The sequence below is a fragment of the Spea bombifrons genome, chromosome 7, assembly GCF_027358695.1.
Source record: "Spea bombifrons isolate aSpeBom1 chromosome 7, aSpeBom1.2.pri, whole genome shotgun sequence".
In the NCBI taxonomy this organism is placed as follows: Eukaryota; Metazoa; Chordata; class Amphibia; order Anura; family Pelobatidae; genus Spea; species Spea bombifrons.
In genome coordinates, this window is record NC_071093.1 from 14,059,385 (window position 1) to 14,131,473 (window position 72,089).

The following is a 72,089-nucleotide window of genomic DNA, read 5'->3' on the forward strand; positions in this document are numbered from 1 at the left end:
GGGTTACCATGTCTTGATGGATGCAGGTTTGCAGCATAAACATAGCACCATCAGAAAGGTCCCAGACAGTGTAGTGCATGCATGTGTCCACCACTACCAGATCATTTCTTTATATTGTATGCTTTACCTGAAACGGTCTGGTTCATGTTAATAAACTTAATCTAGTCCGGTCACCAGCAGCATTGGATGGCATTTCTATTAGGCGATAGTAGTTTTATACATTCGACAAGCACAGTGTGTTTTAATATTGATGTTTTAGTTTGTAATATCTAGACTGCCATCTCTTATAATTGCACTGGTACCTAGCAAAGCTGCTCACTCATTGGTTATACAATTTAAAATATCTGTGCAATAAATACACTCCACAAATTATACCATCACTACTATACTGCCAAAACCCCTAACCTGCCACTTTGCATGCTACATATCAGATACTGGGCACTTTGCCATTATGTTTATGGTTCTGAATATGCTGTAACCTTTCGACTACTTTCTCTTTGGTTGAACAATCATTTGAAATTTGATTTATGGTTGGTAGACATTTATTAGCATTATATATTCTATATAACATATATATTCGGTCTTGTCTTGTCATAATCTGAAATAAAGCTGCTAATGATCTACATTTAATAGGGGATGGAAATTGCAGTGCTTCAAATAACTTTTTCCTAATCTAGGAGGTATGATTCTTTTGGTTGATGCCACAATGCCTTTTGAGACCGATGACCTACTAGTGTAAGAATAGCTTTTATTATGTTCATAACAAAAATCCCACCGTACCGTTCCCAAACTTTGAGTTGAACACAAATAGTATATAAAAAAAAATATATATATAATGAAAAAGTCCATATCTCAAGAGGTTTTGTAACCACATCAATGAACAGTGGTTATAAATGAATTGTTTTAATAGAGAGATGTGAAAACAGTTTCAAAACCATAAAAATATATTTCACAGCACTAAAATACAGCATCTTTTTTGGCACTGCTGATTATAAAAGGTTCCTTTGCCAGTATTTATTGAACAGTCACTACAAATCAATTGAACGTGTTGTAAATTGTGTTTCAGCTCCGGAAGGTTTATTACACTTCATAGAGAAAGTAGTATTTTACAACTGTGTGTATTAAGTAAAATTAGTGTAAAAACGTTCCTGCTGTTTTTGAAACCCCAGTATGTTACTCAGAGTATTAACTGTCATAAAAAGTTTATTTGAAGAGAGCTCATCTGTGGGAGCTTCTTGAATGCAATTTGTGTTTTGAGCTGCTATCTGATTTTCTTGATTTGTCGTCATGTCTGTCTTTGCGGGGTTTTCTTTCCGATGATTCCTTGCGCTTGTCTTCATAAACTTGTTTTTTAGTAACTGCCTTGAGGGAATGTTTACTTTTCTTCTTGTGTGATGTCTTTTTCCTCCTTCGGGAATCTGAGAAAGAAACAAAAATATTGAAATACACACACACACACTATATATTTTTTTTTTTAACCAAGTAGAAATGGCAAATTCCAACCATCAAAAAAAGTAATTTATGTGGAGATAAATTTCAATGGACACCAATAAAGTTCTCCAGCAATAAGATATGGCCGAGGACTTATAGCAGGCACTGAAATTGGCAGATCAGATGAGCCAAATTGGCATAGCTGAAAATTAGAAAGCAATAAAATATATTGCCAAACACCAACTGATAGATAGTTGCCCCTATATTCTTTGCCTGGTCTTGTCACAAGATGGGTTGAGGCAGGTGGGGTGTCACGTAAAAGCAATAACTAAAACATTTAAAGAAATAGCATATTAAGCCCTTCAGTAGCACATTTGAGATACATTACTAGCAAAATCGCCAACCACATATGGTATCTTGTTTTCATTCAAATAATAAAAAAAAAAACTACCCTTCTCAAAGGGATACGGCTGATCCCTAAATGTGAATGTGTATTGACAGCCCACATCATTGACTGTGTACAGAAAATAAAGGCAGCAATGTAGTAAAGCAAAGCAGTGTTGACCGATTAGTTATCAAAGTGACTTAGGTGCACAAATAATTTCAGTTCTGTGAAAAGGTTTTGGCACCCCTATCCATCTTTTGTTTATCTACTAAGTAAAAAAAAATACATGAAAGACTACAGTTGTATTTGAGGAGTCATCAGTTGACACAACCCGGGCCTGATCAAAGCAAACCCTTCTGCAGTCATGTTTCGTGAAGACCTTATACCACTGCAGTATATTTTAAAAAAGGCACAAAGTGTCTACTAGTGCAGTAGTATTAATAGTCAAATCAATCTCAAATCAGCAAGACTCCTTAAATGCAGAAGTTCATGCTGTGTCATCATCTGCTCTCCAAGCCTTAACACAAAGGCATGGCGGGTATATGAATAAGGCTGCAGATGCACTTTTCCTTAAAATTACCATTGTCTTTAATAGCAAGATCTGTATGCAGCAAAAATGATTTCCCAGTTTTAGCTAGCATTGATCAAAAGTGCACACAACAGCATTTCTACAAATGACCAATATTTTATGGGGCCCACATGCAGAACAAATGCTTTGGCATTTCACAGAGATTTAATAGTAAAATTGCTTTTTAGAAAAGTGAGATAAAGGAAAATAAGTGTTAACAAGAAAGGAAATATTAACAATGCGGTGAGTTTCTTTTATTATTAAAACATGGTTTTAATGATTTCCTTTAAAATTACAGTTAAAAAAAGAGGCCTTACTTAAAACAGCCACATCAAAATATAATTAAGGGCTGCCATGATTCTGCATGCTCTGCAGAGTGTTTCTAAACGAAGCGTTCACCAGTAGATTTCTACTGTCTAGCAAACTACTGTGCCAATGCACTGCTGAACCGCGGCAGGGTGTCAATCCTAAATCCGGCCTCTACGAGATAATGAACGCTGGCTGCCAAAGCCTGGCGATGCTACAATGCTGCAATCAGAGCAAGACGACAATGAAACCTCTGTGAAAACACTTGTTTAGCCAAGATCACTGAAGTAAACTTTCTGCACCAAAAGCATTTGTGACTGAATGTCCCTTCAAAGCCACTTACATCTCCTGGTGCAGATCAACACTCAATTGTAAGTGTAAGCAGCCACTGCATGTGCCAAACAAAGTTATATATATATATGGTTTTCCAATCAGCAAAGCCGGTTTTGGAGATATTTATGGTCGTTTCATTTCAGGCAAGGGAATATCTAAGGCAGAATCCGATATACAATTTCTGTCCAAAAGGTATCTTCCTTCCACTAGTATGTTCCTTCCTAAAGCAGTCAGAGCCAATCCACAACAATCAGAAACTTAATAGGGCAGAGATAAAGTGAGGAATAATCACATAAATAACTTCTGATATCAAGAAGTGAAGGTTACGCCTCCCATGCTATACATAAAAATGGTTTGTAACACATAAACATGAGCCGTGTATTACACTACAAACCATAAGTTACCTGCACACGCAGAAGTCAGCCAAAATATGTAGAAGCCAGGACCTGTCAAGTTACTACCGCAGGGTCATGTGACCCAGCTACCCCGCAAAGCATAGAAAAGAAGAGCAGCCTTCTCAAAGGGCCACGTGCAGAATACATTAATCTACTTTGTCCAGCAGGTGAAACTCTAGATGCAGTAAGCCAATTTCTATTCACCCTGGTAAACCCGCACAATGATAGCATACATACTTAAAATAAACAGTTAGCTTTCCTATGTATGTTAATACTCAGATTAATTATCTGTCACAGATCCTTGTATCAGTACCCTAACATACAACACCAAGAAAAAGCAAGAAATGTGATAGATGATGATGAACCTAACTTTTTGGTGTTAAAAGTGCTTTTCTCAAGGGTTGTGTACCTGTGTGCGTGTTCTGTGCTTTTTTGTGAGTTTTCTGAAACCAAATATAAGCTAGGGGTTTCAACCAATCACCATGCTCTTTATATCATCTACTGTTTCCATGTAATGTTAACAATGGCCTCATGAAGCCTGTAGCCACATCTAAGTATGTTGGCTGAGCCAGGTGCGGAAAACATTATTTACAGCTGTAAATTGTTATGACAGACAGTATTAGTTAATACAAGTATGTAATTCCCTGTTTTGTTTTTTGTAATTGGTTTTCTGGATTATTATTTAATCAGATTCTGTACATTTGTAGTATATGTACAATGAAAACTTACCAGAGTCACTGCTGGAGCTTGAGGAGTCATCAGAACTTGAAGAGCTGGAGCTGCTTTCAGTATCAGAAGAGGACTCTGAAGAGGACTCTGAAGACGATGAATCTGAAGATTCAACGTTCTGCTTCTGAGTCATAATCATCTTGGGAGCATTCTTTAGATGTTCACGTAATTCATCCCTGTGTTCATTAGCACAGAAAGTACTGTATCAACTAAGGCACATAAGTAACAGAGCACATAACTACAAAAAAGTATCACAACCAGTCTTACGTTAATCCCCCAAGGCCAATTGATGTGAAAAAGTTGATAGCAAAACGAGTGTTTTTAGGGTTGTCCATCGGCAACAGTCCCTGGAAGAAAGGCTGGAGAGTTCTAAAAGGAAATGGGAAAAAATAATTACATTCATAATACAGATAACCATAAAACTGCAGTTATACTAAAATACAGTTTAAATAATTAGATAATTTTAATGTTGGTTTACATAAGAGTAATTGCTGTTTCAGAAGATACTGTCTACCCTGGGCAATTCTAACCATGTGCCTACGAGGGAACCTATGCAACATCTGGTGTACTTTGTCTGTACATCCAAACTTTCAACAGCAAAAGTCTAAGATGCAAAAAAACAAACAAAAAAGTTGTTTGGATCAGATGTTGCATTCAATAACACCTTTTTTCTGCAAATTCAATGCTCATGAGCTGGAGGCTATGCTGAACAACAAGTGCCAATTCACAGGATGTAGTGTGTGCGCTTCCAATCCATAACCAAAATATACTGTAGGCGTTATATACATTCCCTGCAGTTTTACAGAAAAGTCGATTTTTAGTAATTTTGGACTTAACAAATGTCATTTGGTCTGAGTTTAATTTTGTCTTGTACAAACCGGACAATGTAAATATATGATCAGTATTTCTCAGCTGCTGTAGAAGAGAATTAACACAACAGTTATCTCACTTAAATGTTCAGTACTCTGATGTACTGAAGTTTCTGAATCCTCATCATTTACTAGAGAAGAGCTTCTTCTGCGGTGCTAACGGGCCTCAGCCTCCTAGCAATATGACAACAGCGTATCTAGCCATCAAGAGAGCCAATATTACCAAGGAAAAATGACTTGGTTATATGTGAACGTAGTTTGCGCCGCTGGTCCCTGAAGAAACAAAAGAAAAAGAAAAACCCCACTAAAACAGAGGAACACTTCTAAATACTTACACGTCCTTAAGTCTTGCATTCAGTTTTGGAAGTCCCATATATTCACAAAGCTCCTGGAAGAATATTTTTACAAATATTCTACTAGAAGAAGTTGTTGTTTCTTCGCTAAGATTTATACATTCCAGAACCTGCGGAAATTATTGCCAAAACGAGAATGCTATTATTCTTAGCTAAAAATGTACATGTACAAATAGCAAATGACAACCCATTAATTAACCAAATGATTACATATCTTAATACAAATAGCTAATCAGCCAATCACATGGCAGCAACTCGATGCATTTAGCCATGTAGACGTGGTCAAGACAACTTGCTGAAGTTCAAACCGAGCACCAGAATGGGGAGGAAAGGGTATTTAAGCGACTTTGAACACGGCATGGTTGTTGGTGCCAGACAGGTGGTCTGAGTATTTCACAAACCGCTGATCTACTGGGATTTCCATGCACAATCATCTCTAGGGTTTAATACTTACACTCCAAGGAATCGAGTCCGTGTAAAGGAGGTGAGCAAACATTTTTGCAACATTTCTCAATTTGTTGGTTTCCAGTCGGTGGATGGTATCATACTGTTCTTTAAAAATATTTTCAAAAGCTTCCATATAATCTTTCTTTAGTAAACAGAAACGCTAAAATGAAAAGAAAAAAACTAAAACAAAGAGCTATTATATTGGCACAAGTCTCATTCACAAAAAGCTTACATTTACGGCGATTTGGTAAAACTCCAGATCTCACAATCGGGGGGAATGAACTGTGCGCTTCCAAAACTACTTTCATAAAAAAAAATGGATGCTTCCATACAAATCCACACTCTACACATGCACACAAAAGCTTCAAAGAACAATAAAATTAGGAAATAAAAATAAAATCTCGTAAATTGAGGTCTAGTCTAAAAAAACCCTCTGATCTGCATATTGAATATATTACTTTGAAGATATTTAGCTTATCAAGGAACTGTAGGCTTTTGTTACTTGAAGAGAAGAACAAAATGTTTTGCATGGGTGTTCCTTGGTCGATGCCTACAGAGTTGATACCTTATACCAAGGCGAGATCTATGGGACACAATAGGTTAAAATAAAAACTAAAGCCATTAACTTACCCCAGCAAGCAAGCCAAAGAACTTCTCGTATGTTCTCTGCTGAGCGCAGCAATCGAGTATCATGTTGCAAAGTTCTTTCTGTTTCAAAATAAAACGTAAATATTCAGTAAGCATTTTTTACTCCACAGCTGCAGCACAATAGAGTGTAAAGTAAATCTGCAGATAGGCATTTCCCATTTCTTTCTTCCAGAGAAACAGTAATAAGCACAATAAAATATAACGGAAGAGGAACAATATATCGATGACAGTACAGAACCGCATTTATAATGTTAAACAAGGTATTTTGGGATATTTCAACAGTAGTAAATGGGTCAAGAAGAAAAACTACCCCAAAAGAAAACAGGTAATATACGTCTACCCAAAGTAATACGCGGACAGTACTATATAAAGTGCACTGATGGGGGGTGGAATTGGTAAGGGAGAGAGAGAGAATGAAAACTATTAGAAAGATACAGTCACCAGGGAGAATGTTTCATTTACAATCATGGCACATAAAGATGGCAGCCAACACCTGACATTTATAGGACAGCAAAACCAAATGAAAAGGCCACAATGCAAGCATCCTGAATGTGACATTTTAAAAAGGATATTTACATAAACTCAAGAATGCACCTAAAAACAAATTGAGTTTTTCTGCATTGCACAGGAAAGCTTCGTCAAAATTAATGTTTCCACTAGGCAGAACTATATCACAAGAACGCATTAAGCCGGAATACCCATGTTGAGAGATGATTAGTTGTGTATGTTTTGGGGGGGGGGGGGGGAATTCAAGGAGGAAAAAAAAAACAATCACTTGACATCTTATTCCTTGAAAAGTTATTCTTGCTCATTTTGTAAGCAATTACTGCCATCAAACTCTACTTATGCAGAATTATTTCAAAACATAAATGCAGCCTGCAGGGTATTACACAAAAGCCAATGAGTTGAGTCTTGTACAACACAGTGAAACGTGGTTTGATCGTAATGAAGTCTTCACCGGTAGCGAAACAAATTAATTTGCAACCTAAATACGCAAACAACGCTTCTCCCTTGTGATTCCACATAACTAAGCATTTTAACATTTTAATTAAATATGCAAGGTTCTACAAGGTGTTCGGAAAGGAGATTGTAAGCTTTAAAGTACAGTTTCACAGTGACCCCCTCAAATTGTTACAAATATGCTACACAGCGCAAATATTTCTCAAATGTAATATCCAACCTAGTACTTGGCGGTTGTGGGTAATATTCTATGAATATTTATACACAACGCAATGGAAGCCATTACTGGTAGCTCTTGTTGCGACAGAATAGCAGATAAAGCGTTTGCTATGCATTGTCCATCACAGAGTTTGGGCCCTTTTTTCTCTAGCCAATTCCTGACACCATGGAGTAGAACGATAAAAAAAAATATATTGAAATGCCCTGCCTCAGACCCACAGTTTATATACCTGCTGTAATGTTTCCTATTCTCTGTGGGATTAGACCATTTCATTGCCACCTATAATTTGCTTTATAATGGTTTGTAAGGTTAATTTCACTTGGAACATTATTGATTGGCAAAATAAATAAAAAATCTCAATATGAAAACACAAAACACATTGCAATTAAAAAGCCATCTGTGCCACAGTAAGCCAGAAGCCAATTGTCATTTTAAGCTGCTTACTGTCCATTAAAAACACAGAAAATTAATTTTTAAATAATGTTCCTCAATACCATTAAGTGACATATATACACTGTCTTCTGAACATTTAAACAGAAGTGAAAAATAACTCACTTTTATCAGGGAATATAACGTTATTCTGAATGTTCCTTATGTAGCCACAACAATCTTGGAAAACTCCCTATATGCAATGTCCCGCAAACTTCTCCTGAAAGCCCAATTCAGATTTGTTACCGTATCACGCGAGATTCTGGTTGATGTAGTGGTGGGTAAGCGGGTGTATAGATATCTCCCTGTCTTCTATGCCGACCACCTCCGCTCCTTTCTCCTCTCTATCTAAGTGATAATCTCCTGGCGAGCTTTTGCCCTTTGGCAGAAGTTTTCCCCAGGAGGTTATGTCTTAGTGGATGCAGACGAAGAAAGAATAGAGAAGTTTGGTCGGCGAGAAGGTAGGGAGACATTCACAGAGAGTGAGAGAGTGGGAGTGAAAGTTTTAGTGTAGGGTGTAGTATCTGGCTTCGAATTGCACGAATTGACGAAATTCCCAAATTTTGTTAAATTTGCAATTACGTACGAATTCCGAAAACACTCTTGACCACTAAAATGTCATTTGTGATATGGTGTTATCTGAGAAATTCCAGTTCCTGTCCACACATGGTATTATGCCAATATTGGAATAGCTGGAAACCCAGGCAGAATGATCTCTTAGACACACTGGACAAACACTGTTGAATAAATCATGACACTGTAATATTTAATGGGTTGTTGTTCATTTGAGGTTGTATTTACCCAATTTTTAGACCTGCTGGGGAACAGATTATTGCTATGTCCTGATATGTAAAGCCATAGAATTCAAAGACAGTGTACTTTCTTTTTCACACAACTGCACCTTTTTGTTAATACTTAATTTTATATTTTTCTTGTGTTTGTCAGCTTGGGACAGTAAGGTGCCCCATGTCCCTTGAGGGGGCAGTATGGCATCATACCGTGCCTTAAATCTATCAACCTCAAAGGCGTTGGAGGGAAAAACACAAGAATCAGAATGAGAAAATCATGGCAATTTGTTGAAGTTCTAATATTGCTAGCACCTCATGGCCTTCAGCAACTCAATCTGGAAATTACTTCAAATTGCAAACATATGCCTAACTGCAGTAAAACGGAAAGATGGATTTTAAGAATAATCATTAAAATCTAAATTGCGGGTTTAATTCGGCCTTTGGGATATTTTGAGAGAGTAATTTTGTTACGTTTCCCTGAAACATAACTGATAAATGATTTTGTTTGTGAACATGCAGAGATGAAGTAGCAAATTTGAACAGTTCAGAAAAACACAATTTAAAAAGGTGCCCAACAACAATTTTAACAAAAAAAAAAAAACCTTTGTTAAAGCTTTGGTCAGATAATATAGCTTATATATAATATATAAGCTATATTAACATTTAACATAGCAACTTAACAAACGGGGTAAGGTTTTCAGATCCTAACAAAAGCATTGAATTAGTTGCTGTTATAATATCATTAAATATATAGCATCACTTAAAACTTTGCATTAGATTTTTTTTTTTGATATTCACAGCACCCGCAGTTTTTAACAAGTATCTAGATAACGACATAGCAAGAAGAAATAAGAATTGTTTTGGACTGCGAAACTTGGTGAAGCAGCAGAGATCATGATTTTTCATTTTTATCTTTACTATGTTGGGTTAGGAGGAGAAGAAAATCTTGTGAACTAGGAGACATTACATAAAAATGGACCTAGCCAGGAAAATATTACAGTACATTTCACTTAATATTTAGCTAACTTTTCTACATTTTGAATGACGAAACTGAGCATAAAATAAACTTATTCAGATGCCGCTGCCATCGTGCCATTTCAGCTGCAAGGGCAACTTATTTATGTCAATCTTGAAGACGTAAACAAAATATGAGAGTTGTTTCTAGTGAAAAAATAAAAAGCTATTTGAGCTGACACTTTAAAGTGAACGATGGATCACACTTAATTTCCTGGGAAATAATTCCTTTATAGTAACTTGTGAGTTATATGTGACGTTTTACGGAGGATAACAAGCGGGTGAACAAAATAGTTCTGAAATTCTAGGTGGGTTGTAAATCTCAAAGAAAATGCATCCAATTAAAAATATTACAATTTAAACCATATTATGGAAGTTGCTATGACATGATAAAAGATCTAAATGATACTACAAAGCATTTCTACAGCACCAAAGATACTCAAATTGGACTACAATTAGCTGTGCATAATGTAAAATAATCTCAACTAATTACATTTACTGCTGAATAATCTAAATCTAAGCATGCAACACTAAATTCATTCACAGCGCTTCCTTTATGGTTGACGTAATAAGCTTTCTGAACGAGAACTGCGAGAATGCAAATTGTTACTATATCTGGAAGTACTGATTGCAACAGGGGGCATCAGTTTAAAAATGGTGTGGTGGGGTCGCAATCCTGTGCATTGTTTCCTACACATTTATGTCCAGCACCTGGATAAGGACACACATGTCTCCTCTTCAAGTTGGTGACTTATTGATAACTTCAGAGTTTGTTCATTTGCAATCAATAAATCTTTAATTCAAAAGGCACAACGTTTTTAACATACACACAAGCTTGCAAATGCGCAATAAGCCAATGAATATACTAAAGCATTGCATATCGCTTCAACATTCAAAAACAACTTACAGTCTGGCTTTCAGGAAAATCCATCTTAATCAGTTTATGTGCACATTCTTCAAAATCTAAACTGAAAAATAGTAAGAAAAAAACGTGAACACAGTTGTGGTGCATTCAAAAGTAAAAGAGCAAGAACAGATTGTCAGTTTCAACTATTGGACCATGCATGTTACAAAGCACTGCTTAAATACGAAGAACCATCTTCCTGAAAACTTTAAAAACAAAAATAAAATAAAAATAAACTTCAACTGCTTTTTTGGCCAACAATAAATGTTGTACAGAGGAAGCTCTACCATGAAGAGATCAGCATAGTCCATCAGATCAATGCATCCAGAGTTTGTATGATAACCACCACTGAGCAGAACACACACAGAACTATACAACAAGCTGTTTTACGCTTATATGCTACAGGGACAAGAAACAAAAACAAGACATGGCTTCCCCTAAAAAAACAAAACCTATTGATTTACAGTGCAGCAAATAAATAGAAATGTATCTTGCTATGTTTCTAGCTTTTGGTAAGCAAATATAAACTACAAATACATCAGCGAGGACATGTGCCCTGAACACACATGAATGGCATGCATTGGCACTCTTGAAGCACGAGCTGCCTATTGGGATGGATAACAATCTCACCAAATGAGCTAGAAAGATCAGATAGACACTTTTTATTTGCACATTTAAGAGTCCGTTACATTTGCGTAAATGCACCTCTTTTTACTTCACCCCACTTCTCCTTTTACCAAAGTTACTAAGACCAAACAAAATCAGAATGAAAGTTTATTATACTATTAAACATTGGCTAAAGTCTGAAAATTCTCTCCAATAGATGCTGTTAAGTGAAATCAAATACTTATTGCAGAAATGCACAAATGCCGTTATAGGAAGCGGTAAGCTCCATTAAGCAACTGTAGGTATAAGTGCAGTCACAGAAAGTCATTACACCAGCAATATTTTGATCCAGGCTTTTTGCAGATCATACAAATTTGGAAGCCAAACATTTTTGAAGTGTTCCTTTTCAGTCTGATGCTCATACATAAATAGTATATGAAACAAAATATACATAGGATGGAAGGTTTATTCAAGCAAATTACACCCAATGCAGACAAATCTAGACCAGCCCTTTCATTTGCTAGTCCCTAATTAAATTAAGACACCTACCCAACAATCTACAAAAGTATTCTTGATGAGGGATGCAAGACGTTGCAAGCTTAACATGTGGGAAATTTTAAAAACATTGGAAGCATAATTTGCTACACAATAACAAAAAATATATATATATATATCATTTACCTTGACTGGATTGCCAGATATATTGTTCTTCGAAATGAAACCAAATTAATTTCAGTTTTGTCATGGATTATCATTTTTTCTCCTAAGAATAAAAAAAAACTGGTTTAACAAATATCCACACCAAAATCATTAAGCATGAAGGCCCAGAAAATATACCTAAATTAAACACATTTCAGGTTCAGTGCTGACTTCACGGTTATCAGATGATACAATTGGTGCCAAGCTGTTTTTTTACCGAAAACAAATTTTAATTAAGAGGGTATTCTGTACTATAACATATCCAATGCTACAACAGAAATGCACGAGAATTGCAGACGTATCTCGTTGATACAACAATCATGTAAATACGGAGCCTCTGAGAATAGAAGGTGGCAAGTGGAAGAATGGAGAATAGAAGGTGGATAGTCAAAATGCTTAGAAAACTAAACTCACAATTGTTGTCAAATGTTTGTCCTGGGAAGTACAGGACAGGGATCTACTGTTAAAATCACTGAGGCTCCATACCCCCCCCCCTCAAATAATCATTGTCACAACTATAAACACTTGTATATTGTAAAACATGACTTTGGGTTCAATAATATGTGATAGGAAGGGCAGGGCCTATTATTGAGAATACTTTAGAAGTCAGAAAGCAATAAATGCACAGACATACATTTTGCTGGCACATTTTATCATGGTAGCAAGCAGTCTTATAAGGCTGCCTGCTCCATGAACGGATTGTTGCCCAAAAGCAGCGATTGGGCTTCGATTAAATTTTTGTTAGAAGCTGTTAAATCAGCCGCTCTCTCTCTTTTTCGCAGAGGATATAGCACATTTAAAATTACACACACTGATTTTCTCATTAACAGAAGTCTTGTGAGTACTTCGAAACACACGTGACACCCTCCAAGAGGAGGAAAGTTTTCCAAATGGCTCTAGAGCAGATAGCCAGCCTTCCCTACTTAACGGTAGGTGTTTTGGAGCCAATTGCTAAATTGTACAGTATCTTAGAACAGACTACTTGTTTGGGGAGAGCGTCCTAGAAAGTATTGTCTGCAGGTGAAAAAAAATAGAGTGAAGATGTATGTTTTACAGGCAAATCATCTAACATGGTGTACCTCATTATGGGGGGGGAAACAGGCCAAGCATTACACAAACTGTTTAATTCCCACACTATCAGCCACAAAAATATAGCTACACCTGTTGGAGAGAATTTCTGCCAACCTGGGCGCAGCATTCAGAACGTGAAGCTCTTAGTACTGATGGGATTGTTCCCCACCCAGAGAGAGAAAAATACGGGAGGTCAAACTAATATGCTGATTAATTAATGCCCGAGGAAGGGACCTAACAACTTGGTCTTGAAAGCTTGCAGTTAAACTCGGTTAGCCAATGGACGGCATCATCGTAACTATACTTTTCTCCAATTTTGTGAAAAGTCACCAATGCAGCAGAATGTGCAAAGTTTCTCTTCCCAGCAAGAAAGCTAAAATGTTAAGCCAGTAAACTATTGCTCCAAATAGAGCTCACTTTTCATGGGGTGTGTTGACATGGCTTGTGAGCTTTGGGAAAAATAAAGTACTAGGACAATGTGCCAGTCCATGCTCTCCCTTTTTAACTTATAACTCTCCCTTATCTTTCTCTCCTCACCCAATTTTTTTTAACCCTACCTGCGCACAACACTCTCCTGCAGCTCCACCACACACACACACACACACACACACAATGCCCAACAGCCTCTCTTTTCCTGCAGACAACACAACTTGGTCTAAATTGTCAGTCACATTAGGAGGGGCAAACAGCAAAGGTCCACTCACAGTACAGGCAATAACGGGCCATAATAAAAACACTGGCTTGCCTTTAAAACAAGGAATTTGAGTCTAGGAGCGTTATACACAGCTTGCTCTTGCACTTTATGGTGCAGTAAATAAAAGTAACTGTGCTCAATGGTGTGAGCTTATTGGTGGTTGGTTACCAGGAGGGCAAAAAGGACATTATGAACACGGTTTTACACTCAGTGTCTTTTTTTAAGACTACGCCAACTAAAAACACACATTAATATAAGAACATCTGGCTGTTTGAACCTGAATAAACAGCAGCGATGAGACCAGCCATTAATATGGATAGAAATAGAAAGTTATATTGTGCCAGACAGACAGATTGATTTTGCTGTGAGATCATCTTTATTCCATATTACATCAGTAATAATTCATCCACAAATACTTTGTGTGCCAATCTGCTATCAAACGTTCTACATGTGTTTCTCTAGAAAGTTGTTAGTATCTCCTGTGCTGATCTCCAGATGATTAATGTGCACTCATTATAGAACCATTACAAAATTCGGCATGCAATATTTTTTTTTTAACAGCAGGGTATTAAGACATGGGATAAATTCCACAAGTTAAAGACCATTCCACTAGTCATTTCCCTGTCCTGAACCTACCTTTCTTCTCCGCATTTTATGGATGCAATAACAAAATTATCCATGAATGGGGGAAAGGCAACAACAAGTTTAACTAATGCAAGTACCGTCACAAGTACCTATGTCGGCTATCCTGAATTGAGGGCAGATATTCCAGCTCCTCTGTGTGATGTAAATTAGCATTACATATTTTAATCTATAATTATCATAAAAATATATTAATGAAGAGCCAAAAAAAAATTGTAGTTTTGGGGAAAATCGGAATCCCACTTTAGTGCAATGTTGAAAATACTGATTTGTAGTCTGTGCAGTACATGACACTGCTACCGATTATAAAACAAAACCAAAGCACCAACCTTCTTCGCCTCCTTCCGCTCCTTCCTCATCTTCATCATCACTGTCACCATCACTGTCCCCTGCATCATCTTCACCTTCTGAATCGCTGTCTCCTTCATCAAGGATTTCTGAAAAATACACAGAATAAGGTGAATATGTACACAAAAAGTCACCACAATAGAAGGTTCTGCCTCGCAATTGCAGCAGCAAATGTCAATGCCCCACACTGTATAGTATTTCAGTCAGCACGTTGCTGCGCTTACACAAAGCACACTTTACAGAAGAGATTCATTCACTAGTTTCATGATGTCGGGACACAGCTTCCAGGTGTCATGAAGAACAGCCTTTACCAGGGCTGGACAGACTTATGAGCTACGTAGCCATGGCTCAGAGTCATCTTATACCCATGTCTATGGATGCAGCCCTACCTGGCTTCTAAAAGTCTAACAAATCCTACGTAAATGTGTCCAGCCCTGTATATTCCTGCCCTTTTAAGGTACATTTCTATATTTCTTGTAAGAAGTCATTCATGTATGTGTGTGGGTATAAATACATGTACACACAATTTTTTTCTGAAACATACTAAATGAAAATGTTTTAAAGCACAAACTTGAAGATAAATTGAGAGATGAATTAAAAAGTCAACAGGTAAAAAAAAAAAAAGTAATCCAAGGGGATGGAAGTATCATGGATAGTCTGGCACAAAACTATTACCAACCTTAAGCATCTTCGGTTACAGCATGCACATGTCGGTCCAGTGCTCCTATGATTCAAACACCCTAGGCAGCTAGAGGAAGGTTTAACACTAATCTCGCAGTAGTGGAAACTCATTTTAACATCCACATGTCACCACTTCAGTTTTCAAATGTTACATCATTCATCGTTTGGACTGGTAGCATACCTTTTTTAATGGTCTTATATTTCTCCTCATTTTCAAGGAAGTTGGGATCCATTTTGAAGACATCTGCAATACAAAAATAATAGTTTTATGGACAGCTGAAATAACGCAAGTATTAAAAGGCATAATAGCATGAATTAAACCATGCAGTAAAGTCTGTTATATTGAGTATCTTTAATGCTCTTTTATGATTAACCTTCAGTGTGACACATTTTTGTAGTAAAGGTTCATATGCTACTGGCAGAAAATAGAGGTAAAACTGTACTGTAGGAAGGGCTAACCCAAGTCACGAATTTTCAGGGCATCTAAACATGTTTGGATATCATATAATCTGTACTGTGCCTTCATGTAACTTTCCTACCGATGTGTCATCACTCAATAATAATTGCCATCATCACTTCATTATTCATCTTTAAGTAATCACACTTCTCTTCTATTTGTATTCATTTAAATGGTGCCCTCATAATGGGTAAACAGAACTTAACAAGTAGTGCCGGGCTCGACAAATCCTATGTCAAGCCCTGAAGTAGTGCATAACCTAACAATATGTATTCATAGAAACAAAAGCTAAAGAGGACCCATCGCAAACAAGCCAACAGCCTATGAAGCTCCTGTAATTTTATATGTTTCTGCTATTGAATCTCACCTTGATAATTGTTATTAAGATGTACACAGCAATAACACTCTAAGCAAGTCCACTATAAAACAAAAAGTTGAACACAAGCAGATTTTCTAATATCTGTTAGAGAGGCTTTAACCAGATGGCACAGCTCCTGGCCTGTGAGCATCTTACACAAGGCCAAAGCGAAAGCTGAAAGGGATAGCAAAATCTGATACAACGTGTAGCAGCAAGTCATTCCACACAATCTGGAAAAGGGATAAAAGTCATCGGAACTGTGCGCAATCTTTAATGACAATGGCGACACTACAAAGTTGTAACCGTAGATAAAAGACGGTGTTTTATTTGCATTGATGCTTTTCTCAGTGGTGCTGCATTCATGTATATTGCCTGAGCCAAAATAACAGATGCCAGTATTTGCTGCACATAACAAGCACATATATCCCCCCCCCCCATTATGTGTAGCTCTTCCTGAGATTTTAGAGGCCATAACCAAACAAATCCACTCAGGGAGTCCATAAAACTTTAAGATTTAAAAGGAGAACTCCCAATGATTGGTTTTATTACTAGCTTCAGGTTAACCCCTTAATGACTGGGCTGTTTTCTTAATTTTTGTACCCTTTGTGACCGAGGCTGTTTTAACGTGTTTGGCTGTAATTTTCTTCTTTCATATTTATATAAACAAATTATATATTTTTTTCAGGGCAAGAAGGGCTTTCTTTAGAGACCATTGTTTTCATCACATTACCTAATGTACTATATATAAAAAAAATGGTGAAAAATTTAAAAACACCGACTTATTTTAAAAATATTTTACTAATCTACAAAAGCTACTGTAAAAACCCTGCCTAATAGATTCTAATATTTGTCTTTCTTTAATACACATTGTTTTGTAAGCTATAGGGCTATTTTTTCAAATCCTACGTCCATGTCCTATCCTATTTCAATCTGGCCAATTCAATTTACCTCCATCAAACCATATATTTCTGAAAACTAGACAGAGATATTTATATTAAATTTTAGTTCCTGGTATATATCACTGTCAAACATCACCCCAGTGTGTATTCAGTAACATCTCCCGTACAGCGATAACCCCATGCATAATAAAAGGCAAGATTTGAAAGGTGTGCATTATTTTGGAATTTTGACATCTGGTCAAACCGGGCCTTGGAACTTTTCTTGGTGTAGCTGAATGCCTCAATTTCATTGATGGTTTCTAAGTTTATATATCCCCATGACTGGCCCCTGATAACCCTTTATGATATTTTACATCCCTCCTGAGACCTCTGATAAGCTCCCCTGCAGACTGATTATAGGTTCTGTGACCAGCAAAATGAAGCACATATACACACAAAAAAATAAAAACAAAAAAATAACTAGACTCCAGTGATGTCATCATGAGATCAAAAGGGGTACCATTCACTTTAAATACCTCAAAGGGATCTCCAATCAAATAAAAAAATAGAAACAGGTGTCCAATACCATGTGCCCCTCCCACTGTATAGACTGTATAAACCTCTAACAAGAACAATTAAGCAGCACTTTGTTAGCCACAAGGAATCAACTCAGTGAGGTGCTGGAGATCGGAAAGTCACCCAAATTATCACATGACTGAGAGCAATAGCAGTATCCAGGTCTGCAAATAAAAAGGTTACTGGAACAAAAACAGAAAACTACGTTTTCACCAAGGGTAACCAACATTTCTTTATATAGTACTGTATTTAATACTTATAAAATATATTCATCCATGCGACTTTCCCTTTAAGTGCATGAAACATTACACAGTCTACTTTACAGACCACACGTGGGGGGATAAAATGAACAAATACAAATAAAAACTGCACTATAATCAATACCCAACCACTATCCCAGCTAAAATGTTACAGTCCCAAGAAATCGTAGCACATATCCGACTCGCAATATTTTTCTTTAGAAAACAGACTTACTGAGAACATCCTCTGGATTATAGTCATCTTCTAAAGGAAGCATGTGTGTGAACTGGTCTTCTTCCTCCACAAGGTCCAAACCATCGGGAATCACTGGGTGATCTTTAAATCCATCCTTTCTAACGGCAAACATGACTTCAATCATATACTGAACACGCTTGTCTATTTCTGATTCATGCAGGATGTTGCGAAGCCGCTCAAATATAGCTATAGAGAAAACGTGGAGGAATTTAGAGGGATACTTATCCACAAGTTATGATACAATTACAATAATGCACAATTATTTTAAATTAAAAGAACGCAAACATAATGGTGATTTTACTGTAATAATCTTTTCTACTTTTTACTATTTAAGCCAGAGAATATCGTGTTAAGTTTTACAGGTTTAAGAAAGGGAAGAAAAGTTCTGTTATTTGAAAACGTATTAAACAGAATACATTTTTTTACTAAAACGGCATCAATTTCTATTTGGCAAGGAAGGTAGAATGTATTCAGAACAGTTTTCAATGCATGACGATTGTGGGAATAACAGCCTAAATGATGTACACTTACCATTTATACCTCTGGGTGTAACCTGGGTCAGCTTTAGTCCACTTTCTTTCAAAAAGCCAATAGAGACTTCAACGCTGTCATCTGTAGGTCTTTCAAGCAGCAGCGTCAACATTTCCAAAGCCAGTACCTCATGGGCCTAGGATAGCACACACGTTTAAGGGGAAAAGGGCAAAAAGTGCTTACATAGTGCCACGTCTAAATAACGTCTTATACATCAGGATGTGCTTGGTGCACAACACAGGCTCTCTCAATATTAGTTTCAAGACAAAGTTAGTTTTGTCTATCAAATGCTATACTGACCTCCATGATATGTTTTTTTTCATCAAGATAATTTTAAGCAAAATCAGCACTTAGTCACTAGTACTGCTGCCATGCTAGTCCATTAAAGAGAGCTTACCATGACATTTCCTTTTTTTGTACAGTATGCCTTCCAATAAGCCATTAAAACCTGCAAACATACTCCTTAATCTTTAAAATGAGTAACTAAAATATACCTTTAAAAAAAAAACAAAGAAAATAAACCTCTCTTCTACCCTTTCAAAATTCCAGGTCATCACCCAGACCATCTTAAAACAGTAACAAGGATGAAAAGAGTGAAGTATTTTATAGATGCTGTCAATTGCATTGGAATCATTAATGGAAACCAAGATCTTTCTTATATTGTTTTGCAATTAACAAGAATTCACTCTTTTAAGTAGACACATTTGTGTCTGCAATTTTCCAGTCAATGTCACTCACTAGTGTACTGCCATACTCAAAAACTACAAAGTATGGTCACAAGTATCCATAATTTAATGCTCACAACAACTTACCACATTTTGATTGATGAGATGAGCAACAAACTTTGATGCCGTCAAGCAAAGTTGCTGAAAAAACAATTTTGCGTTCATGTTAATTAAGGGGAAATCATACTTTAATGTACAAATAAAAAAAAAAATATTATATATATATAAATAAATATATATATATATATATATATTTATATATATATATATATAACATATTACCTTATCATTTCTTCTGTACCCCTTTCGGAAATTAAGAATAAGCCTCTTCAATATGAGCTCTCCAATATGAGGAAACTTTGAGTTGATGATAGCTACCACTGCTGCATACACGTGGGTAAAGATGGGAGATGCACTTTGTGCCTGGAGAACTGATCTAGCCAGCTGACCTCTGCAAGAAATTGTAACCATATTAGTGTATATTGATTGCTTATTAGAAATACCCCCTTGAGACGCATCAAACCTTTCCAGTCTAAGCACAGGACCAATGCTAACATTTTAATGTTATTTATTAAACAAGTAAAACAGCTTAATGCAAACAAGTTGTTTTAAAGGTCAATATGGCTAAGCTTAGATCCCACTTAATGATGGTCACATGTTACACTTCTCCCACAAATATTGAATGCAATATGTATAAAGCTAGGCTTAACATTTAGGCAAATCTCTGGATTTCTGCAAGTAAAGATACACCTAATATAGAAGCAGGTGCCCAGTTTGTGCCATGTTTACAATATACCAATCATAATGTATTATCGTATCAGTTCTGTCACTCCAAATCAATGGTTAGAATTCAAATGAGACACCCCCCGACAGACTGTTGTCCAGCTGATTACACTAGAAGTGCTTTATTGACAATGGTTGGCAAGCAATGATAACTTGTGCCAAACAGACAGGAGAGGGGGTGTTTGCACCAAGTAAGCACTTTTGGGGTGGGGGGACAGGAAAATAATACATACAAGTACCTATGTAGAACTTTACAATATTTACTTTGTTAGTAGGGCTGTTTGTGATATTAGGCTGTCTCTAAAGGCGGAAAAACACTTACCTTCCACGGACAATGTTTTCTTGAAGCAGCTCTTGGATAATATTTCCAATATTAGACACGTTCACTTTGTTAATAAGACCGTTAATTGATTTTTTTAAAGCTTCCCAGCTCATCCTTTGATATGCTAAGCTATCATGCAAAGATAGAAAAGAAAAAAAAAATACAATCAACATACAAAAGTGGCACACACGATAATTAGATAATTATGGAACTGGACAGAGTCAATCTATAGGACTAACAGTAAATCAAAACAAAAAAGGTACAGTGTACTGATACTTCATGGCTGTAGCTGGCTTGAACAACTTCTTTCATGGAAACCAACATTTGCAAAGATCTGTCTATGAAATCGTGTAGTGCATTGCATACATTCATAATAAGAATTACCATGAACACAGCACACAGCATAAAAGTCACGGCTGGATTTTGTTCTAGACTGCAATTTAAACAATAAAAAAAGAGCTCAAAAGAATTAGAAAACAATAAATCTGGCATTCAAATGGGATTCAATTATTCAGCTCCCTTTCCTTTACCTAATATCCGCTTTAGCTAAGTTATTTTTATTGTGCTCCAATGTCTATATAAAAGCCGTGACACTTACTTATTTCTACTAATACATTTCTGAAAATTCACCATTTCAGAACAGAGAGGCTATGGTCAGTTTTCCTAACCTAACCCTTTTGAGCACAAAGACTCAAGAACAAGAAGAAAAGCACTGCAGGAAAGGAGACAGGGGCAAGGAAGTGGTTGGCGATGGTAGGAAGACATCGAAAAGATCTAAATCCCCAATTTTAGGCCACAACCCCCAATTCAAAGATTTAAATTAGGATGGAAAATGTTTCCTATAAGTGGGAGAATATAGGTTTACTGGATAATTGGCACTGCTTTCACTTCTACAAGCATGAAGCTTGCCTTTTATTTCAGAAGAGTACAGATTTTTGGTAAAATAGCCAAACTTTCCAGTTTAAATATAGTATATAGGGGGTACACCATTCATAACCCTATCAACATGAAACAAACCAAAAAGGGTGTATTAGTGTGCGCATGATTAAAAGAGCCTTCTTCCACAACAACTCAAACATTTGAAGCAAATATACAAATGAGTCACACACCAACAAATATGTACGACCTTCTTGAACTCTTCATCTCCCACATGAGAAAGGTAGCTTGTTTTCAGAAACATTGGGGAATTCCATGAGTTTGTCTTCTTGAACACCGCTATGTGTATTTTGCACCATTTGAAGAGGTGTGTATAAAAAAGCTGATCATTTTTGGATTAAGTATATCTAGAATGTCATACTTATTTGTGGGCACGGACTCATTTATGTTTTCGCTTACACACTGCATAAATCCTCAGTGTGCCGTTTCTGTAAGTGGATATTTATGCTGAAACATTAACTTCCCATCAGTATTCACCTTTATTTCAAGGGACAGCTACAGAAAAAAAAATTAAAATGCACCAATTTTCACGGAGGTAATTTGCCAAGACGGCTGTCTTGATTTAAAAGATTTATTTACCTGCTCTTATCAGTTATCTGTTCTTGCATCATGCGAAGTTTGGCAGGAGGTATGTATGCACCACCTGTGCGAGTTAGGATCGGATCCAATTCTTCCTTCTTTTTCTTCACAGGGGGCTCTGCTAGGACCTGGTCTTCCGATTGCTCCTCATTTCGCCTGGTCTCTGGAGACATTTTGTTTCTATTGGGGATACTCTCATGATCCCATCGCCTCCGGTCACGGTCACCATCAAAGTCCTGATTCCTTCTCCTCCTCTGGTCATCATCAGAGTCTCGATTCCTCCTTCGGTCAAAGTCAGAGTCTCGATTCCTCCTTCGGTCAAAGTCAGAGTCCCAATCCCTCCTCTTTCTCCACCTATCATCGTCAGAGTGCTGATAGCGCCTCCTCCTCCTCCGGTCATCGTCAGAGTCCTGATCCCTTCTCTTCCGGTCAAAGTCCTGATCCCTCCTCCTCCGGTCATCGCCAGAGTCGTGATCCCTTCTCTTACGGTCACCTTCAGAGACCTGATCCCTTCTCTTCCGGTCATCGTCAGAGTCCTGATCACTTCTCTTCTGGTCATCATCAGAGTCTTGATCCCTTCTCTTCCGGTCAGAGTCCTGATCCCTCCTCCTCCGGTCATCGTCAGAGTCCTGATCACTTCTCTTCTGGTCATCATCAGAGTCCTGATCACTTCTCTTCCGGTCATCCTCAGAGTCCTGAACCCTTCTCGACTTGTAACGGTCTCGATTCCTGGAACATAAAAAAAAAAAGAAAAAAATGGAGCAGCAATCAGAAATGCAGTGGTGTTTTAGTATAACAAAACTATATTGCACTGACCAATACACAAATAACAGAGGCAAGGCAGTGTTATTTAAAACAGTAATTTTTGCACATAACACTAACTAGCTAGCTGTGTATTTACTTAAACAGAAGCAGTAGGCGAGATTAAAATATTATCTTACCACAATAACAAGTATGAACAAAAAGTGTCATGACTGAGACGCAGCATAAACTGCCCATATAGTAAGATTAAAGCTATATGAAAAGTTTTCTTTGTAAGTTTAGCCAACCTAGAGTAAAATGTGTTTTGCCAGAGACATTTCTGGGTTTATATCCAAACCAAAAAGGAAAACAAAGTTACACAGCTATAAGAAACCCTCATAAGCTATACATTTACTAATAATAGGAAAGACAGTCTACAATAGCCCAACCTAGATAGAACAGGTTTTTAGAGCAGATTGTAAAATTAAGTGAATATCAAGAATATGCATCTACCAAGAAGCTAAGTGTATCCTATCATTGGAAAATTATCGTGGAATACAAATATATTTTTACTGTTAAAAAACTAAGCTTTCGCTGAATAACATTCAAATATATGAAATTGATCATTTTCTTAACATACCTTGTATCCTCTGATTTTTTATACTTTCCATTTCTTGACCTATCATTACTGAATTTGTGGCAGCGATGACCTTCCACATAAAATATACTTATTTCGGAAGATGTTTGAGTAGAATACTCGTATTTTTAAGACGCGCATTACTGCATTGTTATATATATATATTTTATAAATGCACATAATTAAAAATAAAAGTAGAAAACACACCTGTATTTAGCAATTATGTTAAAAATGCTAATTGTTGTAGTCTCAGGATATTTTACCACAGACCGTCCCAAGGAGCTGTAATTATTTTCTAAAACATGACATGTCACTTTAACGTCAAACTGAAACTCTCAGTCTCCCTGATGCGTGTGCGTTTTCTAGTTTCGAAAAAACTTCAGAGAAAGCTATTAATGTATAGTATTCATACTCGCATCGTTTAACAATATCTATATAAAGCACTAACCACTTTGGAACAATGCACTAAACATCCCTACCTGTCTTCCGGAGAAGAACTTTGGTCGGAATTTTGATCAGCTGGTCTGTTGTAGTTCATAGAACTCTGCAAATAATAGAAATTATATTAGAGTGTAATGTGATTTTGTTTTTAGTCTACATCAGTATACAAGATTTGAACATCCCAGAACGACAAGATACAAAGATACATTCTAAATTAATAAGAAAACGCATAGGTTGGGGTATCAACCTCTGAGAGATGACGTAACTGAACGTAAAAGAAAAAGGTCCAGTGACATACCTTGTACAATACCATGGAAAGTTCTAGGCAGAAAAACACTGAAAAGTAATTCAGTGAAAACAGTAAAGCAGTGAAAAACACTGTAAAGTAATAGTGCTTTGGAAAACAGACATGCTAATAGTTTATTTATCATTTAATAAAATGTAAAGTGAGTGAATAGTACACAAATGTAAATCAAATCAATATTTGGTGTGACCATCATTTGCCTTCAAATAACATTAATTATTCTAGGTCCACTTTTTTATTTATTTATTTTTTTACCAGACACGGTATCAAGAAAGGCTTTCTTTAGATACCGTTATGATTATAACACGCGCCCTCCCAGGACCGGAAGAGAGGGAAACGTGGCTGCAAATCGCGCAGCTCTAGGATTCATCAGTGTATAACACGCAGGTAGGGTTTCAGCTTCATATTTTAGTTATAAAAGTGCGTGTAATACGCCGATAAACACGGTAGGTCTAACAACTAAATAATGTTATGTTGACATACTAACACCATGTCAACACATTTCATCAGCATAACAGCACGCCTCATACAGAGCCCATCATCCTGGGGACTTCACCTTGTGAGTTTCTCCCCACATCCACTAAAATGCAGAAGATCTGCTCGTCTCACTACTTCCTTCTCTGGTGCACACTGCCAGAAACAAACAGGGCTGCATGAGGGCATCTCGCCAAACATGAAATGACATCATAGCCAGTGCAGCCACAAGCCTGCATGGTATACTAGGTTCATTGTATATGGTGGAGAGAGCATACACATACATTTTCTTGTCTGTGTACCTAAGGGCTAGGATTCGTTCAGTACGCAAACTACTTATTGTGCTGCGTTTTTGCTTGGGGTGACCCAATCGCGTGAGGAAGCCTTTACATTCTATCTCTGATGTGTCGCCGGGTGGGGTGCCAAAGAAATATACCAGCCCAGAGTTATTCAAATTTTTATAACCACCTACCCCGAGGTGGCAGTCGTTATTCAAAAATGGCAAAAGGAGGTCCCGCACATTTTTCCCACTTGTGTCAACTTAGTCTGGGCAGCATGGGGAATCTAGGTGTCTTTCCCCTCATATATCTAGTACTGCTTCCGCAAAGTTTGTATAACTTTATGCCAGTGACAACTTTGATGGGATATCCTGCCTGAAAAGAAGACATTATGCTTGGGAGTAAATGTTTGGGCATGGAAGTCATACTGGGCCTTAATTTACAGTCAATTGCTGGTCATCTCTGGGGGATCATTGGACATTATTATTATTAAAATGAAGGCTTCTTAGAAGTTCCAAATATCTGGCCCTGGTTATAATATGTCAAAAAAGGATGGTTGATAAAGTCTATGCACCAATGGCAGTGTATGATTGTTTTGGGGTTTTTTTCTTTTCAAAGTTTTGTGGTGACAGGTTTGGCATCTCCTTGCTTGTTCAGCTACCACGCAATGGGCAGCATAGATATTAGATATAGATAATAGGGAAAAGAAATCTCTCAATATCACATGTGATGTCAAGAGTCACAATAAAGGGGGATTTCAGGCTCCAAAAAGATAAACAATATATTGTATACATACCAGAGAGGGGCATGTCAGGACCCCACTCCCACAACCAAAGGCAATCAAATGATAACCTGGAAAACTGGCACAAATGTGGCAAACACTCTACTGTGTTTTCTATTGAAGTACCGGTATTTTTGTAGGGACATCTTACTTTTTATGGGCGTACTATTAAGAAGGCAACACAATACATACTGCAGAGATTATCTAAAACCAAATAACTTTGGTCCAAAGCTAAAATGACCACATATATAAAATATAGAAAAACATCTGCATCGACAATTAAAGCCAGTGGAAGATTTGTTTGTTGGCAAATCAAAAATTGGAAATGTACGATTGCAATTACTGAATTCATAAATGGAGACCACCACACAGCGTGTAAATCCCACGATTAATTATGGTGAAGGGGAATATTCAGGTGTGGGGGATGCTTTGCCTGTCCCCATTGCATTCACAGGACCTCGGCCCCCATGAGCATCTTTGGGGACATCTGGAAAACACACGGACATCTCTAGACACTTTAAAAGAGCATTAAAGCATATGGTGGTCACATCAAATATTAAAATTTTATGATTTTCAGTAATTAAAGTTTACTTTTATTAGTACAAAATGTATTTTTGTTTGAAAAATACTATTTTGTAAAACGTTTTCAGAAACGTTGAAATGAAAGCACATTGTGCTAATGGACCTTGACTTACGTAGGTCTGTGTGTGTATATAATATATTTATGGTGTCCCATCAATCAGGGTTGTGAGACTAGTCCAGACAGAGTCAACTTTCGATCTCATGCCAGTTGTAGACTCTCAAAAATATATATTCAATACAATTGGGGGGTTCTGAGCTACACCAACACATAGAAATGACGCATAAAACACGTTTAACACCACTACTCACTTTCACTTGCGTCACGCTGCTCTTCATTGTGATAGACGTACTGCTGCCGCGGTAGACACACAATAGCCGGTTATAACCCGTTTAGATGAAAGTGTTCCCACAAAAGCAATCAGCGCCTGTTATTTTCTACTCTTCTCCATACGATTCCAAAGCGCGGGACTCGAAAGCAGTCCACACGGCTACAATCCTCCACTTCCGGTTTCCCAGCACGCAAGTAGGTGACGTAGGAAACGCACTTAACGGCTACCGACTGAAGTCAAAAAGGATAAAAGCGTTCTCGTCTAATGCAGTTTAACTTGTATAATTACACGTTCGAACTGATAATAGCAATGGTCTTGATAGCGCGATCAAGATTAAGTGCCCAGAACTAAGTTTATAGAAACCGATAGAAGCACTGCGGTGGAAGTCACAGCAACCTTTTTTTATTTGTCTTTTAATAGCAATCTTCCAGGTAACCCCACAAAAAGGGCACGAAAAGAAAATAAAAATACCAAAATGTATGCATGTGGGGCATTGCAGTACTCAAAAAGTGTTGCTGAGTGTGCTAAGTGAGTTTGAAAAGCAGTTTGGGGAAATAGATGCACAAAATATGTAAACATTTTTACAATTTCTAAAAAAAAAAATGGTACCTTTTAACCCACTTTATGAACATGAACATAGGGCATGTCACAAAAACCTTGTCCATTGCACCTTAATTTGAATAAGATTCATTACAAAATTTAAACATAACCATAAACCACTGGTTAGTGGGACAGGTCCACAACTCTAGGAGGGCCGGAGCTGTGCTCCCCGACTGAACTGGTTGTAGACCCGGTTGGGGTCTGGCCCCAGTTCAGTCTGATTTTTAAAAGGGGAGATAAGTCACAGAATGAGCTGTCATACAGAGCCCCAAGGTACTCAGAGATGGCTCCAGACCGGCTGTCAAACAAAGATAGCACGGGCAGGAACTCCATTGTTTAATTAATCCCATCAATAGGATTGCTGACTGGGGATTAAAGTTTGGGTTGTCTACATGTACCTGTTTATCAATGTTAATTTATGTTAATGAAGTCCTGTGGATATATGAGTCTACGTTTTACAACAATAAACTGTTCATTCCTGCTGTACTCAATTCAAGGTAGTTGTGTCTACTTATTGGGTACACATAGCAGGGTTTCAAGGTGTGCATCCTTACTGGTGCTAGAAGTGATTCCGGGGACAACAGGAGGATACTGGGTGATCTCTGGGCGTTACTACAGCTCTCTTGGTGAACCCGTTACAGTGAGTTGTATCATTATATTTCAAATTTAATAATAATAGAAGTAAAATGCACAATAACTATAATGCACTTGAATCAAACCCAAAACACCCCACCCCCGGTCCGTGGAAAAATTGTCTTCCACAAAACCGGTTCCTGGTTTTCATAGCTTTAAGATGCATGTAAGAAGCTATTTCCTATGCAATGTATAATCTACCCGAACAATCCCACAGTATTTAAATATTGAGGTAATGAATTCTGACTAAATACTTTCTTGTTCGTACATATACGCATTCGCATATGTGAGGGGCATTGCCACACCCATAGATGAACTCAATGATTAAATGTAGAACTCCTATTCAAACAGAAAGAAATTTGAGGTTAAAGTTAATATTTAGATATTTCCATAAGAAACTCAATTGGAGGACCATTATGCAGAGGTGAGGATGATAATACCTGCACGTAGATTCTGTTTTGGTGAGGTATGATGGTGTTCATACCACGCACATACATAGTTAACAATAACATATCAATGTTAGATACATCACGCTGCTTTATTTGAGACAAAATAATCAGGAGACTCCTTCACACAAGTAGAAAGTGCTACCACTGTAGATTTAAAAACTTCCCTTACACAATTGATCTCCCAGGAGGTGCAGTCATACTCTTGTGTAATCAGGGCCGGCCCTACAATGGAGCTGACTGGGGCAATTGCCCCAGGCGGCACTTTAGAAGCGCTTTTTTTTTGAAGCGGAGGAAAGAGAGAGGGGCACCGAGTGGTTTTCGCTTACCCGCTCGGCGCCCCTCTCTCTCTCTCTCCTCTGCGGCGAGTCTCCCTGTTCGGTGCCGGCTTGTAATGCAGAGCGCCGGAAGTGACGTCAATTTCCGGCGCTCAGCATTACAAGCCAGCACCGTGGCAGAGCAGGGAGACTCGCCGCAGGACTGTTTAAAGGTAAGTACCGGGGGGGGGCGGCATTTTAAACTTCGCCCCAGGCGGCGTTAAGTCTTCGGCCGACCCTGTGTGTAATTTAGGTATTGTGTTAAAAATTGGCATTTCAGGTATTATTCAAAAATAAACTTTTTTGTGCCTTTAGTGATGTAACCCTTAATTACTCCAAACCCCCAAAAGTCCCTAGAAGTATTTTTCTTTAAAAAGTCCTCTAAACACAAAGAACGATTGACTGTAAACTGTTCAACCTCCCATTCAAACATATTAGGACACGAATGACAAACCTCAAGTCAGAAGATACAGCTCATCTTGTGACAGAATACAATCTGGCAAATTGAAAATAGGTACTATATCTGACGGTGTGGTGGTTTGCCTTTTGGCAAACGGACATTGCTTTTCTGGCCCTATCTGATATGTAAACTCTGTTTCTTATTTCTGAAGTGACGATTTTCAGATTGCCCACTGATTCACCTGTACACCTGACTTTGTCAGCTATTCCTGGATTTTAACATAGTATCAGGCAGTGTAGGGGCAGTAAGTAGAAGCATATGTTTGTTTCCAAATGTCACAATCTTTTGTTTGACTCCTGTTAGATCTGTAGCAACTTCTTCTAACACAAGAATTATCAAATCAAGACAGCATCTGTTGAGAACCAGTATCCACTTCTTACAAAACTCTGGGTTATTTACATCCAATTGTATTGATGTTTTTGTTTCTAAAACCTTGTGGTATTCTCTTTGCTCTATAGTATCAGATATGAGTAATCTGTGTAAGTCAAGGTCAAATTCTTTTTTCTTCATTAATGTCAAATACTAAGAACTCGTGTGGTGGTGCATCGACAACAGACTATGCATTCAGTAAATTATATCCACTTCCACAATGCTTGCACTCATCCTTTGAAAAAAAATTGTATGCAAAGATTTAGTCCGGGGCAATCTCATTATTATTATTTTCTTTTATTTGTATAGCACCAACAATTTACCCAACGCTCAATACTATACATATATTCAAGGGGTATGACAAGACGAGGATTGGCAGAATAAGACAAATCGATACATTACATGGCGAGAGCCCTGCTCGCAAGCTTACAATCTTGAGGGAATGGGGTGACAAACATCTAAAAGCCGCCTGCCTGGTCACAGCACTGTGTGGGCCAACGACCTGACCAGCTGTATCTCCTTACCTGGGTGCGGCCCTCCCCCTTAAGTACCTGCTTGCTCCTCCATTCAAGGCCTTTGCATTGCAGTTTATCTGGCCCTGTTCGTCTGCTAGCATTCTGTTTTTGATTAACCCGTAGTGACCTGGACTTCGTCCCTTGGTTCCTGATTTGGCTTCCACTGCCCATGTTGACCCGGCTTGTTCTGACTCTCCTTCTGGACTCTGATTTGGCTTTGATACTGTCCTTCTGGTTCTGACCTGGCCTGTCTGACTACATCTGGTCTGCCTGAGCTTGTGCCCTGCTTGAGGGCTCCCTGCCGTGTGCCCTGCCTGAGGGCTCATTGCCGTGTGCCCAGCCTGAGGGCTCCCTGCCATGTGTCCAGTGCCCAGCCGTGTGTCCAGTGCCCAGCCGTGTGTCCGGTTCTGAGCCCGAGGCTCCTGTCCCCTATCTGAGTCCAAGGCGCCTGTCCCCTATCCGTGTTCCTTCTGTGTTAACATTCCAGCCACAGCACCCTTTCGAGAGACTTACAGCCTGTACATACCTGTCCTGACAGCTTCTCCAATACAGACCATACCTTATTACTATTCTGCCTGTGGTGTACTTAATTTTGCTTGTCTGTACATTCTTTCTGGTAATAATGCATCATAGGGTACAAACTGAGCCTCTAGTATCCCCTGCAACTGGGCTCCTACCCGACCTGCTTACCCAAGGCCTGACAGTATGCTTCTCTAAAGAAGTGAGTTTTGAGATGTTTCTTGAATATTTGGAGGGAGGGTGAATGCTGAAGTTTGGGTGGAAGTAGATTCCAGAGATATGGGGCATTCCGAGTGAAATCTTGTAGACGGGACAAGGAAGAGGTGATACACAATATGCAAGTCTTCAGAAAACCAGGCACTCGTGGTTCTTCAACTTGAAAAAAACTTTATTTGAAGTACATATCGATTTTTCCTTCCACGTGGACTATTAGGAAGACAGTGCTAATTATACAATTGTTCACACTTGAATTGTATTACTATTATTATTTATCGTTTTATATAGTGCCATCAAATTCTGTAGCGTTGTACAATGGGTGGACAGGACAAAACAAGTAGTATGTAACATAACAATTTGACAGAGACAACAGGTGAGGAGGGCCCTGCTCAAACGAGTTTACAATCTAGAGGGATTTAGGGCGTATGTATATAATAGGTAAAAGTGCCATCGTTAGGGATAGACCAGCCACACTAGTAAAAGTATTGCAGGTGAGGGACTAGGAAAGGTGAGCTAAAGTAATATGGGAGTATGGGAGGGCGTTAATGTTAACTTAATTTCAAATGTATTTGTAAAGGCAGCACCAAATATCCAATGGGAAGTGGTGTAGGAGGAATAATCTCCATGGTAATCAGTCCAATCACAGGAAAAATTGGCAGATGGTTAGGCCGAATGATTCTTACCTACCATCAAATTCTATGAGCTGAGCTTATATCTATTGTGGCAAGTTTACACTTGAACTGTACTATAAACTGTATGAAGTTGCTTAATAAAGTATAAGAGTTAAGAGATAAAGTTTTCGTTTCTTTGGTTTACTTCTCTGAGAACACTGGGATGAATGTTACAAAAACCATAGGCATGTTTATGTTGCTATGTGGAAGATATAATCTGGTTTCAGGCTTTGGATGACTAACATGACTAATGGCTATCACTGGCACATGATAATATCACAAATAATCCCAACAATATAGAAATATTGATTATAGCACTAGATAAGAACCGACCGATGAATCTGAAAACTCATATTTATCTTTTATGTGAGATAGCTGTAGTCTTTTCCCAGAAAAGTAGGTTATCTCCAACCAAAAAATTATTTAATCAAGTATTTAATGCAAGCTTTGTTTTTAATACATACTGTATGTCAATTTCTCTTTTTTAGTTTATGCTGTTGCTGTTACATATGGTTAAAAGGCATACAAATTAAGTTAGACGCATATCATAAATGTGCCAGTATAAGCATCATTCTAACATTTGAATCTGTTCTAATGTAGATATATATATATATATATATATATATGTATATATATTCATACACTGCAAACGACCCATTAAAATATTTAATGTTGTAGCTAGACGATATAGTTTGAACATGCAGCAATGCTTTAGTTTTCAAGCATGCTTGAGACAAACTACACATGTGGATCCTAACTAATTATGAACATTTTTTAAGACAACTATTATAAAAAGACAAAGTATACGAAGGTCAAAAAGGTGCCAGGCTAGCAAAAAGCCAGATGGCTTGAGCCAGGACAGCTGCAAACATACTGAGCTCCTGGTAGCAACAGGATCAGCAAGTCTTTAGCTAGAGACACATTGATTTGCAGTCTGCCTGTGGGACATCTCTTCAGCATCCTAACATTGTGTCCTTTTGCTAAAAAAATATGGAGAGCAAAAATAATTCTGATTATCACAGCAGAACATTTAAATTCTTGCTTACTTTGCTTAAGTCTTAGCATATATTGCATCATAGTACACTCTGGCAAGGTGTCTTTAATTCAGATGTTTATATTTGTTTCTAAATACCTGTCCAACCATATTTAATGTTTGTACTGCAGTTTCTTTATAATTTATATTTTGAACATAATCAGAACTTTCCGAGCCCATAAATAATAACATTCAACTAGGAGAGAAAAGATTACATATATTTTATTTATACAAAAAGCCTTTCAAATCGATAATGGAAAAACAACAAGCAAAACATAATGGCTAAAAAAGGCACTGTTTACATAAAAACATTGCCTAGATATTTATTGGTGTTTAAAAAACTGCTGCTATGTAAGGAAAATACTTTTTGTATTCTGCATCTTGTCATTTTGTTAAATAAAATGCATAATTTAACATGAGTTTGTGATTAGCATCCACAAACAAAAATCATTTGAGAACTATGATCTATCATTTGAGAATAATTTCTCTCTTGCACCCTTTTTCTTTCTCTCTCTTGCTTTTTTCATTCTCTCCATCTTTCTTTTCTTACTGCTCTTTCTTTCCCTTTCTTTTTCCTTCCCTCTATCTTGATTCTTTCTTATCCCTTTCCTCCTTATTTATTTTATCTTTCTTTCTTTCTTTTCTTTCGCTAAAAGGGCAGGCCAGAAAAGAAAAGGGGTGGATCAGAGCAGAGGGGCATTGATGGAAAGGGCTTGGAGGATTAGAAGGGAGGATCAGAAGGGGCATGGAAGGGGTGGTTCATAGCACAGACGAGTGGGAGAGGGTCATAGAAGAAGGGGTGCCTTAGAGCAGAGGTGTTGGGATGGGTCAGAACAGAGAGTTACTTGAGGAAACATGTAAGAACAAAGAAGTCATGAACAACAGGGACTGCAGAGAGATTGCAGAATGCACTTGTTCTTGTGGGAATTAAAATGCTAAACAAGACAGGGACCTTACTTTAAGTCCTGCCCAGTGACAATGCTATTTTCTGTGCTCACACCACAGATCTAAAGAAGGTAAGTGAAGAGGAAAGACAGAGAGTAAGAAAAGGGAGAGCTAGTTAGGCATAGAAAGAATGGATAGCTAGAATGAGCACAAAATGAGGAGAAATGTTAAAAAAAGGGGGGGAGGTAGCGAGAAGGGGTATATTGAGAAATAAGATAGATGGGGGAAAAAGGGGAAGAGATTAAGATGAGAGATAGAGAAAGTGGTAGAAAAGGGGGAAAGATCATAAGAAAAGAGGGAGATAAGAAAAGGGAGAGGTAGAGAGAAAATGGAGAGATACAGAGAAATGGAAAAGATACGATAAAAAAAAAGGGAAACAATAATGGAGGAGGATCAAAGAAAAAGGGAGAGATAAAAGAGGAAATGAGGAGAGATAAAGAGGAGGGGAGATATACAGAAAGGGGAGAGAATAGACTACTATTTTTGCAGGATTGAAGACATGGGGAGAGGTGTGCACAGTGTGCGTGCACAAACATAGGAACAGGAGCTGGCTCAAGGTAAGTGAGGAAACTGGTGGTGTGTCACGCCACAAGCAGAGCATAATTGTGTAGCCGGGTGCATGGGGCAGAAAGGGTGCCAAGCGTGCACCCATTCTTTTCTGAGTTGCTGGTAGTATGACATGAACTTGCCAGTATTGGCATGACCATCCTAAGAAGGGACCTCTGGGGGCGACCCAGCTGATCAGTGAGGGCATGAATACGAGCTGTGGGCTGCACCATAACCCTTCCAATGAATGAAGTACTGCAGCCCGCTGTGGTGGACGAGATACTTTCCACTTCCTCCTACTATTGTCAACCAAGACAGAGGCTAGGGCTGATGTTCGCTGGAAAGGACTATTAACCTAGGGCTTCCAGAAATACAGAGTGGATCCTGTAGGAACTAGGAAGTTGTAGACATGCTACTACTGATCATCTTTTCAATGACAAAAGGTCCTATGTATTTAGCAGGGCCGCCCCGACAATGGAGCAAAATGGCCCCTCTCTCTCTCCTCTGCGGCGAGTCTCCCTGTTTTGTGTCGGTGCCGGCTTGTAATGCTGAGTGCCGGAAGATTACCTCATTTCCGGCGCTCAGCATTACAAACCGGCACCGAGACCGAACAGGGAGACTCGCCGCAGAGGAGAGAGGGGCCCTTTTGCTCCATTGTACAAGGGGGGGGGGAAGGGTAGATAATGGGGGGGGCGGCAGGGACGGAGGGAGAGGAAGGGTTTTAAAACTCGCCCCAGGCGGCATTTTTCCTTGGGCCGGCCCTGGTATTTAGGTCCCGATTTTTTTGGTAGGCCAGGGCAAAAGTGTTGGGTTGAAATTCCTATATACTATAAACTGGAAGAGCTTGTCATGTCTGATCTGTGAAGCGTTTACAGGACTGCTGGGCTCAGCATAAGGTGTCTCGTATGACAATACAAAGGGCACATTGATGGGAATATGTGAACCAGGAAATCAGGTCATCAGGAATAAAAGGATGACATCCCAATGGACCAGTGAAAGCTGTACGCAAACTCCACAAGAGGTAGAACTGAGACCCAGTCATCCTGGAGCTACATGGTGAAATAACGGAGATATTATTCAAGGTCTGATTGGTTCATTCCACTTGGCCATCGGTTTGGGGGTGAAAAGCGGTTAATAGACCTTATTGTAATTGTAGGCCTTTCCATATTATGGCCCCAAAACAGAGCATGAACTGGGAGCCCCTGTCAGTTACGATATTATCGGGTAAGCCATGAATTTTTTTGGGTGAACCTGTTGAAAACCACCATAATGACATATAACAGGAAGATGCGAAAGGTCAGAAATGGATTCCATGTAGGCACAGACCCACGGCCTTGTTAGGACAGGAAGTGGTTGCAGCAGGCCAGAAGGTTTTGAATGTGGCCCTTTGGCACGGGTGCATGTGTCACAGGAGCATATGTACTGCACTCGATTGGTGTTAAAGCCTTGCAACCAAAGGCATCTTTTGATCAGTTTTTTTTTCTACTAGAGGAGTATCGTGGTGTGCTTATAGAACCAGGAGACATAACAACGGAAGCATGTTGGTTCTATTGTTGCAAGAAATCTGAAAAATAAAAGATACATTTACCCCTTTAAATTTCTGTTGAGGGATGCCTCTCATTCAGTGATATAAAAAACAAAATAAAAGTACAATAGTGTAAATTGTCACAACTAAATGACATTGATTGTGCTTTTCTCTATGCACTCACATTTTCAGCAAAGATTGTAGTCACAGGTATGGAGTAGTTAGATATGGATGCCTAAGGCTAGGTTTCCACTTGGGTATTTTTCCTGCTTTATTTTCTTGATGAAAAATGCCAGGAAAACTGCCACTGCATTTTCCTGCGTTTTGGCGTTTTTCCTGGCGTTTTAGCCTTTCTGTGGAAATTGCTTTTTTTACCTTAGGCAGTTTTTCCAGCCTTTACAAGTTAGAATTTTCACCCAGCTAAAAGGGATTAGGTTAAATGGCAAGTATCTGCCCCCTCCTGATGTCATTTCCTTGGTAGAGTTCTACTTAAACGCGCCGTGGCGGACCCTTTTTTCTCTTTTTTGTGGTTTATAAGGCATGCTTTATTCCGAATGTCTGCTCCTCTAGGAAGATTGGCCCCAAATGATGGTGCAAATTGCAAGGGATACTCACTAGTTGAATAAGCTTGGACACATCAAAGACAATTCTGGGTGCCATGCTGCTAATAAATTACACAGAGACAGTACAAGCAGATAAAAGTTTTACCACAGTATTGGGAAAATGGCAGCTCTTCCTTTTCCTGGATCCTGCCCCTTTTTTTGTAACTGTGGAAAAAAACGCCATAAAAAACGCCAAGGCAAAACCCACATGTCGTTTTTCTCTCCCATAGACTTCTATTGGAGAAAAACTCCAAGATTTCCTTGCAAAAAACGCCAGAGTGTCAACATTCTGCGATTGTGAAAAACTGCCACAGAGCCCAAAAAAAGCAGTAAAACGCCAAAGAGGACTGAAGAAACGCCAAACAGAAAAACGCCAAGTGGATATGGCATTGTGCGATTTCCTATTGAAGAACAGCTAACATCTGGCTGCAGCGTTTTTTCACAAATAAAACGTCGTGTGGTTATGGGCGTTTTTGCAAAAAATACCCAAGTGGAAACCTAGCCTTAGGGAGATTTCTCCTGCTGAAGCTGCAACAGGAATAGATCCCTTCCGACTGAATCTTAAAAGTGGTACTTAAATGGAAAGTGGCACACATGTGGAAAGTGGCTTGAGCCTCTAAAGTCAGCCCAGGTATAAGGGATGGCTGCGTGTTAGGTATATACCAACTGATTCATGATTCCACAATAAATTCAAAGACACATAGGGGAGAAGGGAGGGTGGCAAACGGGGTACAAATAATTCAATTAGGACAAGTCAACGGACAAAGGAATTATACTGATGCAAAAAGTGGAATACTTGAATAATTAATTAATTAAACAGAACAATCAGCAATGATGCAGATGACAAGCAGAGGTACATGAAAAAAGTGTAATGCTTTGATAATTATTTAATTAAAGAGGACATCCAGCAATGATGTAGATGAAAAGCAGAGGTAAATGAAAAAAAAAAACTTAAATCATTAATTAATTAAGCAGGACAATCAGCAATGATGCAGATGACAAGCAGAGGTAAATGAAAAAGTGTAATACCTAAATAATTATTTTCTTAAAGACGACAGCTAGCAATGATGTAAATGAAAAGCAGAGGTTAATGCCAAAAACAGTGGGATATCTAAATTTGTGTATGAAGTATAGTCTTCCATTTAGATTTGTCTAACCTCTCAGATGTCAACTAATGGCACACTCTATTGAAAACAAAACATTTTTGATTCATTGAACTTGTGAGTTGCTGCTGGCTTCCACAGATTATTAATTCCCAGACATAACATTTGTTTTATCCAGACCACCTGCTGCAATTAATGAAAATAGAATCACATTTGTTATTCAGCTCTGAATCAGAATATAAGCATTTTCAAACAGTATATTTTTTGTCTACAAATGTAGCATTTACAAAATGTTATTTTTATTATATACTGACTAAACCATGAATGATAACTTTTCTTTCACACCTCAACTTTGTTTATTATTTCCGGGTGGTAACAACAATCCTTTATTTAAAATCTTGATTTGATTGGACAGTGGACAATAATAAAAAAAACTGTCCACTCAACCAACTTAATGGAGACATATATTAAAATCCTTTATAGGTGGTATTTAGTTCCAGGCAGATTAAAGAAAATGAATCATGTAAACTCAGACAGATGCTGGCGATGTCTTACATCTCAGGGGACTTTTTTACATATGTGGTGGGAATGCTCTCTACTTTATAATTTTAAGGAAAATACTGAGACACTGTTAAACACATTGTTCCATTTCCAGAGGTCATTGGATCCCTGGACGTTCCTTTTTCATTTAGATTTGCAAGATCTACAAACTTCTAAGAGAAATCTAGCTACCCATGTTTTACTAGCTGTAAAAATATGCCTAGCTAGAGATTGGAAAAAGCAAGGACTAAGTAATTGGAAGAATGTGATTAATCAAGTTCAATTCCAATATAGAATGGAAAAAGGATATTATTATAAACAAAAGAACCCTAATAAGTTTCTTAAAATATGGGAGCCTTGGCTACTATATCTAAGAGGGAACCCGGGGATAGTGGAAGATTAATATATACTAATTTTTTTTTTTTTTCCTTTTTCTCGTTCTATTTGTATATCTTGCAAAATCCCTGTACGTTATATCAGAAAAACTGTGTAAGAACTTAATTATGGTTATCTATACCCTGTGAAGTGGACTCCCCCAGAAATAAGTCATATGAATGAATGAAGGATGAATGATTTTTATAAGATTGCAGCAGCTAGGTGATCCTGGCTACTGATATATCTGTTATACACAAAGGTATTTTGGAAATATGAAAATATGGGAAATGATTATCCAATATATGCATTTATATATATATTCGTTTGATCAAGTTTATTGAAATTATATAACCACAATGTATAACTTGTGATATGTCTAAACTGGAACCATGAATAATGTATAAATTGAGAATTTTTATTTTTGATAATTTGATAATAAAAGAACTATAAATAAAAAAAAATAAAATAAAAATAAAAAAAAATCTTGATTTGATTTTGATCTTATTATTTGATTTTGATCATTTCGGTTTCTAACAATAATTCTCCCAAATTCCATTTGAATTATTTTCAATATCATTTACAGAAGTTCAGTAAATGGTTTATTATTTTAAAAAATGCCAAAAAGAAAAACGGACGTAAGTTAATTCTGATGTCGTTATACACTTCATTTTATCATTCAGAATATGATGTATAAATCAATGAATAATGTCTACAAATATACTTTATTTTAAGTGAAAATTATTATTATATAGCAACAAATCTTGGTTTTGAGGAAATTACTATTGATGGAACACAAGCACAGAGGCAATATTAATATAATATTAATTATGGAGCAGTTCGTCAAACCTGAACAACTTGAGGGCAAAAACGCTTATAGGTGCAGCAAGTGAGTCCCAGGGCTAAAAGCGATGTTTGTCTTGTCTGCATGTGCCCAGTGTTTTCTTTGGTTTGTCGTTTTCTTTGTTCACAGCCGACTATGTCAGCTTGTGTTTAGTATCTCAACCACCAAGTATGTTTTTAAATGTTAACCTGGAATTCAGCACTTCTATCACTTGGATCTTTTTGTTTTGCCCGTTCCTTATTTTAAGTGAGCCTCATCTATGTTCATTTTGAGTTCCTATAGATTAAAGCTCTTTGGCAGATGGGAATCGTTGAGGGAATTTGATGCTTTGTCTTACAGGTGTAAACAAATGGTAACCGCATGTAAAAGATTCACCATCCACCGGACATCGAATGTGCTGACGCTATCGTTGAAACGCTTTGCTAGCTTCACAGGAGGCAAACTTTCTAAAGTAAGTGTGCGACTACAAATTCTCTCTTTGGTCATCGTTATATAACTTACTATTTTTATATATATATATATATATATATGTGTGCGTGTGTGTGTGTAAAATATACATACATGGAATTCTCTGCAAACTCACATTTGCTACAGAAAACAAATTGTAAATTACGCTTTCTCTCATTGTTATTAAAACATTTTAGTAAACATTTTTTTTTGAACTGTTATTAGCATTATTTTGTCAGACCTAACATATCACTTTCCCCAAATACAGGAAATAAAATATCCAGAATATTTTGACATCCGTCCATACACCTCCAATCCCAACGGCGAACCAATTATTTATGATCTGTATGGTGTCCTCGTTCATTCTGGTTTTAGTTGCCACAGTGGACATTATTTCAGTTACGTTAAGGTAAGAAAGGACAAAAGCACTTTTTGCGGATACGGCATTAAACGTACATGTAAGGACTTACATTCCCTATTTTGCACCCTTTTTTTTTTTTTTTTTAAATTTTTTTTTTACAATTCAGCACTTTCGGGTTCTCCCCTGTAGCCCCCTTTATATTGTGACCCACTTCTGTATTCCCTTTTTTTTTCCTTTCAGGCCAGCAATGACCAGAGGTATCTAATGAATGACTCATCCAGCACAGACATCCGTACAGTGCTGAATCAGCAGACATACCTTCTGTTTTATATCAGGTAATGATCTGACTATATCCTGCCCTATTAAAAAACAAAAAAAGAGCAAAAATGCATTATTTTTCCCCCATCTTAATTCTGTCAAGCCAAGGCAGCCAGTACATGCTGGAACCTTGGGATGATAGGAGTTTGAGTACAGCCTCCCTATGCCATGCTACCACCCCCCCCTTACACATCCATGCTATCACACACACACTCATTCACAAACATTTAAATACTCATTCATTCCATTAATCACACATACACACACACTCAAACCCCCCACCCCCTTACCTGAACTGCAGATCTCTCACTCGCAGACTTCTGCAGGGGCCCGGCTGTGCGAGCAACTTCTCTGGCCCCGCCCCCAGAGGAAGGAGGGGGGGAGGCAGAATTATGTGACACTCTGCTAGCTTCCTGCTGCTAATAGAAGAGACGCTGCTCGGGACATTCTAATTAGAAGAATTTAGAAGAGCATTTGCTCTGAAAAAAACCTCGTCTTATAATCGAGCAAATACGGTAATAATGTATAAAGAAACATTCATCTGTGCCAGGGTCTTTGCCCTTGTCTGAGCACTCTCTATGTCTTAGGTCCTGCTAATCTTGTGCAATGTCTTTAAGCAGTCACAACGTATACAAATCTGTGCTTTCCTACTCTGTTGGCTATTACTCCGCAGCCATAAGAGCTTTCAAGATTTTATTTTTCAATATTGTCTGGCATTCTCCAGAGGTAGATGTAACTGTATTAAGTTAGAATGTGTGGGAATCTTCCATTAAACTGATGGTCCTCTACCCCTTTTATGTTCTTTGATGTCTTCATGTGGTATGGAGCCACTTCATGTGGTATGGAGCCACTGGTATGGAGCCACTGAGACCTTTTTAATAGTATGTTAGAAACGCAGGATCAACTTTAGCATCTGGCTTTTCACAAGTTTTAATATGAAATGTATGTATTTTGCAGAAAACAAAACACGTCAATGGAGACCATTTACAAAAAATAATTGTGAACAGCAATGCCACTGTGAAAAGGTCATCTTTAACTAGTGCAACAGTTAACCGACCATCTGTCAGTTTATCTGCAAACAAACAAAAGATCACAATAAATATAAACAAACTCTCTAATCATCAAACTAAATTACACAAGACAGACTTTGGAAACAAGTCCATCTCTTCGTCCCCTGCTACCAAGCAGATCCCAGCACACTCTACCTCAAGAGTTTGTACTCCCCTGGCTCATAAGCAGGTGCCTCAGAACACCTGTTCTGCACCAATAGTAAATGGCAAGTCCGGTGGAAGTTTGCGGACACTTGTACCTTATGGGGAAGAATCTTCTGAGGAGTCTGAAGAAGAGTTAAAGGGATCAAAAGAGGCGCCTTTAAATGGGATTATTGAACAAAATGGACCTTCCCCGTTTAATAACACATCTTCCCTTGATGGAAAAGACGTTACTATTGCCCAGACAAAAGAGATGTCTATATGTGCAGCTGCTCAGAATGGTGTCCACAGCCCGAGTGCCAATGGCATCACAAACGGACTTTCTAGCTACAGTAAAGAAACTCTCCACTGCTCTAATGGTCCTTCCAAAGCCGACGACCTAGATTATCATGTAAGTGATGGTTTGGGTATGTTGGCAGTAGGGCAGAATTACTTTATATCGTTTAAGCAAATGCATGGGACAAGCAGATGGCAAATGCTTCATGAAGTGTTTATTAAGATCAGGGACCTTAGACCCTTTGCCTGATTGAGTTTGAAAATAGGCAACTAGAGAGCTTCAATATTTTGACCTCCCCTTATCCACAAGCAGGAAAGTGTTAACTGTTGTACAGTGCTGCAGTATATGGTGGCGCTATATAAGTAATCAGTAGAAGGTTACTCAGCCCGGCATGTTTTTTTGTTTTCAGGATGACTCTGTTTTACCGGTGATTGAGAAATCGCTTCATTCAACAACCTCCTCGAACAAACCAGAGAACCAGTCACCAGAGGAAAAGTAATTACAAATGAAATTTATCAATTTACTTGTATTACTTGTATTACATACCATTATTTATTTTATATTTTTTTTTCTTCATTACAGCAGATTGCAAGATTTAGGAGATAACGCTACTGTCAACCAAAATACTGCAGCTCAAAGTGATAAACCTCCGTGTGTTGACAAGACTGCAACGCTGCGGTCTTCCCGAGAGGAGGGAAAGGCTCACGGTAACGTAAATGGACAAGTTGCTGTCATTGAAGCCACATTCACCAACAGCCATGATTGGGTGTCTTCCACTACACATCTGTTGCCTGATCTTCAAGAGAGATGTCCGGTTTTAAAAAATGGACATTATTCTGCAAATCTGGATGAAGAGGCATTTCCAAGCACCAAGCACATCAAAAGGGGGAATCATCCAAGAAGTGAAAGGTGCCGCTCAGACAGCAGCGAGCGAGAAAAGTCTAAAAGTAACGGCCATGGTCGTAGCCGGGAACGAAAATCTTACAGTAGAGAGAGAAAGAAGTACGACTGCAGCCGACCATCTCACGGCTTTGACTATAGACACCGTGACAACTACAGAAGTCAGTACTCTCATAAAGACTACGACAGACACAATCATTATGGAAGAAGGTCAAGGAGCCCAGACTATTCTAGAAAATATGACCATCCGAAGAGGGCTCGTTCTCGCAGCCATGAAAGGAACCATCAGGATAGAAAACAGAGATGTGACAACTACCAAAATCATGATTATTCCAGTAGTTTTAGAAATGCCAGAGAGAGGCCTTATGAAGAGCGAGACAGTAGAGATCACAGGAGCTGGTGGAGTCATCATAGTAGAGAGAAAGGACACGAGCACTTGTATGAAGATAGGCATAACCGATATTACATTCCATCTGTACCTCGGCGCTCTGATGGTTCTTATGAGAGAACCAAAAACTCAGAGGATCACTATCACCACCATTATGAGGACACTTATTACAGAAGGCGGCAACACGAGGACTTAAAATCGAGACCAAAACCTTTTGAACGACAGAATGGAAGAAAGCGCAGGTCCTCTGACATCGAAGACAACTGTAACGTGGAGTTTGGCGTTAAGCGCAAAGTCATGCGCATTACAGCGTAAGCGGTTACAGAGTAAGTATTGTAACTTTAACAATTTCTTGTCTGAATTATTTAAAACGTCCTGCCTGACAAAAGTCTGTACTGCAAGGCTATGCTTAATGTAAACATAGATGCTTTAACCTTGCGTTTTTAGGTGACCTGAAAGTTTGATTCCACTTGTCTAATGGGCTTGCTCCAGTTCGCTGGCCCTGTATAGTTATGTTACATAGTTAAATTGTTGAGATGATATGCAAAAACTCCATTTTAATCAAAAAGAGACCTAAAATATATTTGTAATATTTAATCACACATTATTGAAGAAATTTTGCATAAATAACAAGGCAAACACCAGTTGAGGTACAGTAAGACACAAGACCTCACCTGTTACCTGAATTGGATTTCTGGTGAAAACAGGGCTATATGCAGCCAGCCAGGAGATTGACTCCATTTTATACCAATGAATAGTTTGGAATTTTATCTTAAACCAGTCAGTCAGTTTTAGCTTCTTCCAATTCCAGTCTAAGTGCAGCACCATCAGGCATTTCTATATCCCACACAGCATCCACATTTTTCTTCCCCCAGCTGTGGTTAACCCCTTGAGGACAATGGGTGGTCCCTAAACCCATTGAAAACAATGCATTTTGAGCCCGTACATGTACGGGCTTTGTCATTAAGGCTTTAAAAAAGAAAAAAAAACTCTCCATTCATTAAACCGCAACTCCAGCAGTTCTGATCGTTTGAACCATACGTTTTAGGTAACTTCAGTAACATCTTTTTAAGACTTAGTTTTTTTTCAAGAAATCCCTCTATATTTTATGGGTCATCTTTGTCCTCCGTGAAGAAAAGCCCCACAGGGATGCTAAAAAAGGATGCTTATAGAAACATGCATGGACTGAAAAAGTTGATGGTTCTGTAAATATTAACGTTTTACCTATTTTTAAAGATCTGTGAGTGCGTGATTTCTTTGGATGGATATATATATATATATATATATATATATATATAATTCTCTTTTTTTCTATGTATTTTTAGGTCCTTGAAAATGTAATCCTTTTCGCATTGGTGAAATCTTGAAGCATCCTTCCTAATCCAGCAAGTCATCGATTTTTAACTACATTTAGTATTTGTGAAGAGTAGAACAGTAAGGTGAAATGGTTTCTTTAACCTGGTGTGTCTGTAACACCGTGCCATACATCGACAAATAACACTACATTTCGTTTGCGTTATGGCTGCATTATATGGGGAAGAAAGTATGTTTTTTTTTATTTTTTTAATATTTTTTTTTAATAGCTTTTTTTAAATTTAGGATTGGGGATAACATTAATAAGATTTACTGCTGTCAGATGTTCCGGGTGGCCTATACGTACAGGTTATCTTCCTAATGCTAAAATATTGATAATTAGCAGTTAAATATGCATATATATATTTAATATATAATTGAAAGTAGATTTATTCAGAGGTTATTTCCCAGTAATCGTGCCACACGTAGGTGGCAAAAAAAGGGCAGCGCTAATGTTTGTCTTCAGGTGTCATGGTCATCTGGTCACGAAGTGACTGTTTATGAAATCCACACTTGTTCTTCTGTGTTTAATGGGATTCATGGCCGGAATAATCTGTTTTATGGTAGTTTACGTTAACTCTTTTGCCTCTTGCCAGTCATGGTTTAGTCAGCAGGATTTACAAGCTTTTGCTAATTTCTTTACCAACAAAGAATCATCTGCAATCATGGAGGAAGGATGGAAAACAAACGCCTACAAATTGGAGAAATACAGTAGAAGACTTTACCACAAGTATTTTTCACATTTTTTATGCTCTTTTTCTCTCTACAAATCTCGACTGTATGCGGGGAATCTTTTAAATATGATGTGGATAATACTCTTGGACACATCATAACAAGTGCTGCTTTCTTAAGTCTCAGGACGATCTATGTATTTCACATTGTCTCTTTATTTCCATGTTTGCAAGTTGGATTAGAGACAAAAAACCCACAAATTCATGTAAGTGATTCAGTATAAATGCTTGAATTTTTTTTATTTTTTGTGCAAACAAGACCCCCCCAGGAGTGTCAGTTAACATTTTTTTGTGACTTTTGTTAATGTTTATTTATTTGTAGACTCCATATACCCTGGATAACCTGTTTGCTGCCGAAATACTTTTTTATATATATATATATATATATATATATATATATATATATATATATATATATATATACATACAACCTTTTAATGCTAGTAAAATCATACTGTGACTTATTTAAATTTGGAATTCTATCAAAACGAATTTCTATTGGTTTGTTTTTACCATTCCTGCATCAGGAGATGGCAAAAAAAATCTGTATGTAGTACAATTTTTCCTTTACATAATCTTTTTGTTTATGCGTGTCCTTGAAAGCATCAAGTTTTTATTTCTAAAAAAATAAAATATACAAGTTGAGGAAATAAAGCCTCGCTGATGTAGCATGTGAATTTTGGTACATAAACGACAAAAAAACAAAACACTTGTGTTTTTATTTAGTCCATTTACTCGGTATTAGCATTTTTATTTTGCATTATATCCCAATGTAAAAGTACTTTTTGATGGCTTAATGGTGTCCCCTCCGACATGTATATTCACAGCCTCTTGACTCTGCGCTGGCTTGGTTAATAGAGCCTGGGGGCAGAATTAGAAACATATATATTAGTGTGTATGTACACACACGTGTGTGTGTATATATGTATGTGTGTGTATATATATATATGTGTGTGTATGTATATATATATATATATATATATATATATATATATATAATACACCCATACACTTTAAACAGGGGCAGCCCTGAAATAATTCCCTTTTTTTATTACAGGTACTTGTGTGTGTGTGGTGCCACAGCCATTCACCAAACATGGAGAGTTGGTGGACCAAACATTAAAAACATAAATATCTTAGTAGGGGAAAAACATGAAATTGGTAGCATTTTGTATGTTTATTAATAATGTATCTTGCATATTGGTTTAATAGAGGCAGCGTTATGCATAGCCTGCGATATTGCTAGTGCTTTCAGCGGCTTTTTGTTGCTTCTTCAGAATAAGCTGCGTAAGCGAACTCTGTATTTCCAGCTGAACATTGCTCCCAGAGAGACCTTTATACTGGCCTTTTAGCCAAAAATTAAACATGGCATGATGCCATTCAACAAAGGAGGCATCTCAACCTAAGGCAAAAGGTTTACATACATTGTCTATGCAAGCAGGCTTCCAATAAGCTTTGGGCCGCTGCTTCACGTCATTTTAGCGGTTGTTTCAATAAGGTATGATAGTTGGAGATTGTGATGAAGGGTCAGGCCTTAATTAAGATGGTTGCAGGTAAGGCATAGGACTGTTTGCCTGACGGCTGCTGCTATGTCTACCAATATCACTGTAAAAATGCATGCAATGCGATTGCTTGATAGAATTGGAGAGCCCTGGCTTAGCATCTGCTGCATTTAAAAAAAATTGTGGGTTAACCACTAAATTTATTCTTATTTTGGGAAACGTTTGGGGTGCCCCAAGACCTTGCGGGGTCCTAAATAATCAGATGCATCTGAATTAAACTATCTCTTGTCTGTGAAAATGAGGAGCAATTAAGAGCTGGGGGGTGTCTAGAACAATCTAGAAGCAGGCAACCCAACATTTGTGTACGCATGCCTGAAAAATGTCTGGAAAAAGTCCACTGTTGGAGCTTGAGTAATAGAAGATGGTGAAGTTAGAGGCCTTCTACTACCTTCTACTGAGATTATTGGCTCAGCAACCGCACAAAGTAGTAGTGCCACTAAGAAAATTTAAATGTTTTCTTTTCCCTAACTAAAAATAAGAAAAGTTGGATTTCATTTGAATGGAAGGGTTAAAATTATTGAAAATGTAAAATCCACCAAATTGATAGAGATTATCCTGACCTATGACAGGAAAAGCTGAGCAGCACAAAATGGCCGTTCTCTTAAGAGCTGCAAATATGAATAAGGGGCGGAGCTAAGGAACGGGCGTACAATAAACAGGGCTCTACCTCGTAATATGCGAATAAGGTATTGGTCAGCTCTCTGGGAACACACAGTATAAAATAACTAAGTGTCTAAACTGTCTACGCAGCATCGACGGGATTACAATTTTGTTCACGGCTGAATATGGCCAGAAGATGACAAATGCGTCATTCTAGTCAGTCAGGCTTCATACTACTACAAAGGCCACACGGAGCCTTTTCTTCCCCTGAGGACTCACTTTTTTTTTATGGTGGTTGAGGAAGTTAGTTCTTTGGGCTCCTACCCCCTTTGAAGACACTTCAACAGACTTCTGGCCATAGAGACGAGAGGCTTTGCATAGCCCTCCAGGCTAAGGGGTCGATTTTCGCTCTATCGTGGCTCTTATGAGCTACCTCTCGCTTCTTCACTTGAAAACGAAGCACTGCACATTGACATTGGCCTTCAGCAAAACAGACTAAAGGGATCCCACAAAAAGTCTACGTGAAGACCTGCGCTGACCGCAAGCATTGGCAGGTATGTACCTTTCCTAACATACATATTTCTCAGGTACTAAATTCAAGGTTTGCAAATGAAATGTCCATTCAAAGGGTTAAATGTTTTATAATATTTACAATGGTGGAGCAGTAAGACGCTCCCAGTAATGTAAGGGTTAATGTGCCGTTAGCACGTATCTCCTGGAAATGCCAGATTCAAAATTGTGAGTTCCTTCAAAGCTACGATGTGGAAATCTACTGTGTGACGGGAGTGCTTCTGGACCCTTAGCCGCCATCAGCAGAATAATACACGGGCACATCTGCAGATACATGAAGTAAATAATAACGGGGTCCGTACTGAGATATACCGCGGGGGTCGGCCGAGCTGCACTGGGGCCCGCAGCTTACCGCTGTAGTGCTCGTACAGAAACTCGGAAACTCTTCTCCCTCCCCGGTTCCTGCTTCGCCTCGCAGAGTGCGCGGGCGCCACAGCGGTAACCTGTGTCCGAAGCCGTCGGGCCGCATTGACATCTGCAGATGAGGTAAGGGGGTTTAGGAAGGTGAATGACTGAGCGTCTGAATGAATGCATACGTGCTGAGGGGGTCCTGAATTATAAAAGTCAGCACTATAGTAATGTAACGTTATAATGAAACTGCTTCACAACACTCAAATTCTCTAATGGGGACCCTCACCTTCGTGGAGCCCTAAGTTGCTGCTCAGTTGGCTCATATTGTAGCTCCTTTTTTCAATATGTGCTTTGGTGACCGATAAGCCTGTGAAATCCAGTGTATGTGTTTTAGCTTTTTTCTCCATAGCCCCAGCATTTCAGGTGTTGGGGTGTGTGTTCAGGAAGTGTTAGTAGTGTCGTTGTGACCACCGACCCATCATACCCAAAGAACAACAGTGTTGTGAGGTGGACACATGGACGCAGCAATGGCACAGAACTCTGAAGACCTTGGGCAGTCAGAAAGGATCTCCCCTAGCAGCACATGACACACTAAGTGGGAAAGAGTGTCCAAAAATCAATGCTGTTCTGCAAAAGCATGTACACATGGCAGGTATTCTTTTCCCTTGACATATAGTCTTTAGTCAAAGATGATGCCTTTTATTGGGGCATAGAAAAAAGATGCAGTCATGTAAGCATACAGAACCTTAAAGATCTTTTCTTTAAATGTAATGTGAAATATTTGTTCTAGTCTCTTAGTATGAGACCCAGATAACTTTTCATACATTGGACTATGCATATATGTTTAAACTAGATGGAGAATTCTAGGTTGGTTTTGAAATGTAAACATTGAAATGTTTGGGAAAATTTCACCAGCCATAACGGCTGCTCAAATCTTCCAGCCAGAAGACTTTTAAAGGAATAGTCAAGAGATTCTCGTTAGCAGGCCCGTATGTCATCCACTTCACTTCATACAGAGAGCTAGTTTGTGATTAAGCAGATACACACATTTTATGTATTTATTTTATTTATTAAAAAAAAAGACAAAATCCCATTGTCTTGTTCTGCTTTTTATCATATTATTTTTGGCTCTTTCCAAGCAAACATTCTGTTTATGTAATAATTTAATTTAATTGTAATTAATGTGGTGCAGAGAGACTTGGAAGTCTTCTGGCATTCCTGCAGGATTGCGAGGTGAAATTTGCAAGCAAAAGTCCGAGGCAACCTGCAAAATTTTGCTTGCCAACTCTTGACGCTTGCATGCTGCTGAAACCTTCGGGGTCTTTTTTTACCAACTATTTGGACAGAGGCTGCCAAGTCTGAAATGCAAACACTACATGGAAGCGCCAGGGCTTTTCAGATATTCTGGCCCAGTATAAGAATTTTTGCAGGAGAAAGAAACCTCTCTGATAACTTCCCAAAGAGGTCCAACGTGCGGCCCTTGTCACCGGCCAAACAGGTGGGCTGGCAGACCAATATTCACGTGGTGCCGCCGCGAGGTAAGTTGGTAAGACCGCCATGTGTGCACGCTAGCCGCTTTACTTTTATTAGGAGGCCGGCTTGCACACGCCGTGCTTTTGAGTTCTCGTTTTGTGGTAACGCTTTTGTATAGCCTTGAAGCTTCTGAAAACTCTTGCTTGCAGGCCTTCAAAAGCCCCTGATACGTTCCATACATTGAATGTTCAGGTTCTGAAAGACAAAGAATTTGTTTGAGGCAGCTCTTGATATGTCATAGTTGTACCAATTGTTTGCAGCGTTTTTCCAGCCTCAACTGAAACTGCTGCTGAAATTCTTAGAAAACCAAGAAATCACCAAGAGTTTCATGTAACGGAATGAAAATAGAAATATTACGCTGCTGGACAGGGATTTGTGACACTTCTGTTCCTGATCAATGTAATCAATTTACATAGAGAGACCGTTACTGACTGCACAGACATGGGCGGATTACTATGGACTGATTTTTATTTACTGAAATACCGTTGCCCAAAGCTGAATCAAATCCTCGTACCTTTTCCTTGTTGCAGCATTTTTACTTTTTTTTAATGTAATGGAAATAATTCTAATGAACACTTTAGTGAATGGCCATAGATTGCTTAGCCCACCACTACGTCAAAGTACCTCAATTTGGTGGGTCCTAACCTAGTGTTATTGCTTACCATGGAGCTATTTTAACTTAACGCGTACATTTTACATACTGCTCACCAACGCACATAACAGCTTCCGTTCGCTGAATTAATCGGTGAATTAATCAAGGTGGTTCCATTAAAATATCTGATTAAAAAATTCACCTCTGGGGTCTACATACTGCTTTACGGTATTTTACATCCGAGGGGGATGAGCATCATGTAAGATATACACGTGTCACGTTAAAAAAGATGGAAAAAATATACACCTAACATCTAACATGTAAAATTTGAGGATTTAGTCACAATGTATGGCCATCTATTAATTATTCTGTGAATGAAACATATTATCTTAATATTATCTTTTTTCTCTTAATATAATATATATCTCTATATCTATAATATATCTATAAACATTTTTTTATAATATTTTTTTTTTTAAATGTATTAGTTAGTCCATCACTATGCCAAAGCACCCACTCCCCAACACAGGTGCCTCAATATTGGTGCCTGAGGGAGGTAAAAGTTACAGGACAGCTTAAGGAGATGGGGCAGAAATGCCCGCATTTTTTAAATTTCCTAATTTCTTGCCATTGAGTAAAACAAGCAGCATTTCACTTAGAACCGCGGCTCGATTACATTCCCAGCACCTGCTTCCAAACGTCTTCTACCCCACTGGGTTCCGCACTTACCGAGTTGTCATCCGCCGATACGTTATTTATGGAAGCTGTACAGTCTTAGCTGCCCTGCAGAGTTTTTCACATAGACAAACTCTGCCAGGCAAGGAACTGGGAGGCTTCGCTTTTTGGGAGAACAGAAAGGATGTCACGGTAAGCAATACAGCTAGGTTAGGGCTGTCCGAATTGGGTACTTTGGCATAGTGAGGGTGAAAAGGTATTAAACTATGTATTATATGTGTATTTAAATAAACCTCATGGTACTTACCTCTTAATACATATTTAGCTAATCCCCTACTATCTTCAATATGTCTTTAAATTATCTTAACTTATGTAGATACTTAAATAAACCTCAGGGTACTTACCTCTTAATACATATTTAGCTAATCCCCTACTATCTTCAATATGTCTTTAAATTATCATAACTTATGTAGATACTGAAATAAACCTAAGGCTACTTACCTCTTAATACATATTTAGCTAATCCCCTACTATCTTCAATATGTCTTTAAATTATCTTAATTTATGTAGATACTGAAATAAACCTAAGGCTACTTACCTCTTAATACATATTTAGCTAATCCCCTACTATAAGCAAATCCTTGTGCATGAATAAAATTTAAATAAACTTCCTAAAAGTTCTATGCCCCTTCTTCTATGTACTATGTGATGTCCCACGTTGTTCTTCAACTTCAACTCAGGATGCGGGACATCCTAACCTAATAAAAAGACAAAACTGAACTATTAACCATTAAGTAAATGCAACAAACAAATCATTTAAAAACAACAACATTTCAACATAGGAGTATCGTCTGGAGAGAGGAGGAGAGAGAGAGAGCGGCTGTAGATTCTCTGCGTAGCATTCTGGGCGTTGCGGGCTGGAGATCGGCGGACAGGGTGGGTGGTGGCGGCAGGTTGGTGATCTGGCTGAGTGTTGTCACATCTCAAAGGGCTGCAGCTTGAGCTGATTAGATGGCCCACTTTGTGCTGGTAAAAGAAAATCCATTGAAGAGTTGTTGCTCATTAGAGCCAAGAGGTGTCTTCATGGCCTCTGATGACGATATGGCTCTTCCTTCTACCACTTGCTGCGTTGGACTGTCCAGTGATGACTGTGAAAAAATAAAACTTGATGTTAGTTTTATACAGGAAATAATGAAGTGTGCAGAGCATCCAGAACATTATTAGGTTCCTAAACATGTAAGCAGAGAGAGAAACACCAGGTTTCTCTGCCTCGTTACATTTCTGTCCTGTCTGTCCTGGTTTCACAGCCAGTCCCTGAGGCAATTTAATGACATTGCAACAACTAAAAAAACCCAGATTGTCCTCCTAGGCCTTAGTGTGTATCCCCCTAGGCATTATGTGAATTGGACTAATATGCTATCTTTCTAACACGCTCCCTATTATCTGTTGTATGTTTCTGTTTGGTTTCTTACTGTGAGCGACACAGGGGAATCCAATGTCCCAGCCTCCAGCTCTTCCCAGTCAATAGACTGGAAAAAGAGATGAGATCTGATGTGTCCGGTGGCCCCCAACCGCCTGGATGGGTTCTTACACAGCAGCTGTAAAGAGAATGAAGGAGAGTCAATAACAGAGTCACTGCATGTATATGTGCAACATCAGAACACAAGGTGAACACAAAGTGCTATTATATGGGAACATACATTTAAACAGTTCCAAAAATAAAATAATCATATTCAAAGCAGTGAAAAAGTGAAACAAATTATTAAGTTAAACAAATATACCAATAATTGAATTACTACAATTTGTCTTTTCTTGCATTAGTCTTTCCCCTCCATCCTGCATTGAGTTTAATGTAGCTGCTATATGGTGATGCTACCGATGAGCAGATGTCAGGGCCCAAATATACAAGAGAATACGCGCCGAAGGGTCCATTTTCAAATGTAAAGGAAATAAGAACAGGGTACTTTGTAATAAGATAAAATGTTTGCGCTTTTTAAGGCTGCTATACGACAGTAACTCTTACTAAACATTCTTAACTGTGTAATTCTGTGTAGTTTTGTAAAATCATTCTATGTAACGCATTATATGACATCATTCTACAGAGTCTGATTATACCCACCTTTATCAGTACATCTTTGGTGGCTGGACTCAGATACTTGGGATAGAATGGTGTATCCTGCAGCGTTGATGTGACCACGAGCGCCCGCGTGTCCCCGCAGTAAAAGGGTTCTTCTCCAGTGGACATTTCGTACAAGATGACTCCAAATGACCACCAGTCCACTGCGGCGTTGTAGTTTTCTCCTTGGTAGATCTGCCAAATACCAGAAAGTCACCAAAATAATCACCAAAACAAAATACTAATTATGAATATCTAAGGGTTTTCAAATTAATTTAAAAAAGAGTCTCTAGAAAATGTGAATTGTTTTAACAATGTTGATAAATATATCACCATAATCCAAGCTATCCACTTACTAGGCTTCACCCATATAACTATAGGATACTGGAGGACATTAATTAAAGATGTAGTTACTGTAACAAGGCCTGTGACATCCCTGAAAGTTGGTGACATTATTAGATTTCATCCATTATCTGTTTCTCACCTCCGGTGCGATAAAGCCAACTGTTCCGGCATGTCCTCTCGCTGTCCTTTGTCCGATGATGCCCTCCAGCGCCAGCCCGAAATCGGCGATCTTCAGATGACCTTCGCTAGTTAACAGGATGTTTTCAGGCTTGAGGTCTCTGCAAAGAGTGAAAGTTTGAGTTTAGTTTATTTTAATCAGAAACCCATAACTAAACATCTGTTCAATAAGATGTGTCCTACCCGGGCTGTGGAGATACATATCTCGCTCTTGCCTCAGTTTCCCTGTTTTGCTTCGATCCATTCATGGATTTCCTTTTGCTCTGTTCTGATCTCCCATTCCTTGCTTCTGCTTTAGCTCTTTGCTTCAGCTGTGTTTCCTTTATAAGGTGCGCCCCTCCCGTGTGTTTTGTTTGTCTCAGTCTACAGTCTAAAGGTATGTCTTAGTGCTATGTGTTTGGATTTCATGTTTGGTTTGTTTCGTACCTTTGTCAGCAGAGATTAACGTTAGGACCCACCGTCATTGGAGTACTTTGGCGTAGTGGTGGGCTAAGCATACTATGGCCATAAGATGTGACGGAATCTCTAATAGTTATCAAACAGTCCTAGGCTAGTTTCTGTATTTATGTGTGTCAGTCTGTCCTGTAGCAGCAGGGTGACCTGTATCCCTGCAGCAGGGTGACCTGTGTCCTGTCCTGTATCCCCTGCAGCGGGGTGTCCTGTCCTGTATCCCCGGCAGCGGGGTGTCCTGTCTTGTTCTCTGTTGTGCCCTGTGTTATGTATATCTTGTCTGGTTATGTTTATTCCTTGTCTTGTTCATTGTTGTGCTCAGTAACATGTATATCTTGTCTGGTTATGTTTCGCGCTTGGTCTCCCTGTTTCTTGCTTGTTATGTGTCTGCTATATTTCCCTGCTTAGCTTCCATTCTCCCAGCCTGCAGCATCCCGCACATGAGTCTTGTGAGATGTCTCATGCCTGTTCCTGGGTGCCTGCAGGATTTCACTTTGTTCTGGACTACATCCGGTGCTATATCAGGGCTCTGGTGTTTGGCTGCACAACCCTAGATACTCAACACCCAGGTGAGTGCGGTCACCCTGCAACCAGGCCCTGTCCAACTCCACTACTGCACTGTGACTCCTGCACACAATCTTTGGGCGCGCTGGGTTAATGCAGTCATCAGCATGGACCCAGTTCGTGACAGATGGCCCATTGGAAGGGATATATTTGAAGCCAGGAAGACCGTATACTGGAGATCCTAAGTTTCGCTGCTGGCAGCTGACTGTCTCTGTTATCTTACATCGGTTGTTTAAGTGTATCCTTTCTACCTCCTAAATACGATGCGTCAACCTCAACAAATAAAACTGCATAGATTTGTGCCATATGTTTAGCTCTTTAACGACCAATGACGGGCCGGGCACATCACAGAAGAAACATAACGTTAAGGATCACATGCGTGGCACGTTCTAGGGTTAAGCGAGCGTGGAAAGTGAGCAGTGATCCCTTTGTATCGGCCCAAATAGGGCATGGGTGCTGGAAATTAAATTTTAATAGGCTGCTTATTTGTACTAATTGCCCTATAACTTGCTATTAATAAATAAATGAAAACACTGATTATTTCGAAGCTCAGAACAAATATTAGAATCTATTTAACAAGTTTTGTTACTAAATCAAAATATAGTTTGTGTGGATAAACTAAATGAGAAGGAAGAAATTGACAGCTAAACACAAACACCACAGAAACATTTAGTTAAAAAATGTAAAAAACAGCCCAATCTTAAAGGAGTTTGATCATAAATACATGTTATTGCTAGATAGAAGAGCAAAAGCAATTTTCTAATGTGGAAAGAAGGTATGCTTACCGATGTATAATTCCTCTCTCGTGGAGGTATTGCATCCCGCACACCATCTCCGCAGCAAAGAATCTGACAATTATCAGAACATTTATCAGACACAAGTATTGAAAAAATGCAGCGTTAAAGAGTTAACATTTTAATTTATAATGGTTCAGTAATACAGTAATATCTTCATTAGTCTACTTTTCATGTGCTAATTCTATGGCAATCCTCTGCTGTAAAAATCATGTTTTCTTACGTTGTGGTGCAGAGATCTAGCCTTCCGTTCTTCTCCAGATAGGAAAACAAGTCTCCTCCGCTGACGTACTCCATAACAAAATACAGATGGTCCTGCGTAACAAGTTAGTTATAGTTAGATAGCCGTCTAAAATGCCTTCTTTTCCAACAACCTCATTATCGAATATTGATTGATTGATGTATTTTTTTTTGTCTATAACATTGTCAATGTTTCCAAACAAAACTAAGAAAAAAAATATTAGTAAAAGCATTTAGTGTTACAAAAATCCATCACAAATTGTGGTATTGTGTTTTTCTTATTAACCCTAGTATATATTATTATATATTCCAGTAATATATTATTCTAGTGAGTTAAATACCACATGAAAGGTAACATAAATAAAAAACGAAAGATTTATCAGATGAATGTAGAAAAGAGACCAGAGCGAGTGGAGGGTAAGGAAAGCATTAGGCGCTGAGATCAAGCAGATCATATTGTAACGGAAGACAGGGAGACGGAGGAGAGACAATCCTGTTGGTACCTTGGTCTGGAAGGTGCCATAGGCCTGTGTTAGGAAGGCGCTTCCGGTGGCAACCTCAAGGACCCTCCGTTCAACAAAAATGCCCTCAAGGCGTTGCAGCATGGCTCTCTTTCTGACGAGTTTTACTGCCAGCTGTTTGTTGGTCTTCAGGTCTGATGCCAAAAAGACCTGGAAGAGACAAAGTATGCATATAAAGGAGTCTGTAGGTTACTAGGTCAATCCTTTATAATTGCAAACAACCTTTGGAGAGAATGTGAATTTAGCATTTTGATGATAATGCTGGTGGACCAAAGAGCATTCCATCGTAATGATGTTACATACTGTGAAGGTGCAGAGGTAGATTAGGCAGTCATTGTTGGTGCTAAATGATAGGGCAGAGATATTTATGGAAAAAATGGCACAAACTTGGGGTTTGTTCCCATTTCTGCAGCGGTATTTAAGTATGACAAGAGAGATCTGTTCTTCAAAGGCAGAAGAATAAACAATTCATTCAAAGCCATCGCCAAAATGTTAAAATAGTCGTGATCAGGTCAGAGCCCAGAGCACACTTTCAACAAACCAAAAAAAGGAAGATGGGCAGCAGGGTAACGACAAGATGATTTAAAAATGTAATCTCTCACCAAAATCAAGCAGGAACAAAAATGTGCAAGGACAATGAGATACTGAGGTTTCTGAGCTGATTTAGTGCTGAAAACAAGGCAATTTCAGGTCATGCGAGATCATGTGATGTCATCACGTGATCAAGCACTGTTGGAATGACTGGTCGTTTGCGTTACGTGTTAGCGGGTATGTTGTGAATACCTGTCAGCTCCGGAGACACTGCAGAGGTGGAGCGGCAAGGGATTCCCTCCAGGGATGACCCTGGGGACAGAGAGGAGAGGACTCTGTTTGAGGGTAAGTCCTGATGCTCCTCTGCTTTTTAGAGTGCTTGGATGTGGTCACCCCGTCAACCCATAAGTAATTTCTGTAGACAGAGTGCTCTGTGATATGCCTTTTAATCCCCTGGATGCCACTCTGCCTCCAGATATGCATTTTAACCCCCTTTATGCCACTGTCTCCAGAAATGCCTTTTAACCTTCTGTACGCCACTCTGCCTCCTGAAATGCCTTATACCTCCCTACATGTCACTCTGTCCCATAATATGCCTTTTAACCCCTTAAATGCTAGAGTGGCATATAGGGGTATAAGGCATTTCTGGGGCAGAGTGGCAAGCCTGGGTGCAGATGTGCATAACTGGGGAGCAGGTTGGAAAATAAAAAACCAAAAAATATATTTCTCAATCATAGCTGTTATTAAAAAAATAGTTTACATAGGTACATGAATTAACATTTACTAGTAAAACCTTTTTCCTATAGGGTAGTTTTCAGGATTTTTCTTTTTTCCTAAATGAATATACTGATTTTGGGGTGTTGACTTATAATCAGGGTCGTCTTATAATCGAGCACGTATGGTAGTTTACATTTGAATTACCGTATTTGCTCGATTTTAAGACGACCCCCCCCAAATCTGAATATTAATTTATGAAAAAAAGAAAACGCCTGACTATAAGATGACCCTATAGGAAAAAAGTTTTACCAGTAAATGTTAATTCATGTAAACTAGGGCTGCAACTAACAATTATTTTCATAATCGATTAGTTGGCCGATTATTTTTTTGATTAATCGGCTAAAAAAAATGAATGTAAATTTTTCATTAATTTAAAATAATTTAATAAACAAATGATGCTAAATACAAACAGCAGAATAAAAAAAACTTTGATTTAAATGCATTTCTTGTCTTCATTTCCCAACCAGCCCCCCCAATTTATGCACATTTAAGCCCAGGCTTGCCACGCTGCCTCCCACATCTGCCACTCCACGCTGCCTCCCACATATACCACGCCGCCTCCCACATCTGCCACCCCACGCTGCCTCCCACATCTGCCACTCCACGCTGCCTCCCACATATGCCACGCTGCCTCCCACATCTGCCACTCCACGCTGCCTCCCACATCTGCCACTCCACTCTACCCCCCACATGCCACTGTGCCTGATACGCCTTATACCCCTGATACACCACTCCATCCTCCCCAGACATGCCACCCTGCCCTCCCCAGATATGCCACTGTGGCCCCAGATATGCCTTATACACCCTCATACACCACTCCGTCCTCCCCAGACATGCCACACTGCCCTCCTCACATATGCCTTATATACTGTATATGCCTTATACCCCCAGATATGTCACTTCACTGCCCCCAGGATTTAGATTCCCCTTAGTTTGCCCCCCCTTTACCTCTAACTGCACCTTAAGTTAACTTTATTAAATTAATTACATTAACCCTCAGTTCTCATCATTAAGTTAACCCTAAACACCCCATTAACCATAACTACCCTTAAATTAACTCTAAATTCCCCATCAAAACAACTACCCTAAATTAACCCTAAACTCCACATTAACCACAGCATCCCCTAAATTAACCCTAAAGACCTCATCAACCACAGAATCCCCTAAATTAATCCTAAACACACCATTAACCACAACTGCCTCAAATTAAACCCATTAACCACAGCTGCTCCTAAATTAACCCCAAACACCCCATTAACTATACCTGCCCCTAAATTAACCCTAAACACCCTATTAACCATAACTGCCCCTAAATTAACCTTAAACACCCTATTAACCATAGCTGACCCTAAACACCCCATTAACCATAACTGCCCCTAAATTAACCCTAAACACCCCATTAACCATAACTGCCCCTAAATTAACCCTAAACACCCCATTAACCATAACTGCCCCTAAATTAACCCCCACCTCCCCTAACTTTCAGTAGCCCAAATATTAATTTTATACTTACTGTTAGATGAGTGTCACAGCCATGTGGTTCTGGAGAAGGAAGGGGGCGGGGCCAGTGATTACAGGGAGGGACTGGGAAGTAGGAGCTGCTGCTGTGAGTCACTGAAACGGATTATATAATGAGGGGTATTTTTCAGAGCGTTTGCTGTGAAAAAACCCTCATTTTATAATGGATAAAAATCGATTCAACTAATCGATAATGAAATTTGTTGGCAACGATTTTCATTATCTATTATTATCGATTTTATTGATTAGTTGTTGCAGCCCTAATGTAAACTACGTAAACTATTGTTTGTTAATAAAAGCTACGATTGAGAAAAATATTTTGTTTTTATTTCCTTTTTTTTTTTTCCAACCGGCCCCCAGTTATGCACATCTGCCCCCAGGCTTGCCACTCTGCCCCAGAAATGCCTTATACCCCATATATGCCACTGTGCCCCATGATATGCCTTTTGACCCCCTATGTGCCACTCTGCCTCCAGAAATGCTTTATACCCATATATGCCACTCTGGCATTTAGGGGGTTAAAAGGCATATTATGGGGCAGAGTGGCATATAGGGAGGTATAAGGCACTTCAGGAGGCAGAGTGGCGTATAGAGGGTTAAAAGGCATTTCTGGAGGCAGAATGGCATTAAGGGGGTTAAAAGGCATTTCACAGAGCACTCTGCCTCCATAAATGCCTTATGCCCCCCCATTTAACACTCCCTCCCCCTCCCTGCTCCAAACTTACCGGTGCTTCTGAGTCCCCCGGTGCTTAGTCCGGGCAGGGCGTAGAGCTCTACGCAATTCGCGTAGACAACTTCCGCTCTACGCAAATCGCGTAGAGCTCTACACGCTGCCCGGACTAAGCACCGGTGACTCAGAAGCACCGGTAAGTTGAGGGGGGGTGGCATAACACAGGAGGATCCAGGTCGATCTGGATCTTAGTCTCATAGTCAGACCTATTTGAGGTCTGATTATAAGACGACCCCGGTTTATAAGACAAGGGGTGTTTTTCAGAGCATTTGCTCTGGAAAAAACCTTGTCTTATAATCGAGCAAATACGGTAATATTTACTAGTAAAACTTTTTAGGTATTAAAACCTAGTTAGGGAAATATCGTGTTTGGGTTTTTGTACCTTTTAATATAGCTTTTATTATTATCATAGTAAAATAAAAAGGCGATTAGAGAAATGCCTTGTGATAAAGAGATGAAAGTATTGTGTGCAGAGTACAGTGAAACATGTTTATGTTGTTTTTAACACCTAGTTTGTTCATTAAATAATTTAAAATAAACGAATACATTTTCTATCCAATTTGTAAAAAAAAAAACGGCCAACTAATCGATTTGTTCTTTAAAGGGAGAAGAATAAACGCGTCGTCCAAACTTAATGAGCAAACTGTGTCCCTCTTGAATAGGACATCCCCCCTTCATTTATTGGGCCCCTTATACCAAATATAATGGGATTTTACAAGAATATTCCTCCTGCTTTCTTCACATAACGATTCTATATGGATCATTTTGGATTTTTTATTAGCACAGAGCAACCTGCAATTGAAATCCAATTCTCAATTCTAATTAATAGACTAGGATCACGACTACCAAGCTAATGAACCCTATTCTTATGGAAGATGCAAGCAGCCAAGGAATGCTATATTTATAGCCTTAAGTTCTGTCCCTTATATTAATGCCCTTTTCAATCTTCTCTGCCTCGCCAATGCCTGTAAGTGAATAGATTTACAATTTACAAGATTAGTATTAAGTATTCCTACCTGGGAGTTTTGGGCGGATCACTGCGTTTAAATATTTTAACAAAGCTCTATTTTGTATTTGTAGAAAAATCCTCTACCGAACCGGACTAGACTATTAGTTCACATGAGAGTCCGGGTATTTTACAGTCCAAAGACAAGCTAACGTTAAACAATTCATATCTCCATTATGTTGGAGATGCGGTTCCTGTGCCGGCACATACCTCCATCTTTGCTGGGAATGCCCTATGATAGTCCCTTATTGGGAGACCATCCTCCGTGTAATCCGATTTGTTGCTGACCCGGGTTTCGCTCTTGAGCCACCTAGCGTACTCCTGCACATTAATGGCTCTTCTATTGGTGCATATAAGCGGTCCCTTACCATTCACCTCCTTAACGCCGCTAAGGTGGTTATACCCAGATACTGGAAGCAATCCGTTACGCCACCAATCTCGTCATGGTTGCGTCAGGTCAACTCCGTCTGCCAACTGGAGGAGCTTGTCGCTTCCTCTAAGGGCTCTTCACATAAACACGGCCTGAGGTGGCTACCATGGCAGTCATTTCTTGTGTCCCCATCCTTTTCCGCATTACTACGGGACTGCGTCCCTGCTTAATGCACAACCGCTCTGGGTCTCTCTCTATTTGTATCGGTCACGTCGTTTGACCTTGCCAAGTATACGTTGTGTCTCCTTTCTTTATTTATTTAGGTACTCAACTCACTGTTTATTTTTTATTTTTTCCATTATCTCCCCTCCGTTCTGTTTGTTCTCTACAATATCCCGCTGGACAGTTCTTCATGCCCTTCGCGGCTTATGTTTAGTTCTGATCGTAGTTTTTTTTCTTTTTGTGATCTCTGTATCTCATTTTCATGGTAGCGGTCGACACTTTTGTATCACTCAAGCTCCACAGTATGATGTCTACTTACCTATGAATAGTGCTATACCACTCTTGCGCTCCGATTATACGTGTGGCGCTATTGGTTAAACCTGATTGTACGCATTGTATGGATCTGTCTTGTTATCATTCTTTTCATTTTCACATGTATGCGCTCTACAGTCCATCTTACCTGTTTATGCTCTGACTCATCTTCTATGTCGGATTGTGTTCCCATGTATGTATTGTATTACCTTTTTAATAAACGGAGATTTGACTAAGAAAATTACAAAAAAAAAATAATAAATAAACAATTCATATTTAATAGAACTGTGTCATATGTAATAATGATGCTGCAGCATATCTGCCAAGTATCAACATTGTTGGAGGGCATCTACCAAAGTGATGAACATGAAGCAATGTGGCTCCTATTCATATGTTTTAGGGTCCGTATTGAAATCTTCCTCAAGGAACTACATCACGATTGACTACTTGCATCTTCCATAAGAATAGGGTTAATTAGTTTGGTGGTCGTGATCCTAGTCTATTAATTAGAATTGGATTTCATGAAGTGTTTTGCAGGTTGCTCTGTGCTAATAAAAAATCCAAAATGATCCATATGATCCATATAGAATCATTATGTGAAGTTAGCCGATTTTTTTTTTTTATTATTATTATTATTTTTTACTAATTGGATAAAAAAATGCTAAGTATTTGTTTAAAATTATTTAATGAACAAACTAAGTGTTAAAAACAACACAATCTCTATCACAATGACATTTCGCTAATCGCCTTTTTATTTTACTATGACATAATAGTAAAAGCTGTCTTAAAAGGTACAAGAACCCAAACACGATATTTCCCTAAATAGGTTTTAATACCTAAACCCAGGGGAGGGCTGGGGGGCAAGTCAAGGGAAGTGGCTCCGCCCCCTCGCACTCACCTTTCACCCCTCACGCTGCTCCAATCACTATGGGGCCATCAGACTGCTGGAAAACTTATCTAAACGGCCGCTGGGTGCTGATGCCACCGGCCGGAGCTACTTTTTATTTATTTAATATGCCGGATCGGCTTGCCATATTAAAAATAAATAAATAAAGTATTAAAGTAGCTCCGGCCGGCAGCATCAGCACCCAGCGGCCGTTTAGATTCGATTTCCAACAATCTGATGGCCGCATAGTGATGGGAGCAGCGTGAGGGGTGAAAGGTGAGTGCGAGGGGGCGGAGCTTTCACCCCTCATGCTGCTCCCATCACTTGGCGGCCATCGCATACGGCCGCTGATGCCGCCGGCCGGCGCTGCTTTAATACTATTTTTTTTTTCCCATTTAATAGCTGATCCGGCTTGCCATATTACATTTTAAAAAAAAGTAGTAAAGTAGCGCCGGCCGGCAGCATCAGCACTCAGCGGCCGTTTAGATTAGATTTCGGGCGGCCTGGGGGGCAATTGCCCCCCGGCCCAGCCCGCCCCTGCCTAAAACGTTTTACTAGTAAATATTAATTCAAATGTAAACTACCGTATTTCCTCGATTATAAGATGCCCCCCAAAATCTGTATGTTAATTTAGGAAAAAAGAAAAAGCCTGAATATAAGATGACCCTATAGGAAATAAGTTTTACTAGTAAATGTTAATTCATGTAACTATGTAAACAATTTTTTTTTTATTAACAGCTATGATTGAGAAAAATATTTTTTTGGTTTTTATTTTCCAACCTGCCCTCCAGTTATGCACATCTGTACCCAGGCTTGCCACTCTGCCCCAGAAATGTCTTATACCCCTATATGCCACTGTGCCCCATGATATGCCTTTTGACCCCCCTATGTGCCACTCTGCCTTCAGAAATGCCTAATACCCCTATATGCCACACTAGCATTTAAGGGGTTACAAGGCATATTATGGGGCAGAGTGGCATATAGGGAATTGTCAAAAATGACATTCAATCTACGTTATTTGAAAAGCCAAGCAGGTCCAAACAAGGTTTATGTGAGAATATATTACCGGGCTGTCATACTACCAAGGTTAACATATAGTTATGTAACGGAGCGTGTTGTATCAGTAAATGTGATATGTGCCATTAGGCATTGAATGTTGATGTCAACATGCTATTTATCCCAATTAAATGAACATGTTAATATACAGCAAGAAGCAACCAGTGTCACTGAGATCATGAAGTAACGTTACGAAATGCCAATGACTTCTTTCATTGTGACCCGATCTGCCCATGGAATCTATTCAGACATATTGTGTTAAAGCAATTTATTGCAGGAGGAACTCCCCAGGGTTGGCCTTTACAATCCAAAATGCAAGTGATTTGAAATATTTTACCTGACCCGACCTCACCTTCAAACTCACTGTTTTGTGAATAAACCCCAAAGCAGCAAAGTTGCCCAATATTAATAAAAGCCCAGGGTAACGACGACTGCCAAGTGCCCCCGCTCACGTAATAATATTTAACATCCTTTTAAATGCATTAGATGGCCATCAAGTTAGACCCATTGCTTTATATAGGAGAATATGAGAATAAAGCCTCTGGGAAAATAGTTTACTAATAATTTTTAATATTAGCCATACAATACAGTACAATAATTACCAAACTTTCCCTTTCTTGTTCCAAATAACTGCACTCGGTTAAGGTATAATAAACATGCAGCAACTGCCTAATTCCATTAAAGACATAGCTATAAGTAACCTAATTAACCTGTCTCATTAAATTAATTTCAAATTACACGTAAGAAGCAAGAAACATAGATAGATAGATAGAGATACATACAGTACATAAATATGCATCCATCTACATGGCTATAAACGACTGATATTTTATTAGCAAAATTCACAACGAACAAGTTATACGTGCAGAAGACAGCATATGGCTTAAAAATGTAAAGAAACATATATTCCCATATATTACAGCCATGTGACCAAGAAACAGTTTAAAAGTAAGTAACCTCAAATAAAGGTGATGTTAATACATATTAACTTATAAAACAATCCTATAATAAGAATAGTACAAATATTAACAGTAACCAATGGCTCTAATTTCCAATCTGCAAAGACCTTCACAATGTAAGTACAAGGAGTACAGAAATGTATGATGTAACAAGATGACTATGACAGAACCATCCTCTGTATGAACTAAATAAAGCAGTTTGTCTAAGAATCTACATGTAAAAGAAATAAATAGTCCTTCTGCACCTTTCCGAAGCCGCCTTCGCCAAGCACTCTCTGGAAAGAAAGCCTCTTCAACAAAATAGCTCCTCCTGAGGCTCGGTGGTGCTTCTTCTTCTTCTGTCTTCTCCTTTTCTTTTTCTTTCTTTCCCTTGCTGATGGATCCACTGCAGGTGTCCCCACGGTGTTGTCAAGGGGCTGTTCTGGAAGATGTACAGCCCCAAGGTGGTTCTTCTTGGCAGGTGGTCCATCCTCCTGTCCCTGGTGTCGGTCCATCACACCTGCAGGTTCTCCATCAACTTCTCTCTTCCGTTTTTCCATGGCCGTAGTCTTTTAAAGCCCAAAGAAAATCACATCAAAGGAATACACTTCTCAGTGCGCTGAGAGGTGAAAGAAAATGACCGTTTGAATTCCGCATGCTGGCCTCTGATTGGCTGAGCAGCCTGGCACATGCCACTGAGTGTTTAAGGCAATGTATGTATCGGTTAGGCATGGCAAATAGGTATTTGTGTTATTATGTAGCTTTTCTTTACAATTGGACATATGTAGAGATCACATTGACAGAATTAATAAGTTGCCAGTTTGAAGTTGCTGTAACATTTATAGATGAGCCTGTATGTATCGAGTTGCAATTTCTTGTACTATATGTATATATTATGACAGAATTAAACCCTGATATACATAAAATAATTTCTGATCATGAAACTTATGATTTCAGATGCATGATATTCTTCACAGGACAGTAGGAGTCTCGTCTTGATCATTTTGTGCTGCGGTAAAGGCTCACACTGGGGCTGTTGTGCATTAGTATGCAAGTCCACAGCCACACAACCAGCAGCCGTTTTCGAAGGTAGCGGCATTGGGCAAAGGTAGCTTCTTCTGTGACATTTTCCTTGCGATCCACTTTGTTTTTTTGGGTAACCCCTTTCCAAGAGCCGAAACCTTAGGATCCAGGGCTTTGTTAATCATCAATGGAAAGATCCTTTTAAGGTAGATGACATTTGGGCGCCAACCTGATGGCACTCAGAAGATGCCTGAGTGGGGCTCATGTCATGATGGAAGAGGAATCATTTTATTTTGATTCATTTATTAAAATAAATTGCATCAAACTAAATGTAACAGCACCATTTATACAATTGGCACTGTATTTATTAGAACCACCGGCATGATCGCAATGGTTTTGATTATTTGTGTAATTATTTAACTGTATCAGGCCCAGGTTGCACTAGCTTGTGCTGTAATACAAGCAATATGTAGCCTTTATGGTAGCCATGAAGACTAAGGGGCTCTTGCAATTTTTATCTTTGCCGTAATATTTATGATACAGTCCTTTTGCAGTTTTCATCAGCTCAATGCGCATGCAGAAGTCTTTTCAGATTTCATAGTATTTGTAGGGAACTACAAAAGCTTATCAATGTCCGTAAACAGCCTTTCTGTGTCACCATTGTTCACAAACAACTTTTTTTAGTGCCCCAAACAGCTTGTCTGGGCCATCCTGTAGACTTTGTAAAGTTATTTTAGAAATGTTCACTCTCCCACCAGTGATTTCCCTCTCGCTTAGGTCTCTTTGTTGAGTTGAAAGGATTGTCTGTTCCCTCTTTGCACAGGGCAGGGTTTGTTGTTTATCTGGGGTTAACGTTTGGTGTACCAGCTCAGTTTTTTTATATTTTTGTTTTGTTTTCCTGAAACTATAAAAATAAATAAAACACAACAAAACAAGGTGTTGATGTAGTGTAAGGCTAATACAGTAAGGGAATTTAAACATGCATGTGATGGACATAAAGCTATCCTGAATCTAAGAGAAGACCAAGAACTAATTATGGTCTGATTCTTTACATCAGGAGACATGAGCAAGCTTGATGGGCCGATGGGTTCTTGTCTGATGTCACATTCTATGTTTCTTTCATCTTGGCCCCCGAACAGACTGCCTGTGTCATCTTTTTGGGTACTACCTATTTGAGTCTACAGACCAAAGAGTGTTGTGCACCCCCTTGAGCACAATAATGCGCACCCACCAACTTCTCAGGTGTGGCATGAGGCGTGAAGGAGTGGGACCCGGTCTCATCTGATTTCTCACCTCCCTGGTCTGGTTAGGGGAAATCACAGGGTCTGTGCAAATAGGCCATGCTCTCCACTTTCCACCAATGCACAGTGCCCCAAAATGGAGACTGTCCAGTGAAAACGGGACTGTTGGTAGCTATGACAATGAGGAAATATAAAATGTTGTTGCACATATTTAGCACACTGAGCCAAAATTTAAGTTTTCTTATAGCCATTAGAAAAACCCCACTATCCTTAAAAACTGCCTCAAATCAGAGACTGAAAAGGGTATCGGCATTAACAATTTGACGTGTTTTTTTTGAATGGTTTTTGCTGGGTTTGCACTGAATTCTTGCTTTGTTTTGATGATTTATTGGTCATTATTATTCTAGCAGCCTTTTGTGCTTTTGTAGGTTGTGCGTTCCCCTAGTTTGTATGTTTTTTGGGTATATTTGTAGGTTCTGACCAAACCTTAGGTTTGAGCCGCCCCTCGTCCCACATGGAGATCTCATTAATGGTGTCCAGAGAAGGCTTTAAATTGCTTGAGAGTCACTTGGGTTACAATGCACTGCCGTCCCAGTGACTCGGCTCCTTGGAAAGCAATATGACCCGAGCAAATAGAAAGCACCAGGGCTGCAAATAACAAAGGGCTCCTTTTTTAATATATATATATATAATATATACATAATAATAAAAGCTATATTTTAAAGGTACAAGAACCCATACACAATATTTCTCAAACTAGGTTTTAAAACCTATAAAAGTTTTACCAGTAAATGTCAATTCAAATGTATGATTGAGTAAAATGAATTTCTTATTTTTATTTCCTTTTATTTGCCAACCCCCAGTTTGGCACGTTTGCCCCAGATATCCCACTCTGCCCCTAGAAATGCCACCTCCACCGGCTGCCAGAGAGGAGGATCCAGGTCCCCCCTGGATCTTAGTCTTGTAGCCTGACCTCTATTATAAGACGAGGGGTATTTTTTTGTAAATATAATTTGCTGTGAAAAAAAAACCTCATCTTATGTTTGAACAAATCAATTCAAGTAACAATTTTTCGATAATGAAAATTGTTGACAACTATTTTCATGATCGATTTTTATCGATTTTATCGATAAGTTGTTGCAGCCCTAGAAAGGACTTGCCAAATTTGCTGTACTTCGACGTAGTGGCTGGATAACCAAAATATACGACCATATAATGTGACAAAATCCACATTATCTATGCCTCGGATTTCTTGCTTTGTTTTATTGAAGTGCTTGATAGGTATAGAGTTCTGCGGTTAAACCCCCCTGATAATCAATTATTAAAGGTTTTTAAGGTTATTAAAATTGGAATGATTGTTAAAAAGATGATGATGATTCCTCTTTAATAACTGATGACCCTTTGTTATTTGCTCACCCTCGTTATTATGCTCTTTAACCAATATACAAATATTATTTTTAAGATGATACTGCTGGGGGCTCTGCCTTAATAACCATTCCTACTTGGCTTCAAGAGCTGCTTTGCTTATTTATATAACTAAGAAACTTTGTTGTATAGCATATTTCATATATGCAAATATATCTAGAAAACATTTCATTTACGTCTAATACACATTTAAAGCTCAGTGAAATATACTCAGCCACAGCAAAATCCTTAAATCCTAGAGTACAGGGACACCAAAGTAAGAAAAAGAACAGTTTCGATCCCTAAAATGACATTTTTATATATAAACACTTGTCATTTAAAAACCCTAAATGATCTAGTTACTAATAATGAAATAAAATATTACTGTGATGGGAAAAGTCGTTGATAACGGTGCACCTTATTGTGTACGGTATCGCATCGTTACGTTAATCCCGGGCTACATAAAGCAGAATTATTATTTTTTTGTCATTTTGGGAAATACTTGTCTAGATATTTCAGTGTATATCAACTGTACCATGGTATATGATGTCACAAAGGAAGAAACTGTATTGTGAGGTCTAACCCTCTTTTTTCTTGATTTATTGTCATTTTATGTTGGTAAGAAGATCTAGAGTCTCTTTGCCAGGACGCATTCCATCCTTCAATTCATCCAGTCTGGTGTTACAAAGGAAAAGCCAAGGAGACTTTGGCTACTGGATGAAGAGGAAATGTCATCTGTCATCTTTAGAACTGAAGGAATCGGCTGGCATTTCGTTAGGTGGCGATTTGATCTTAATGTCGGCTGGTAAGGCGGAGCTGAACGCCGACTCTCTATATCATCCCACTTGATGGTCTGAAAGAACGGATGTTCTCTGATTTTTCCTATGACCCCAAGGCGTTGCTGAGGATCCTTCTGTAGGAGATGCCTCAAGATATCCACAGTTTCTTCGGTGAGCTCTTTGGTGTACTTAGGTTTGTCGAACAGAATGGAAAAGACACTTATCTTCCCATCTCTGCCAACACGGAATGGGAAAACACCATTAAGCATCTGGAAAAGCATCACCCCGAAGGACCACCAGTCCACAGCAACACCGTATGCTTTCTTCAGATGTACTTCTGGGGCCATGTACGGAAATGTGCCGCAACATTCTGCTGTCTGTGCGTCTCCAAAAATTCCTTCTGCAGCAAGACCAAAATCGCAGATCTTTACATGGCCCTCTGCATCAAGCAAGACATTGTTGGGCTTTAAGTCACGGTGTATGATTCCCTGAGAGTGGAGGAACTGGATGCCACACACTGTTTCAGCTGCATAAAATGCAGCCGAGGTCTCAGTGAGACAACCCACCCTGTTCAGATATGACCGTAGGCTCCTTCCAGCCAAATACTCCATGAGAAGTAAAGCGCAGGTCTCTGTTTGGAAGGCCGCGTATCCATGGCACAGGAATGGGCTGTTTCGAGCCACCTCCAGGATCCTCCTCTCTTTCAGTATGTGTGTTGGCTGCATAGCTTTCTTGCGGATGATCTTAACCGCTATCTGGGAATCCCTGCCAGGAACAGAAGCCAACATGACCTTTCCAAAGGTGCCTTCTCCCAGCACTGAATGAAAAGTAAAGGAGAGCACTGACATTGGGAGAATCCTCCTAAATCGTTTAGCAGGGATGCCACTTTCCTCCTGACTTCTGCGTCTTTTAGTGGCAACCATTCTCCCCCGCTGCACGTGCTGCTCCAGGTGTTCATTTGCCTGTTTTTCCTCCTGCTGCCCCAGATCCTGGCTGTTATCCTCTCTCTCAGTAGCACCGCTCTCGTTCTTGCTTTTGAGTACTAAGACTCCACTGGCCAAACGCTGGTTGCTTTCATCTCTTGTTCTCCGTCTTACAAGATTTATGAAAGCTACTCTGAATCTTTTACAGAATGTTCTCAGTCTTTTGGGGCAGCAGCTCTTCGCACACCACCTCAGTCCACAAAGGAGGCAGCAATCCTCCACAGCGATTGGTTCGCTTTTCTTGTCCATATTTGGTTTGGTAGTTGGTAGCAACACTTCAAGTTCACTATGTGATAGTACCTTGCAAGTGCCGGGTGCCCAACTGCACTGAAGCGAAAGAGGCGTGGCGCTCAGCTTTATAGGGGTGATGATGTCACAATGCACTGGTGATGTCACAATGCTCTGACCAGGTTATAGAACAACGAAGGTGCTGCTGTGCTGTTTTTGTAGATATCCAACAGCGATGATAAATAACCAATGATAGTTTTATGTGTAAATTTAAATGATTGTTTCATTTATGTAACATGAAAGCTGATGTTTAATTTTTCAGAGTAGACTGTCATGGTACGCACTTGTATACGGCAACAAATCCTACATAAAAGAAAACAATAAATTCAACAGCTTTAGAATTTTGTGTAGATTCTCAGGGAGTGTTCTGTATCCAAATAAGTTACCTTTCCTCTTTTGGGTGATGTCATTTTCAAAATAAAATACCCTATCTATAGTAGGCAACTGGCCCCTTGACACCCCAGCTATAAAATGCATGGATTTACCAAGCAGCTTGTGGTCCCCAAACCTCCCATTTAAAAGTACAGGTCCTTGATGAGCAGTCTACTTCTCTAGGAGCTCAAACACAGTTTATATCCGCTATTTATTAAAATAATTGTAAGTTATTAATTCAAAGTACTTCATTTGTTAAAAAGTAGAAAACTGACAATATGGAAAAGATCAGTTCAGATCTAAATCTAATGGGAAATCTGATAATGGAATATCACAATTTCTTTATTAAACCCTTAAAAACCAGGCTATTTTAACAGTTTTGCGGTGCTCATGTTTAGCTGTTATTTTTTTCCTCCCTCATTTAGTTTACTCACACAAGTTATTTCTTGTTGTTTTACAGGACAAGAAGGGCTTTCTTCAGATATCATTTGGATCATATCATGTAAGTTCTCATAAAAAGTAATAAAATATGATGATCATTTACTCCTCTACAAAAGCTAATGAAAAACAAAAAATGCTAAATACATTCTATTTGTCCTGAGTTTCAAAATACCCACTTTTTATGTTTTTGTTGTTGTTGCTTTTTTGCAAGTTATAGGGCAATAAGTACAAATGATAAGTTCAAATCCGGTCATTCTGCTCCCATGTACTATTTTGGACATGTTGGAGACCGCCCGATCCAATTTACATATATATATATATACAGTATCTCACACAAGCGAGTACACCCCTCACATTTTTGTAAATATTGTATTATATGTTTTCATATTAACCACAACTCCCCCTAAACACCACAGCTGCCACTAAATGAACCCTAAACACCCCATTATCCAAAGCTCCCCCTAAATTAGCAATAAACACCCCATTAACCATAGCTGCCTCTAAATTAACCCTAAACACCCCATTAACCATAACTTCCCCTTAATTAACCCCCTCCTCACCTAACTTTCAGCAGCCCGAATATTAATTTTATACTCAGATGAGTGTCACAGCCATGTGGATGCTAAAAGGAAAGGGGCGGGGCCAATCTGTCCCTTACTGCAGGGAGGGACTAGCAGAAGGAAATGGGCGGGACAATCATCAGTGAGTGACTGCAGGGAGGAACTGCAAGTAGTAACTGCTGCTGTGAGTCACACTGAATGAAACGGATTATAAAACGAGGAGTATTTCAGGGAGCACCGATTCAACTAATCGATAATGACATTTGTTGGCAAAGATTTATTATTATCGATTAGTTGTTGCAGCCCTAATGCCCATGCAGCGTACAGCCGGACATATCTAGACGCTGCATCACCCGACCAGCCCATCATGGTGGATGAGCAGTCTGGACCCGGCGGGGCTGGTTATCATTAGCCTTTAGTGGGTGTGGAGTGGGCAAGGAGCAGACGAGAAATGGGTGCGATCAAACAACATTCTACTGTCTGGATAATGACGAAACTGGTTTGGATACCATGGCAAGCAGGAGAGAGACCAGGGTAAATCTGGAGTTTTCCTAGGTATGGGGACGGTATAATCAGTGACAGTATGTATGCTG

General features: G+C 38.9%; 2 protein-coding genes and 1 long non-coding RNA gene across 3 annotated transcripts in view; 2 read left to right on the plus strand and 1 right to left on the minus strand.

Annotated features, from left to right (window-relative positions):
- Positions 1–887: 887 nt before the first annotated feature.
- CWC22 (CWC22 spliceosome associated protein homolog) lies at positions 888–26,916 on the minus strand. Its single transcript, XM_053471210.1, has 18 exons — positions 26,708–26,916; positions 24,018–24,082; positions 22,161–22,889; positions 20,646–20,774; positions 19,823–19,991; positions 19,628–19,681; positions 18,816–18,951; positions 18,264–18,470; positions 15,702–15,764; positions 14,821–14,928; positions 12,067–12,148; positions 10,783–10,843; positions 6,447–6,524; positions 5,824–5,976; positions 5,352–5,479; positions 4,415–4,516; positions 4,148–4,323; positions 888–1,418 (listed from the first exon to the last, which is right to left on the minus strand). The coding sequence occupies exons 1-18, from the start codon at positions 26,732–26,734 to the stop codon at positions 1,219–1,221; spliced, it is 2,667 nt and encodes an 888-aa protein (XP_053327185.1). The 5' UTR covers positions 26,735–26,916; the 3' UTR covers positions 888–1,218.
- A 12,291-nt stretch (positions 26,917–39,207) lies between these two features.
- Positions 39,208–44,642, plus strand: LOC128501696 (ubiquitin carboxyl-terminal hydrolase 42-like). Its single transcript, XM_053471264.1, has 8 exons — positions 39,208–39,434; positions 39,699–39,839; positions 40,032–40,126; positions 40,727–40,835; positions 41,067–41,711; positions 42,007–42,092; positions 42,180–43,211; positions 44,211–44,642. Exons 1-7 carry the CDS (start codon positions 39,243–39,245, stop codon positions 43,198–43,200), a joined length of 2,289 nt encoding a protein of 762 aa, XP_053327239.1. The 5' UTR covers positions 39,208–39,242; the 3' UTR covers positions 43,201–43,211; positions 44,211–44,642.
- Positions 44,643–47,609: 2,967 nt separating this feature from the next.
- LOC128502048 (uncharacterized) overlaps positions 47,610–72,089 on the plus strand; it is a 50,570-nt gene continuing 26,090 nt past the window's right edge. The window contains exons 1-2 of the long non-coding RNA XR_008355082.1: positions 47,610–47,685; positions 70,956–70,997. This is a non-coding gene — a long non-coding RNA (uncharacterized LOC128502048). The remainder of the gene's footprint in view (positions 47,686–70,955; positions 70,998–72,089) is intronic.

Bases quoted from the DNA above. Each gene is read 5' to 3' on its own strand.
- CWC22 (XM_053471210.1), bottom strand. From the start codon at position 26,734: ATGAAGAGCAGCGTGACGCAAGTGAAA. The intron at 22,890-24,017 runs GTAGGGATGTTT...TTTATGTTCCAG, and splicing joins AGTTCTTCTCCGGAAGACAG to GAATCGAGACCGTTACAAGT. The intron at 5,977-6,446 runs GTAAGTTAATGG...TTTTCATTTTAG, and splicing joins TCTTTGGCTTGCTTGCTGGG to CGTTTCTGTTTACTAAAGAA.
- LOC128501696 (XM_053471264.1), top strand. From the start codon at position 39,243: ATGTTCATTTTGAGTTCCTATAGATTAAAGCTCTTTGGCAGATGGGAA. The intron at 40,127-40,726 runs GTAATGATCTGA...AATGTCTTTAAG, and splicing joins TACCTTCTGTTTTATATCAG to CAGTCACAACGTATACAAAT. The intron at 41,712-42,006 runs GTAAGTGATGGT...TTTTGTTTTCAG, and splicing joins CCGACGACCTAGATTATCAT to GATGACTCTGTTTTACCGGT.